Source organism: Callospermophilus lateralis, chromosome 15, assembly GCF_048772815.1.
Source record: "Callospermophilus lateralis isolate mCalLat2 chromosome 15, mCalLat2.hap1, whole genome shotgun sequence".
NCBI lineage: Eukaryota > Metazoa > Chordata > Mammalia > Rodentia > Sciuridae > Callospermophilus > Callospermophilus lateralis.
In genome coordinates, this window is record NC_135319.1 from 15,011,686 (window position 1) to 15,083,774 (window position 72,089).

Consider the following 72,089-nt stretch of genomic DNA (forward strand, 5'->3'; position numbering starts at 1 on the left):
AGAAGAGTTTGGGATTTGAAGAGAGAAGTGAAGACGTGAAATCATTTCTGAGGAAAGTGGATATGTGGATTGTTCAGCCACTGGCAACAACTTCGCCGAGCAGCTCCAGCGTGCACCTGCATTGGGGAGGTCATGAGTTCAGTGACGCCACCAGTGGAGCCACAGGTTCTCCAGCCTTTGCTGGTTTCACCACAGAAAGAAGAATTGGATTGTTAAAAGGAAACTAAGACAAAGGAAACGAGAGTCCAGTGAGTTGAAGGTATCTTCAAGAGACTGACTACAATAGTGGGGCATGGGCAAAAGCTGAATAAGGGGAAAAACAAGGAACAAGGTGGTGGGTCAGGAGCGATGGAAATTTAACACAATCAAAAATTATCAGGATGGAAACTTGGCACACCCAAAAGTTGGGTTCCAGAAGGAATGAACAAGGACAAAGGCTGAGAGAGGGTGAGATACCTAAAATTGACAATAGCAATGGCAAATAATGATAATGAGAGGGTCCAAGATATGATAGAGGGAATGAGTGGGTCAGACAAGGTGGAATTCAAAACCAATAATGAAGAGCAGGTGAAGAAAAGGAGGGATCAGATTTGGGGAAGAATCACTGATGTTTATATTGATTTCACCAGGAAGATAAGGATTTAGGGAAAGTGCCTAAGTGGGAAGGGGAAAAGATGAGGGGATGGTCAAGCATGGCTTCAAGAACATGTGGATGATGATCAGGCTGAAAACATGATATTCTGGAAGCCACAATTCTAGGGAGAATTTTTTTGAGGGGTGGTGGTGCGGCAGGTAAATTGATAGATCAAAATCTGTAAGCAGCAGAGAAGCAAAGACTGGTCCTGCCTCTTCTCTGGCCCCACAGGCTGAAGATCAAAGAAGCAAAAATAGCATAATTACAAGAAAATAGCCTCAAAATGAAAACCTTCTTCTCAGCAAAAGAAACAATCAACAAGGTGAAGAGGGAGCCTACCTTTTGGGAGCGAATTTTTGCCACATGCAAGTCTGATAGAGCATTAATCTCCAGGATCAGAACTCAAAAAAGCAAACAACCCAATCAATAAATGAACTAAAGAGCTGAACAGACACTTCTCAGAAGATGATAAATAACTGATCATAAATATATAAAAAAAGTTTAACATCTCTAGCAACTAGAGAAATGGAAATCAAAACTACTCTAAGATTTCATCTCGCGCCAGTCAGAATGGCAGTTATCAAGAATACAAACAACAGTGTTGGTGAGGATGTGGAGGAAAAGACACACTCATACATTGCTGGTGGGACTGCACATTGGTGCTACCAAACTGGAAAGCAGTTTGGAGATTCCTTAGAAAACTTGGAATGGAACCACCATTTCACCAGGTATCCCACTCTTGGTTTATACCCAAAGGACTTACAAATGGCATACTATGGTAATATGGCCACATTAATGTTTACAGCAGCTCAATTCACAATAGCTGAACTATGGAACTAACCTAGATGTCCTTCAATAGATGAATGGATAAAGTGTGGTATATACACACAACTGAATATTACTCAGCATTAAAAAATAAAATAATGGCATTTGCAGGTAAATGGATGAAGTTGGAGAATATCATGCTAAGCAAAATAAGCCAATCCCAAAAAACTAAAGGCCAAATGTTCTCTCTGATGAGTGGATGCTGATGCATAATGGAGGGGATAGCATGGGAAAAATGGAGAAACTTTGGGCACAGGGGAAGGTGGGGTAGGGTGGGGGTATGGGGGAAGGAAAGATGTTGGGATGAGATGGACATCACTACCCTAAGTGCATGTATGACTGCATATAAGGTGCAACGCTATATTGTGTACAACCAGAGAAATGAAAAGTTGTAATGCAATTATATACAATGAATCAAAATGTGTTCTGCTATCATATATACCTAATTAAGATTTAATTAAGTAATTAATGAGAGAGAGAGAGATAGAAAAAGAGAGAGCGAGCAAGCGCACAATGTTTTGGGCAGCCAGAATGCAGAGAGCAGTGTTGAGTGAAATAAAAGGAAGAGAGGACTGAGGTCTTTCGAAGAGCATCTAAGGGTTCTCAGAGCCTTCATCTGGCCCTCCCTTTTCCAGCTCTCAATCCTGGAACTCTTGTGCAGAGAGAGGCTGTAAATCATTTAAGGGCACAGAATTTGGACCAAGAGAGTCCGGTAACCAACCTTGGAACAGAGAAACAAACACTCTGGGACTTGGTTTCCTCATTGCTACAATAAGGATAATAATAATGCTTTCATAAAGATAAAGCGAATCTTAGATTTCATCTCACTCCAGTCAGAATGTCAGCTATTGTGAAGACAAAGAACAATAAGTGTTGGTGAGGATGTGGGAAAAAATGATACACTCATACACTGCTGGTGGGACTGCAAACTGGTGCAGCCAATATGGAAAGTAATATGGAGATTTCTTGGAAAATTGGGAATGGAACCACAATTTGACCCAGCTATCCCTCTCCTCAGTCTATTCCCAAAGGACTTAAAAACAGTATACTAAAGGGACACAGCCACATCAATGTTACAGCAGCACAATTCGCAATAGCTAAACTGTGGAACCAAATTAAATACCCTTCAGTAGATGAATGGATTAAAAAATGTGGCATACGTACACAACAGAATATTACTCAGCAATAAAAGAGAATAAAATCATTGCATTTTCAGGTAAATGGATGGAGTTAGAGAAGATTATGCTAAGTGAAGTTAGCCAATCCCAAGAAACCAAATGTTGAATGTTTTCTCTGATATAAGGAAGCTGATCATAGTGGGATAGGGAGAGGAAACATGGGAGGAATAGATGAATTCTAGATAGGGCAGAGGGGTGGGAGGGGAAAGGAGGCAATAGGAGGTTAGAAACAATGGTGAAATGTGATGGATGTTATTATGCAAAGTACATGTATGAAGACACGAATTGGTGTGAATATGCTTTGTATACAATCAGAGAAATGAAAAACTGTGCTATATATGTGTAATAAGAATTGTAATGCATTCCACTGTCATATATAAATTAAAAAGTTGATTATAAAAAAAGATAAATTGAATCAAGATAGAATGCACAGAGCAGTCTCTAAGTGGTAATTTAATAGATCATGTGTTCAAAGAACACCAGGTGGCATCCTGAAGATTTGCATGGCTTCCAACATAACAAGAAAGGTAACATTTTGGGAGACCTTATGAAAAAAAGCAGCAGTCAATATTTCCATTTGGTGTTAATATATTCAAAGAATCATTTTGCTTTGGTTTAGAAGGGTAACTTCTAAACTGGAGTTAAATGGAAACTTCAAAGTTTAAATTTAGTGGCCAATCTCCCCTACCTCAGCCCTCGTGGGCCTATCAGTCCTGGTGAAACCCCTTCCAGCCCCTCCACATATCCCACCTCCTGTCTCCAGTCTCTCCCATGTTTCCAACCTTGCTCCACTCTGCATCATGCTCTGTCCCTGAGCACAGATTGATAAAATTCATTTAATCTGGCCCAGTGTCTCTGTGTGGTAGAAATCTGGATGATGTCTCCCGAGAACTAAATCTTGAGCTTGTAGAGTGCACCTTCGTGGCATTTGAGAAAGAATCTATCTCTTTTCTTAACTACAATTAGAAATTAAGTGGCTGCCTTCATATTAAAGCCCAGGGAGTTGAAAAGATCATAAAGTTTCATGCTTAGCTGTTGTACTTAGGTTTTTATGTAGAAGAGCTTAAAAAAGCTAAATACTATGTTTTATAATCAATTTAGTGAATGTTCACTTATTAAATGCTTATTATGTGCCTAGCAGTGTGGGAGCTGAATTGCAGAAGTAAGACTCTTCTTTTTCTTTTCCTTTCTTTCTTTCTTTCCCTCTTTCTTTCTCATTTCCTGAATGTTAAAGAAGCAAATATTTTGAATACAGTATTTTTTTTCTTTCACATTACTCTTACCCAGTATCTAGCACATTATCTGCTATAAATGTTCAATAAATATTTAGCAAGTTGACTTTTTTCTTTTTGAACTACTTTTTTCCCTCTTACAAACACATTACATAAATTCAAAATTAAAGGGATCCATATGTCTTCAACATGAGAGATAAGAAAATCCAGGTAAATAGGAAGATTGATACTAAAAAGAAGAAAAAAAACACATAGATAGTAATGTTGAAGATGAAGAATAAAAGTTAGATTATAAATGCATAACTTCTATGCATCAACCTGCAATTATCAAGATGATTTCAGGAGGGTTGAAGCAAGTATTTTTTTAATCTCATGAAAACACATGGTGTTGACATTAATATAGCACAGCTCTGGAAGACCTAGATATGGAGTAAGCCTCAAATGTTGCTTAACACACATGAAGTCTATGGATAACTAGTACTGTGTTTTGCAAAATAATTATTAGAACTGAGACATGTTTTTCTACTCAAATAAATAAATGTATTTCTAAACACCTTAAAATAAATTTTAAGCTGTATGAAAATAAATTCATTGATATTCTGGAATAAGTGTGTGCTTTATATTTCTAGTTTTAAAACAAATTTATTAGTCATGAGGTACAAATTTGTATATTTTGGATATTAAGGCTTCTCTTTTGAATTTCTTTGACAGATTTACCACTATTAATCAATATTTTATACCCTTAAAATTTTCATGTTAGAGTATATCTAAATTACTTAAGTTTGACTTTTCTTTGTTGTTTTTTTACATTTTTTTTGTATGATGTCCACAATAATCAAAATATGACAGTAGTAGGGCAATTTCTTTGCTCTCGGTCTTTGCATGTAAAAGAGTACCCTCTCTTTGATCTGCTTTGTTCTTCTTATCCTGCTTCATTTCCCATCATATGACTTAATACCTCTTAAATTTATGTCACACATTTGTAAGTTGCCTGGTCTGTTTCTCTGGAAAGGGAGTATTTCCTAGCTTTATTCACTGGCATATCAGAAGTCATTTTGAACTTTAAAGAAAGGGAAACTTCTTAACAGGAAGAAAATTTAGTTTCTATAGGGAAATTTAACCTACATTTTTAAATAAAAAGATTTAGATTAATTATATGGCATGTTTAAAGTCAAATAGCAGTGCTAAGTTACAAAGCCATTTCACCGGATCTATAATATTTATGAATATTATTCTTGTTTTAGTAATGTGGTTCAGCTTCAAAGGAGCCTCATTAGGTTTTCAAGGCTTGATGAACCTATTTACAAATTAACATTAAGATTTAACAAGTTATTTTAGGAAATTCATTACACAGCTATTGCAATGTCTAATTAAGATGGTTTAAAATAAGATTATATAAGATTATGAAAATTTTTGTTTACATTTATTTTTGTTAACATGTGATTATTTTTTATAACTCTTCATGTGCAGTAGGTATATATGCTTTCCCACTAACTGTCCAGACAAGCTACAGCTTGTCTGTAATAGGTGGTATCTGACAAACACAGGAAGTCTTGAAGCATTCCCCCAACACATCCCCCTCACTTTAATAAACACCCTTTCTTCTCTTGTTTAGGGTTTTTTAAATTTCTTTTTTTAAAGCTCTCTCAACTATGAATTTGAAAGTCAAAGAAAGAATAGGTGGAAAAATGTCCATCAACACAAAATACAAAATTTTGCATGGAATTTAAGAGATTTACAGAGCTCTTAAGTCCCATCCAGAGACTGGCTAGGGGTCATGGATGTCACATTAGTGTCTCCTGTTCTTTTCTGTTAGTTTCTCCATAGTACCCTTGCAACTGCCTTCACTTTAATCAGCACTGAACCATTAGAGGTGTCAGTTACACATTCCAAAATTGTTGAACCTTTTTGTACAATGCCATACTTGGGGGAGGGGGGCTAAGGAATAAAGTTTAATTGACATACGTTATTTTAAAAAATTCTCTAGGAAAATATTTCAGGTAAATTTCTACCCATAAGACTCTCAAGGTTTAGTATGACATCTATTTAATTCTCCTAAAGAGTGACAATTCAGCCTGTCATGTTTCTATCATTCTGCATGAAAGGAAAAGTTGGCTACTTGCTAAATATGGAGTATTGTAATAACAACAATTCAGAAAAAATATGAACAATAGATGGTAGGAAAAAATGTGCAAGGGATATGGGCAACAACTAAAGATAGACAATAAGTTAATAAGCTGGTGAATAAGTTTTACCTTGCAGATGTCTAGTAACAGTCCTTACCTCCATCACTCCTTTAACAGAAGCCTATTGACAACAACCATATGCAAGCCCCAGTGGGAGAAAGAAAAATGGATGAAGTCAGGCTTGAAAATCAAATTTTCTTTGAGGAGTCTAGAATATCATTCAGCCTGCTAATGTTTAATAAGGCTAAATTATTGTACATGTTCATTACTATTTAAGGGGAAAGACTAATATTATAGGTACAGACTCTACAGCCATTAAAAATTTATCTACATCACTTTCTTATTCATCCAAATCAAGTTAAATTCTGTCTGAGCTAGTAGCAAAAACACAGGAATTCTGTCTTGAATTAGAAAAAAAAGGAGAAATGTAGTTTCTAACAGAATTTACCACTGTTCTCTACATGTATTTCAGATGTGCACATATTTTTTCTGCTCTAATGGAACATCAAGGTAGAACTTCACTACTTTCTTATATTCATAAGTATGTGTGAACCCATAACTTAAACACAAAGAAAAATAAAAGTGAAAGCTACTTTCCAAGACAAATATTTGAAAGCTCTTCATAGACTGCATGCCTGTAATCTCAATGACTCAGGAGGCTGAGACAGGAGGGTTGCAAGTTCAAAGCCAGCCTCAGTAACTTAATAAGGCCCTGAGCCACTTCAGGAGACCCTGTCTCAAAATTTTAAAAAAATAAATAAATAAAAGAAGAATGGGGATGAGCCTCAGTGGATAAGCACCCCTGGTTTCAATCCCTAATACTACTACTAATAATAATGAGTTTTCTGAGGAAGGTATTCAATTAGGATTGCAGAAAATGATTCAATTTGGATTCCCCTTTATTCAGCATTCCAAAGAGAATAAGAGCTTCCTCACTGAAGCAAGGAAGAACATAGAAGCAGTAAGATAGCCATGATTATTATTATGATTAAATAAAAATAAAATGAAAGCTGACATTTCTCTATTTTACATTTAAGAACTCAATATCTACCAATGAATAAAGATAAAGGTCTAGTGGGTGTTATAAGTCTTATATTAAAAATTAAATTACCCTCATTGATAGGTGAAATTGATCTGGCATTTCACAGAAGAAGATAAATGGATTTTTAAAAATGTTTTTCTCCTCCTTACATGAGACACGTCAACTATTTATATTATTTAAAAGTTATTTCTCATGGAAATAGAATCAATTTTCTATATGTCTGAAGCACATTAATAAGTATTTTGAACTTCTTTCCCTCCACCCAAGTTATAAGTCAAAGCAAAGAAACTCTGAAAGCTATTACAAGTAGAAAATGGTTTTCTCTTTGAGAAAAAAGTATTTATGGGCTGCTGCTAAATTTAACAGAGGCAATACAAATTTAGTGTGGCTGATTTATTCATAGGAGCAAGGTTTTTGTGGTGGTCAGCTAATGACATAGAAAGTTCCTATTACAAGTTTCTGGTACATTTTAATTATGAATATTTAAATCTGTTTTCTCAATTTGGTGTCAGCCACGCCTCCCATAATGCTTTCAACCTCAACTTCCTTGAAGTTTTCATTTTGCTTTGAGTTGCACTCTCAAAATGATATTACAAAAACAACAACAAAAACAAGATAATATTGAATATGCTCTACCTAATAAATATGATCTGGACATTTCAACATTACTTCACTTGTACCAGAATAAGGATGCTTAAGGCAAATTTGCCACCATTTGGGCATCAGGGCTCTGAGTAAGTGTTATAGGTACTTGCAAGTTTAGAATAGTTTTAAAAATTAAATATATTATGGATGATTATATTCAAACATAGTTTTCAACTATAAACCTAAATAGTTCTAAAGCAAGATTTCTATTTTCTTATATTTCACATTTACTCTACTTCTTACACTATATTATGCATTTAAGTTTTTTTTCTTCCTGATGATGAACTACATCATTCTAATACCTCAGGAATCCCCTCTCCAAGTCTTAACAGCCAGCCACTTGCTGCCCAGTGTTATAGTTGGTCTTGACTAACAGCTTATAACCTTGAAACTATTTTCCCTTTTGGTTTTAGTAGCAAAAAGATGGTAACCACCTAGATGTGAAGAAAAACACCCAAACCAAGAACAAGCCTAATGACACTCTAAGTTGACATGTAAAACTATGTACTTATTATGTGTGATGTGATGTTTTGAAGCATACACAAACACACACACACACACACACACACACACACACACACACACATCATGGTAAAATTAAATCTAGCTAAATGTTTTATCCCACACAAAGCTTACCAGTTTTTCTATATAAAATTACTATGAGGTATCTCATCAAAATCCTGCACTTGGGTTTATTTTCTATTCATCTTTTAGTGACCAGTCATAGAATCCTGGAAGGCATCTCTGCTTACCTTCCTGCAGGGCTAGAGCCACTGGCTTCACTTTCCCATTGGCCATTTTTACTTCTTGAAACTGGGGGCTGCAGAATTCCAACAGCTAGTGGATCAGCATCGTTTTCTTCTCTACCAATCCATTCTCCAATCACTCGGGGCCTCAGAAGAGAGGAATTGAATTCCACTGTTTCCTTAAGAGAAGAAAAGAATGTGCTGCTTTAGATGGCTTTTTCTTGTTCATGGACAACAGGAAAATAACCCTGTCTAGAGGGTTGGCTGCTCACTCAAACCAAAATGTTCTTTTCTTTCTCCTGAATTGACCTAAAACTTCAGTTCTCCTCATCTCTACTCAACTTCTTGTTCTGTGTGGTTTATGCTGATTCCTGAGGATCACTGTGATACAGGATTTAGTAATAAAATCTTGGATTTGGATTTGGAAGGCTACATATGTGTTCTAAGATGAGGAGTAGGACTAGCATTCCTGGTGGAAGGAGGAGGGTGCTTTAGGGACCAAAAATTGAGAGTGTGGAGTCACTCCTGGGAAATGGTACATAATTTCTCTGGAAGAAATTGGGTTGGGTTCAACAGACAAAGTGAAGAGGCAATAGGGCCAGATGGACACATCATCTCCAATTGTGAAGACTCCTGGACTTTTAAAGATCCAGTAGAGGTTTGAAGCAGGGCAATGTCAGGGAGAGGTATGTCATACTAATTCAAAAAATGTTAATCTCTTCTCATAGATTTAAAATGAGGTAACTCACTCAATTGAATGACTTGAACATGATTCAGCTATAAAAATTGTATTGCATGAAGATACTGAATATATGTAATTGCTAGGGATATTTTAAGTGAAAAAAGGACAAGTTAAAAAAATACATATACATTGATCTAATTTTCGTTTAGAATTCACATGGATTGACATCCATCATTCATTCATTTTCTAATGTCCATTGATTCTTAGTATGTGCAAAAAGCTGCTCTTTACTAGGCAAAACATTGAGTAAAACCAAAGTTTTATAAAGGTTTTATTTGAAGGGGAGAATTGAGGGTGATCTTAAACTTTTGATTTGCTATTTCCATGTCTTTTCAACATTTTATGATAAATATAATGTGGTGATTTTGAAAATATTTTGATCTCAGAAACACATGCTTTATTTAAATTATGTCTAATGATAAGTTTTAGTATTAGAAGTGTCTTGAACAATTTTGAAAATGTAGATCTAGTGTTCTGAGTCTTTACAATTCACAAATATATAAATCCAATACATGATACAACAAAAATAATAATATCATATATGTAATACAATGTGTAGATAAATATAATTTCAAAAGCAGCATATAAAGAATAATGTAGATAATATTTGATGAGAATTTATCAAATATAATTTCAAAAGAAGCATATAAAGAATGATGCAGATAATATTTGATAATAATTTCTCCAAGTGTGAATAAGTAATAAAAGGTAGTTGGATACCTAAATGCTGTTTTAGCCTATGAAACATAGTAGATGTACTTCAATAAGAGTGTGTAACTTTTTTTTTTTTTAAAGAGAGAGTGGGAGAGAGAGAGAGTGGGGGAGGGAGAAAGAGAATTTTTTAATATTTATTATTTAGTTCTCGGCGGACACAACATCTTTGTTTGTATGTGGTGCTGAGGATCAAACCCGGGCTGCACGCATGCCAGGCGAGCACGCTATCGCTTGAGCCACATCCCCAGCCCCAAGAGTGTGTAACTTAACAAGTAATTTGAACTCTCTCTGAACTTATGTTCCCTGGGTTAGAAAAACAAAGAACTCCAATAGATTTCAGCTGTGAAATCATGTAATTAAATTAATCTTTTGAAATAACTGGAAAGTCATATTTATCTGCCAAAATTGAATGTCATTTGAAGTAAAGGAATTAAAATTGAGTATATTGGTAAAAGTTAAATCTGCATTTGCTTTTCAAAGCAGACAAGGGAAAATACATGTTTCAGAACTTAAAAAATGAATGTATTTACAGAGGCAGAATCTAGTTTTGGCAATTTGAAATGTTATTCTCTGAATTTTATTTCATCCAAGCATAAAATGTTGGTAATGGGAATTATTAAATCTACTATAGCAAATTAATTCATAAGTAAGGGTGAAATCATAAAATTCTGTGTATATGCTAAATATAATTATTTATGGACATGAAATCTATTCAAACCATTTCTATGCATATATCTGGAAGAGCAGAATTGCTGCAAGGGTTGAGTTGGGTAAGAAGAGATGTTTGGTAATCAGTATGGGCAGGTTATCAGAACAGGAATTTGATGGTGTGGTTTAGCAACCTACAAAGTTTTATTTTATAGGTGATGTATCAAAAAGGTGAGATAATGAATTCAATGTTATTCATTTTATTTACATAATGGAGAAGGATTTGGTTTGAAGATTTGTCCTGATATTGGCTCATAGTAGCCTAAGGACTGGTACAAAGAAAGTAACAGCACAACAGAATGAATAAACTTAGGATCCATAAAACAAAAAAAAGAAGAAAGAAAGAAAGAGGATTTAAAGTTGGGTATGATCAAAAACTTGTGAACTGCAGAAAATCAGAAATAACTCTGCAGTTGCTTGCTGGGAAATTAAATAAAATTATAGACTCCAGGTATCCAGGATATTTAACTCCTCTGGCAACAGAAATATCCAGGATATTTAACTCCTCTGGCAACAGAAATTTAATGAGAAATAGCTGACAAGCAAGGCAATAAAAAGCCACAGAATCTTGGAGTGAATTTTTAGCTGGTAGTTAAGTGAGATATGGTGTTTTAAAATAAAAGACTAAATTAATGCCTTTGGCTTTGCAATATCGTGGTTGGCGAAAGCTGTGAAATGCTAAGGAAATTATCATGGGAGGCTTTTTTATTTTTTATTTTTTGTACTGTTATAGTTAAAGCTTTGTCCCAGGGTTTCATAAACGAACTTCCAGACCACTCATGTATAATCGAATCAAGCCTTTATTGAAGCACACCAGTGGCGGCTGATCAGAACATAAAGCTGTTCCCCTGATCAGCCCTGAACAATTGCAAGGGCACTCCTTATAAGCCTGAAAACCGCAAAAGGGATGTTCAGGGGGCCTAGCCAATGCAAGCAAGCCAGGTAACAGAAGCGGGACAGTGCAGTCAAGCGGAGGAAAGCCAAACCAATCACAGTTAGCCCAGTCACCCCAGTTACAGAAACAGAGCCCTGTTACCCTAGTTACAGAAACAAAATACCCCATTAGGTAGTTCCGTGTTCTTAAAGGTTTCTATAGCAAAAGGAAAAGAACATCTTGCTCCAATCATTACTCTTCTACTTGGCATGGTTGTTTTACAGGATGAAGTCATAAAACAAAATGGAGTCACATTTGCACCTACTATCACAGTACCAGGGATTGAACCCAGATGTAATTAACCACTGAACCACATCCCCATCCCCCTTAACTTTTTTTTTCTAACTTTGATACAGAGTCTCATTAAGTTGTTTAGGGCCTTGTAAAGTTGTTGAGGCTGGCCTTGCACTTGTGATCCTCTTGCCTTAGCCTCCCAAAATTCTGGGATTGCAGGTGTGCACCACAGCACCCAGCAAGTGGCTGCATTTTGATTCTGACAATTTTCACCAAAAATATAGGTGCAGAAACAGAACATTCAATGTAGAAATATAAAGGAAGAAGGAATTCAGGAGAACCTCTGGAATAGCCTGGCCCACACTCCCCAAAATAAACAAGAGGAAGCATCCCTGTTACAAACAATGGAGCCAGATCTGAAGTTTTCTCCACTCTGCTCTGAAGCATCTTATGGTAAAATTAAACCATGCCTAGTTCTGCTACAGCCAACATTTTTCAAATTATTCAAAAGGTCTTATGTAAAATAGTGTTCAGAAAGCATTTTAAATGAAGGGACCTGGGCTTTGGCATGCTAGAAACTAATGTCTCTTGAAAGCACAGTTCATGCCAGACCACCCTTGGGAAGGAATAAGGGAGACAAACAGACTGTTGTTCAAGTCATAGCTTTAGGCTGCTCCAGCTAAGTTCCATTAGAAGAATTCAGTCTCTTCTCTGAGACAGGTGGCTATTTGCTAACAACCGTGAGAAATAATAGTTCAATCCAAAGTGATTTCTACTAAGAAATCTTTATTTGGGCATTTCTTTGGTCTCATTTTTCCATTTGGCCAGGAAACAAAATATTCTACAGTTCAAAAAGTCAAATAAAGCTAGGCAGAATCAGGTGATGCCTTTTATGAATGGATGAATTTGTAAAGTGACCTCTTAGGAACCCTGTGGTTATACTTCCTAACAATGCAGATATAAAAGGCGCAAATCTCACTTTCCAATCAGTTTCAGAGGTCTGGCAGTATTGTTTCGAGAAACAGAAAATAATGTCTTGTCCATTCCAAAATAAATAGAACAAAAATGAAGCTCACTCATGGTTTAGTGCCCACGACATTTACAATAGCACAGTGCATACACAACCTTCAAGGCACCATCTATCAATGACATGGCCATCCAACAGAAGAGGCAAAACAACTGCAGGGAGCTATCTAAGGTCTTCTGCCATGATCCCAGTGCTGGGGGACAGCCAGCTCCTTAAATTACCTCCCCAAGTGACCTGGAATTTAAATTTCACTTCACTAGGAAACAGGAAATGTTTTTAATTGATTTAAATGAGCATTCCAAGTCCCAAACCAAATGATGTTTGGTAAATTTTTGTAGATAAGGGCAACATTGTCCTGTTTGAGTGTAGGACAAGAATATATACATGACGAAGAATTGGGAATGGAGGTGATGGGGCAGATAACTCTTTAGGATTTTAAATGGGAGCAAAGGTCTCAAAAATGGTAATGGTGGGCTGGGGATGTGACTCAAGTAGTAGTGTGCTCGCCTGGCATGTGTGCGGCCCGAGTTCGATCCTCAGCACCACATACAAACAAAGAGGCTGTGTCTTCTGAAAACTAAAAAATAAATATTAAAAAGAAAATCCTCTCTCTCTCTCTCTCTCTCTAAAAAAAATTAAATGGTAATGGAAGTGAGTCTATGCTTTAGAAAGTCATTAAGATCCATTTGCTCACATCAGAAATCAGCAAAGATGTGATGTGTTAAGTTTGATAACCTATTGCTGAGATTGGTGAGAAACTGCACAGCTCTGAAGACCAGAGCCTGTATACCACAGGCAGGTATCAAGAATGTTGGACAATCTGAAGGGAAAGCTGGGTCTTGTCTCCAGGCATTCCAATAGATGTCACAAAGAATCAGAAACCAAATATGTAGCGGCAGGGGAAAGAAGAAACAAAGGAAACACTATATACATACTTGGCTGAGCTAATAATGCACATTTTATTGCTTATTATTCTCTGAAAATCTCTACATTTTTATTATTTGATTGATGCTTGTGCATGAGGCATACTCACCTCCTGGCGAGTTTAATGTCATTAAACTGACTTTGGGCCCCAGGTAGAAAATTCAGCAGTTAGGTTAAAAAATGTTCTATAGTATATTTCATAATTATTGAATGTATTTCTAAGAATTACCAAAGAGTTAATTAACTAATCAGAAACCCCTTATTTCTAACAAGCTGCTAATTTATTCCAATTCTTCTTCAAAGATCAATTTATTTTTCCATGTATATACTAATTTATTCAATTTATTCAAGTCAGGCTTTCACTCCTTCTCTTTTGAATATTGCCTTTAACTGTTCAAAGTTGGCCTGAAGTTGAGCCTATACCTTATTGCCAGATAAAGAGTCCTGAAATTTTCATTTTATTTCTCCTGCTCAAACACTCTTTTCTGTGTGCACTCCAATTTTAACAGAATAATACTCAAATTCTTTGGTGTCTAATTTTTAAAATAGGTCAACATGCCAACATATCATGCAGTATATTAAGAGTCTACATTAAAGGAAAATGTAAAGCCAAGGTGCCTTCCACTCTGCTTGTAGCACATGAACTTGCTGAATTCAGATGGACTTTGCTCATTATCACATTCTGGGTGCTCAGTAGCTAATCCTTTCTAGACTTCACATCTCCTTTAGCTTATATCCCTCCCTTTAGGTTTCATTGCAGATTCTGCTTTTTTCAATTTGTCCTTAATATTCCCTAGTGGAATTCCACAAAGATTAATATGGGACTGTAGGAAAATTTTGTACGAGCCAGCAATGGTGTTCTTCCTTTACAACCTCTACAGTTTTCTCTTTCTTTATTTTTCTTTTTTTAATGGTGTTTAGATGTAGTTGGACACAATACCTTTATTTTATTTATTTATTTTATGTTGTGCTGAGGATCAAACCCAAGGCTTAATCATGCTAGATGAATGCTCTACCCTGAGCCACAACCCCAGCCCTCTACAATTTTCTTTTGATATCTTAAACCCACATGTTTGAATGAAGCCTCTATTAGGCTTCCTTTTATTTGCAATTTGTGTAGACTTGACTTGCTCATGTCCTGCGTGGGCGAGGAGGGTGGGTACCCCTAGGAGTGATGGGCTGGCTGTGCAATAAAAATTATAAAACTAATATATCAAGAAATTAAAGACAAACAGGCAAGAATATATGTAAAGCAGGGGCATGGCCAGTTGAGCCTACTAGAAGGGTCTAGCTTCTAACAAAGAAGAAGCCTGTGCCTGCTTTATTTATAGTGGTACAGATCAAAGGGTATCAGTATGTATAAGGTTTCCATGTGGGAGGAGTCTTTTCTTGGTGCTTGCTTCTTTAGGTGGCAGGGATGCCACAATAAACAGGTTATTTGGCTTTTGGCAGGTGACGCCCATCTCCAGGAGGCTCTTTGATCCTAAGGCTGTGAGTTAGGACAGCATGATCCAGGCATTCTTGTTGTGGAGGTGGGGGGGTATTCCACACAGGAGTTTCTGAAAGAGTGTCCTCTCTGCCTTAATAACTAGAATAAATATATATTTATATATAATTATATATTATATACATGGCCTCCAACAGACTTGGTCAAAGATGACTCTTTATCTCAATACTCTGAGTCTAGGAAATTTAGAATGTTACAATACTTGTGTTATGAGTTGGAATTTTTAAAGGAGTCATTTGACTGATGAGAAACCACTTGGAAATAAATTCAGTACTAATATATAGCTACTGTAAGTGAAGTGAAATCCACAATTATAAATATATAATAAAATACATACCTTCATTAATGCAATTAGGCATGTGCTGTTTAACAATGGAGATATGTTCTGAGATATAGAAGTATATCCCCAAATGGGAAAATATAACGAACTTGGAAGTGTACAGGTCATTTCACTTTCCTTTTGCTTAAAATATTAGTTGAAAAACACTGGTACCTGAATAGAGCATCAGGTTACATAACTAATTTGGGAGCAAAATCTACCATTGAGAATAAAAATTATGAGCTTACCTCATATCATTAAAAGCAAAGAGAAAAATCACTCCACACAAAGAAAAGCTGACCTATGTTCCCAGCCTGTTAGTATATTATAAATGTCATGATGCCATTGTCCTCTGGAACATTTGGTTGCTGTTTGCATTGTTATTATTGAGTCTTTATATAGCACATTCATCTTTTATTGGTTTTAAAAGGTCACTTGTGATCTAAGCATTTTCCAGGTTACCCTTCTTTTCTTTTCTTGAACTTGGTGATGGTGTTTGTTTGGTTTGTTGTACTCTGAAAGATTCCATGCTCTGAAAGATACTCTGGACACTGAGGATATATCCAGGATACCTGTCTTTAGAGCCTGCCTCTGTACCTGTGGGAAACATTAAAGATCCATGTGTCCTCATCTGGTTAGAACAAGGCTCCCATCCTCAGCATTCATCATCAGTCTCTGCAGATTTTTGTCCAAAGTAGATAGGTGAAAGAGGTAAATTGTGTCTGCCTCAAACTTCTCTCTCTATTGGAGAGAATAAACTTGCTCTTTTTCAGTAGGTAAAATAGACTGTCTCTAAAATTCATACACTCTTTTGCAATTATTTTTAAGGACTAGCACCTAAATGACTTAGATTGTCAATGTGTTCATAGCCACAATTATATTGATCTGTGCCACTCTTTGACCTGCTGCCTCAATTTTATCTGGTCATGCAGTTCAAGGGAGCTAGATTTTGAAAATTTTTGTAAATTCTTGCCAAAAGTGATAGGGATCTGATTTCAGTATTGTGGCTTCTCATGGTTATATAGAATTTGAGTTTCCTGTGTACAGGAAAAATTGCAAGACAACTTATCTTTTCTTTCTACATTCTTCCAACTCTCCATTTACCACTTCTGGTCAACTTTGAATTCACCTCAGATCCATGCTAAGAATGGGATTAACCCTGAATCCTAACACAAGTAAACCCATGGCTATCACTTGGATAAATGTTCACCAAAAGCCTATGTCTTAAAGAATTGTGGTTATCAGCCTTGAGTGTTTCAGGGAGATGGTGGACCCTTTAGGAGGTGGGGCCTATTGGAGGGAAATTAGGTCATTGGAGAAATGCCCTTGGAGGGTATATTGATATCCCAGACTTTTCTTGTCTCTCTTGGCTCTCTGGCAAACGTGCAGGAGTGCTTCATATTCCCACCATGATGGACTGCCTCACCTCAGGCCCAAAAGCCATGGGGCCATGCAACCATCTGAAACTGTGAGCCAAATAAAACTTTCCTTATTAATGAAGATTAATTCAGTTATTTGGTTACAGCATTGGAAAGCTGACAAACACCTATTAACATCAACTGATCCAGCTAATGCCAAAGATGATTCCACCTGGCAGTCCCTACATAAGATAGCACTCCTTTGTGTGCAAATCTGTTTGTATGAAAACAGAAGAACTCTAAATGTGTCACCATGACTCTTACCTGGCTATGCCTACTTCCCTCCTAAGAGGCCTCATATTTTAAGGCAGAAAGTAAGCCACTGGGCAGAGATTATTGTCTGGCTTATAGAGCTGAGTACTCCTGTCTGCATCAATAGGGAAACATTTTAACATTCAAGCTCTAGAAAGAGTTTGAAAATCAACTACCATCAAGACCTTTATCCCTGGCTTTAATCACCTTTTTCATTAGCCTGAGCCTGTGTAGTTCCTTTTCCATTTCTATTATTCTCAACCAAGGACTTGTGTTTCCAAATCTTTGTCCTTTTGAGCCCCTAGCTATTTCTTCCCATTTTATTCCACTGAACTCCACCTCATACTCAATCTGTCCACTCCAGGCTCACAAGTCCTTGCCTGAAGTATGGCCATCTCTTTTTGATTAAGCCAGAGCTGCATCCTGGCTGCATTCCATCACTTCTAAGCAATTCCTTGTTCCTCCTTCTATAGGGGATTGTAGGCTGATTATTAAGTCAGATTCTTGCATATACCCTGTTACTGAGATTTACTTCCCATTTGATCCCCAACTGGGGTAATTTTCAGATTTTTGAAAATATTCACACGACTTAAAGCTTTGACAGCACCACTAAACCTCACCATCTTCCACCCATGTCAAGATACAATCACAGTTACTTGCTTTTCTCCATTTCTTTCATCCATCTACTCCCATGGCCACACCCTAAAACCTGCCATCCCCCAAACTATCCCTTTTCTGATGCTTTATATTTCAGTACCTCATTCCTTACCCACTTTCTTTGGTGATGTTTGTCACTCATTGTCTTCTCTTCAGTTTTTGGGCATCTCCCTTTTTGCACACTCTATCAGCAATTCTCTGACCTTTCATCTTTTTTCTATTGAGCCTAGACCTCTTCATCAATTCTACTTTTCCTGTAAATCCATTAGGCTTATCTCATTATATATTTCATTATATACTCCAGTTGGCAAATCTTGCTACCGAAACCCACAACTTAAAATATTTGGCATCCTACCTCTGGACTCTTATCAGATACTGAACATATAATTGGATGCTATTTTACCATCCAAGTGACATATATTATGTTAAAAACTGAACTTACTCTATCAAAATTTGGTTAAGCTTGAGTGAAGAAACACATTGCTGTTTGTAAGATGTTTAAAATCATTATCTTTTTCGCATTTAAAAATGAAGAAATGTCATGCTATATTTGGCATGGTATCTTCTAGACCAGGAATGGAAAATATACTTCTTTTTCATGCCAATTTCAATTGCTTAGAGTACCAGTAACTCATTTGTATTGACTACTGAACACATAATGCACAATTTGGTTAACAGGATTTGGACATTAGAGGATTAGAGAAGGTAGACTGTTTTCCAAGCAGTGCTTAGCTGATATGTATTCAACCATCAGGTTTCAGCTTAAACAGTATTTCCTCAAAGACAATTTATCTTGAAACTTGTTCTAGATCTTACCATGTGGTCCTTATCATAGCTCTTAATTAATATCCCTGCCCTAATAGACTAACAGGTTCCCTAAGAGAACTTTTCTATCATGCTTACCATGGCATCCTATGCTTAAGTGTCTAGCAAATGCTTAATAAATATTTACTGAATAAGTTGCATGATTCTAACCTGCAAACCTGCTTTGCACATACATTTTCTAGCCCAAAGAAGCCATTTGTTGTCTCCCTAAGGACACCATATATCCCAATTTTCATTCCTGCCATTTGCTCAACACTTATAAATGAACCTTTATTAAAGACACTTCAGTGCCGTTTGTTAGACACTTCAATATTTTACATGTTTTCAATGTACATTGTACCAAAATTTCTATAAATAAATAAATTTGTACATAAAAGTAATACTTCCTCTTTCACATTGCCTCTCAGAAGCAGCAAATTCACATATTTTGTGGAAGTAACATTTATTAGTTAACTGTTGAGGACAAACCAATGGATCAATGATGACCTCTGGAACAATGATGCCCTCTGACAGGAACATCTGACATAGGTAGCCATTTGGCTAATATCTCCCTTCAGCTTTTTGGCTAAAGAAATGTACTTTGAGATTTTTTTAAGGACCTTATTTGTTTCAATGTAATTTTCAGTGAATTACACATTGGCACTCACAAGACAGTTAGCTACAGGTCTCAAAAGTGTAAACACACCCAGGTCTAGGGCTAAATCTTATGTAGTCCACACCCAGTCCCGTCTATGTGAAGGGAGGGCATGGATGGGCCTGCTCAGGCTCCTCAGTAGACATGAGCTAGCCCTGGAAGGTGAGAACTTGATCTTTTTTACCCCCAGTGTAATATTATATTGGCAGAATTAAAACGTCACTATTGAAAAATCCACAGGTACCAACACCAGCAGCCTTTGCCTTAATAAAAAGCCTCAGCTAACAATCCGGCGACATGGACAAGATGACATTTGCTTTTAAGAAAAAGTGAGCTTCAGAGAAGGAAGAAAGGCCTACCGTCCTAACTCATGGCTTGTGGTGGATTATCAACCTTCACTCCACCCCTCAAAGAAGCAAGCCTCCAGGGAAAAGCCCCTCACAGCAAAGACACATTGCAGGAGCCACCAACGCAGGCTAAACGTAACTTCGAAGAGCACACAACAACAAGGACTCCCCGTCCTTCCAAACCCACCAGGAACCCCAGGAAACAAATGTGGTTTTTGTCTCTAATTCCCACCATGCACTAAGGCACCAGAACTATTCCTAACCCCCCTCCAAGGAAACAGCAACCTGCAGGAAAGGCCAAGGAGGCCTCTGGGAGCTCCGTGCTGCCTGAAGGGAACACAGGGCAGGGCTGAAGGTCTGCGGGGTCCGCGTCGCACAGCCTCACTATAGAGTACAGGCAAAGACCCCTGGGGAAAGAGAAGGCCGTCAGAGCCAAGTTCCAGCATGACCAGCTGTGGCAGCTAGTGTAGCCGCCAGGGAGGCCAGAAGGACAGTAAGGGATCACCTTTTCCATCTAGGGACACCGCCGGCTTCCTCAAGGATGTCGGCATTCTATTGTTTGCTGGGGTAGAGGGACCTGTCCCCGGCCCCACTGCGAGGATGATGTGGAGAGTCTCCTTGGTTGCCCTGGCTGGGATCCTGCCCACACAGTGCACTTGGCTGTGTGCTGTCCCTTCATGTGGGCTGAGGGTGGGGGGCCTGCTCCTTGGAGTAACTGTCCGCATCAGCATTGCAGTCACTGCACACGAGAGGGCCACTGGGTTCTGAAGGAGAGATGGGCCAGGTCAGAGCCACCCCCACAGAACAGGCCACCCACCTGCACCCAAGTGGGGTCCTGCCACCGGCCTACAAACGCCCCCTCACCAAAGACCTTCACAGAAAAGGCTGGGCACATGCCACACTGTTAGTGGAGATGGGGTCCTTCTTGCTCACATGCCCCAGATTAAGCTAATCTTGTACTTAGAGAATGTAGTCACACTACTGTGATCAGAGGCAAAAAAAAAAAAAAAATAGAAAAAAGAAAAACCCCAACAATTTGATTAGGTACCAGGCAGGGTTAAGAGTTTTCTGAACAATTAGAAATTTAACCTCAAAACAGCCCTGGTGAACAGATACTAAAACCCCCTATGTTGCTTATTATTCTGGAAAATTATTGCTCAGGTTTACTGTACCATAAATAGTAACTAAGAGACACACTCATCTAGAATTAAAAGGGCACCAGGCCAGAGCTTCCTGTTTATATACTAAATACCCAATTTAGGGAGTGCTAGACGGAAATGTAGGCATCTCCCCTCTTCATTTAGTGAGTGGGTCAACCCAGATCTTGATTTCAAAAAGGCACTGCTTTTCCTGGTGGAAGCATCACCTACCCATCTTAGGTGGACCAGGTGTCCCAGTGGCTTTTTCTGACACTTTCCAGGGCTCTTTACTGTATCTAACACAGAGCTTGGGCTGCCTCTGCATGATGCTGTGGACGTAACCTCTGGGAAGAGGCCCGCATCTCTCAGACACACACCTGCAACAGACTCCCCAGGTTAGAAACTGCAGAGGAGGTCTCAGTGAGTTTGAGGAGCAGGACGGGTGGGGCTGCTGCTGCAGTCTCTCTATCAGTGTGAGTTACTACTGTGCCACCACGAAGCTGGCAATGGGCCTGTTTTCTAGTACCACTTTCCCAGCAAGCAGTCTTTGAGAATCTGCAACCATGTTAGAGGAGCAGCTCTCTCAGGCCCGGCCTTCAGCTCAGCAAGCGCTCACAATCTCCCACCAACTGAAACAGTGCCCCCTGCAGAGAGCTTTCCCTGTGAGTCTGGAATACAGAGCAGGTCTGGGCACTGCCGCTGCACTCGCATCCCTTGGTACCTTCATGGTGCCAGAGCCCCCACACAGATCCCAAAATCCAGGGATGCTCAAGTCCCTTGTATATAATAACACACCATTTGCACATAACCTGAATACACTGTCCCATGTAAGTCACCCTAGATTAAGCATTGTGACTAGTAAAATGTAACTTTGTGTGCACAGCTATTGGACTGTGTTTTGGGGGAATAATGACAAGGAAAAGAAGGCTGCATGTGCATGCACCTTCTCCACCCTGGATATTTCTAGTGTGTAGAAGATCGAACCCACAGATACCAAGGGCCAACTGTGGAAGCAGGGCTTGGTTTCAGGGCCTGGGGTTTCCCTTCAGCTGTTTCTGACAGTGGTCCTACCTTATCCCAACTGGGAGGCTTACTGCTAAGCCCAGATGGTGACCTTCTGGAGAGACAGGATGTTGAAACCTCTGCAAAGCTTGCACAGACCAGGACTGAGCTGAACAACAGAGGCCTGGGCCAGCAGCTGCCTCGTTCACCTGATGCTCCCACCCACCTAATGCCAGACACCTGAATAGGGAGCTAGAGGCCATCTCCACCTACGGAGGACAGTCACCTAGATAGAGCTCCATCTCACCGTGTCAGATGCCTTACTGTTGCTCTCGATGTGCTTGTTGGCCCAATGGCCACCCTCAGTCCTGATTGAGGTTTCTCACCAGTCAGAAAGGGTCTCCTGAGAAGAGAGGTAGCTTGGAACATCTTGTGGCACAATAGTTTCATCTGCAAGGAGATAAGACAATGAAATATTCAGGATTGCGGTGACAACAGATGCAGATGCACATTCACTGTCAGGCCCCAAACAGGATCCCCTGGCAACAGCCATCGAGGCTGCGCAGAGACCAGGAGTTGGTGCAGGTAGGAGGCCCTCCCAGACCCGAGCTGAACCTGAGCCCAGGTCAAAAGCATGTGAGACCACAAAAGACGGGGAAGAGTGACAGGAAGGGAGACAGAACTAATAAATCCACAGCACTGTGATGCTTCAGGGACAATCCACCTCCGTTTATGAGGAGGACATCAGCAGGAAGTTCTTTTTTTTTTTTTTTTTACTTGTCAATAGACCTTTAGTTTATCTATTTATATGCTGTGCTGAGGATCAAACCCAGTGCCTCACTCATGCCAGGCAAGTGCACTACCACTGAGCCCCAGCCCCAGCCCCAAGGCAGTTCCATTTCAGGCTCTGCCCTGAGTGTGAACCCAGTGTCTGCAGGACCAAGGCTTCAGTTCTCCAGAACCACATTCCCAGAGGTCCTGGAGTTCCCAGAGCATGAGAGCTCTTGAAGAGTGTGGACCTGGCTTCTCCTGCCCTGGAAATGAACGGCCACCATGCTCACCTGTGTTGGTGACACTGTACTCCTCGCTCTTCTTCCTGGTTTGGAAGATGATGCACACCCACACCAGAGACATAAGAACAATGCTGCACACCACGGTAATGGTGAAGATGCCATGGTGGTCCTTCCTGCAGCCAGGCATGGGCAAGATGCTCAGCTGGCTGTGAGCGCGCTCCGTGCCCAGCGTGTTGGAGATCTCGCAGGTGTACTGGCCCGCGTCCTCCACCACCACGTTCTAGACCACCAGCAGCTGGTTGCCAGAGGTAAAGTGGTGCCTGTCGGTGAGGCTCAGGAGGCAGTTCCCCTTGAGCCAGGTGATGGGGGGAGGGGCTGCCAGTCACTGCACTGGAGGGCCACCGTCTCCCCCACAGACACCACGAGGTCTTCCAAGGGTACCACCAAGGACGGGGTCTCTGCAAGAGATCAAGAGACAGCACACTCACTCTGGGGCCTCAGTGCTGTGGTCTGCTTGGTTCTCAAGACATGGCATAATCCTACCTGAGGGCTTCCACCAGCCTGGCAAGCTTTTCAGAAGATGGCTGATCTCTGGTCACAAAGGTTCCTGTTCCCAAACTGTGCTGTGTCCCTGTTCTTGACTAAGACCACACCCCTCCTGCATGCTCCTTGGTCACCAGTTGCTCAAGGTTCTGGCACTGCACTGGCCTTTAGTCTTTTTAAAGAGATAGGAGCCATGGTGGTGGGGCACGCCTGTAATCCCAGCAGCTCAGGAGGCTGAGGCAGGAGGATTGCAAGTTCAAAACCAGCCTCAGCAATTTAGCAAGGCCCTAAGCAACTCAGTGAGACCCTGTCTCTAAATACAAAATAGGGCTGGGGATGAGGCTCAGTGGTTGAGTGCCCTGGGTTCAATCCACAGGACCCCAAACAATTTTTTTAAAAAGAGGAAAAAAATCCTAAAAGCAGCCCCAAATTTCAAACAGTAGCAACACCTTCCCTTAACCCCAGGGTTCACAGAGCAACTCCGCAGGCCTTCCCCTCAGTGCCATTTCAGATTCCTACACATGCACGCACACACACACACCCCAGAGTATACCAAGGGTCTAACCTAAGACAGTCAGGGTGGCATTCGCTGACACAGAGCCTGCTGAGTTCTGGGCGGTGCAGCTGTAAATGCCCATGTTATCTATTTTCACATTAGTGATGAAAAACACGTCGTCGTCTGGCATGACATGCATGCGACACTCCCGAGCTGCAGGAAAATATGTGCCTCCGTCATTCTGCCAGGCAATCTGGGGGTTGGGGTGGCCGGTTGCCGCACACTCAAGGGGAGCCATGGTGCCAGTCTGGATGGCAATGTCTCAGGGCATTTTGGTAAATGATGGCAGCACTGGAAAACACACACAAAGGGGGAGGTCAGGGGACAGCTGGCTGCAAATGCAGGGAACACCTCTGGGGCAGAGACCCCCAGTGTGCGAGGGCCACTGCTCGATACCTCCCTGCCCTGTGCCACCGCCAGCCCAGGACTGCTACAGCCACCTCAATCAAGAGCAGTAAGCTTCCCAGGGAAAGTGCCAGCCTCTCCCCACCACGGCCTGACACTTCCTCCACCTGTCCACTCCATCTGGGGATGGAGTCCCAGGCTATGGCTGACATTCTGCCTACTGCACCTCATAGGAAATGGGTCACACAGGTGGGACACTGGGAGTCGGGGCCTGAGGCTTACCTGCCTTCACAAGCCACAAGGACAGAGCCTGGGAAACAGAAATACCTGCTCACTAAGCTGCAATCACAGAGGGAAGGTCCATGCATCCCCAGGGCAACCTGAGGGCCATGCTGCTGAGCACACATAGGCAGAAGCACTGGGCTCTCTGGCTCAGGTTCAGCAAGCAGTGGGACACCAGAGTCAGTGTCCAGCTGCATGGCAGGCATCATCATGCTTCCTGTCCAAGCTGCTCTGGTCAGCCAGGTACCATGGCCCTCCCCTGTCATCCCAGTGGCTCAGGAGCCTGAGTCAGGAGGATCATGTTCAAAGCCAGCCTCAGCAACTTAGTGAGGCCCTAAGCAACTTAGTGAGGCCCTAAGCAACTCAGTGAGACCCTGTCTCTAAATAAAATATAGGAAAGGGCTGGGATGTGGGTAAGCACCCCGGGACCTCATTTACCTGGTGTAAATAACAAATGCCCTGGCAGAGAGTCACTTAGTTGCCTGAGTCTTGAGGTGGCAGTGTGGCCTCTCTAAGAATACGCCAAGACAACCTGAGTATGGTCAAGTTTGTTCTGTGGTCTGCGGGGCTGACTGAGCGCAGCCTGCTGGCACTTCTGATGAACTTCGAGCCAACTCTGTCACTGGCACTTTAATGATGAGAAAAATCTCCCCGGGTTCTCAGGGAGATGCCCACTCACACTCCTCCCGTCCCCCTCCAAAAATAGCAGCCCTGAAGAGAGCAGCTCTGACAAGCTGCTTTCTGAGTACAGGACCTCATCCCACCCTCCCCCACACTTGTCTTGCTCTCTGCTGTCTTGAGAGGTGGGGACCTGCCCCTGCCCAAGCTGGCCTGTGCTTCCACAGCTGTGCCACCCACTCAAGGGCACAGCTTCCCCAGGGTCTGGGATACGGGACCTAGAAACTGAATTGCGTGGTTCCAGAGAAGTTTAAGGCTCAGCTCTGCCACTCACCCTGCCTCCCAACAGTCACCCAAAGTCCAGGGAGAGGGTGCTTTAACCTGCAGAACCTGCCCTGGGCAAACCCAGGGTACAGTGCGGTCTGATCCCAGGTCAGCCTTCATCCTCTCCTAGGTGGGCAGCTAGCAGGGCGGGGTGCCTGGGAGAGACCAACGGGGCCACCTACCATTCACCGTGAGCTGGGCCTTGTTAGAGTAGGTGGAGCCAAAGTGGTTGGTGATGACACACTGGTAGCAGCCCTCCTGGCCAAAGGTGACCCTGTGGAGGTGCAGGATGGTGGTGTACTCCATCACTTCCCCGTCCTGGGTGCGCACGTGCGGGAAGTTCTCCATGTTGGCATTGGCCAGAACCTCATTGTCCTTCTTCCAGGCAAAGGTCATGGGGGAGCTGCTGCTGCTGGCTGCTGAGCACGTGAACCAGATGTCCTTGCCTACCACAGCTGTTGTCGTCTCCGGCTGGGTGATGATCTGTGGCTTTGGGAAGTAGACTGGGGTAAGAAGGGCCACTATGAGGAGAGAGGGACCAGCTGCTGTCACGCTCGCACAAAACCAGGCCAGGGACACCAGGCCCCACCCAGGTGAGGCCATGAGCACGCCCCTGGACTAGAAATGGGCCACCAGCACTTGGTCACCCAGCCCTCCGGAAGCTTCCTAGAGGCCCACACCCACTGCACCTGTTGATACGGCTACACAAGAGGTGCCACTTGTTGTGGCTGCACAAAGGACTCTGGCACAATGGCTTACAGAACGTTGGGACCCCCAGAAATCTGAACTCCCTTAAAATGATGAAAGTACTGCAAAAAAATGGTCAAAATCAATGGTTCCAATTTCTGGAAAATCAAACACAATGATCCACAGGGTGTGGACTCAAGAAAATGGAGGCCTCTTGGAAAGAGATAGGAGCTCTCTGGTGTTATGAGTTACCCAAGTCCTACCTGCCTCCACCCCACTCTGTGACAGCCTTGAGACTCAGCAGCTAGCAACCATTGAGGGGACAGGTAGAGCTCCCCCAAAACCCCATCTGAGCAGTGGTACTGTGTGATCTGTCAGGCCAAGACCTAGAAAGCCCCACTCATGAAGAAGGCTCACCACAGGAAGCCCTGTCCCCAGGCATCTGATGAAAATAGTGGCCACTGTGTAACCATGCCACTGTCCAAGGTGACTGTGGCCGTCGGGGTGAACAGGACAGTTCACTGAAACTGAAGGAAAGTCAGGTGGAGGAGATAGCAGCAGCAGGCCCTGTGAGGTCCACCAGAGTCCTGGGAATCAGGAAGTGCACGCCCACGTGCAGGGTGGACACACACCCTGGAAAGACCTCGGGGGAGCCCTCATTTCTTGCCTGGGCTCAGATGGCAGACACACACAAGCAGGAAGTGAGAGCACACGCCAGCACATACATACCCGGCCTGGGTGAAGGACCCAGGATTTGCTGATGGGCGTGACTTAAGGACTTCTGTGTCCAACTATTGGCTACACACTAGCAAGCCAAGCAGGAACTCAAGGGGTTGTGCAGAGCAGGCTCCACAACACTCATCTAGGAGAGGCCCTAAAGGAACGGTGATGGGCTAGCAAGCCCTGGGGAAGAACGGGAAGATCTGACTCTGGACTTGCCATGTCATTTTACTTTTTTTTTTTTTTTTTTGGAACTGGGGATCAAACCCAGGGTCACTTGAACATGGAGCCCCATCCCCAGCCCTATTTTGTACTTTATTAAGAGACAAGGTCTCACTGAGTTGCTGAGGACCTCCGTTAAGTTGCTGAGGCTGACTCTGAACTCAAGATCCTACTGCATGGGCCTCCTGAGCAGCTGGGATGGGGCCTGTGTTACCGCACCCAGCATATTATTTTATCTTAAATGTCCAATTTTCAACAACAAATTATGAAACAGGCAAAAAAAAAAAAAGTCAATACAAACTGTCCCTGAGGAAATTGAGATCTTGGATTCATTAAACAACATCAGAGGGGCTAGGGATGTGGCTCAAGTGGTAGCACGCTCACCGGGCATGCGTGTGGCCTGGGTTCGATCCTCAGCACCACGTACAAAGATGTTGTGTCCGCCGAAAAGTAAAAAATAAATATTAAAAATTCTCTCTCTCTCTCTCTCTCTCTCTCTCTCTCTCTCTCTCTCTCAAAATGTTTTAAACAACATCAGCTATTATAAAACTTCTTGAAAAACTAAAACTAGTCTAAGAGAATTAAAGCATGAGAACAGAAACTATAAAAATGAACCACATACAAACCATGGCATTTACAAGTATAGTAACCGAAATTAAAAATCCACCCTAGGGTGGATATAGCTCATTGGTAGAGTGCTTGGCTTGCATGCACAAGGCCCTGGGTTCAATCCTCAGAACCAAATAAAAACAAAACAAAATCCACCTAGGACTAGGGCTGTAGCTCCCTAGTAAAGCCCTTGTCTAGGATGGGTGAGACCCTGGATTCAATCTCCAGGACTACATAAAAAAAAACCTAAGTAAAATAAAGGTATTGTGTCCATCTACAACTAAAAATATTTTTAAAAAATCCATCCTAGAGGGCTCAGTAGCAGAACTGAACTTGCAGATGAGTCAGTGAACTTGAGACAGGTCAGTGGAGATATCCAGTCTGAGAATCAAAGAGAATGAAGAAAATACACAGAACTTCAGAGATCTGTGCAAGAGCATCCAGCATCTCAACACACAGATCATGCAAGTCCAAGCACAGGACACAAGGAGCAGGGAGAGTATGTTTGAAGCCCTGATGCACCCAAACTTATAAATTGGATGAAAAACATGCACCCACATATCTGAAAAGTTTAATCAACTCTAAGCAAAATTCATTCAAAAGGCTAGGTTCATCATATTCAAGTGTTAAATGCCAAAGACAAAGCATTTTCAAAACAGCACAAGAAAAACAACTTATCAAATACAGGGGATCCTTGAAAATATTTGTAGCTGATTTCTTATCCAAAACCAGGAAGGTCAAGAGGGAGAAATATTCAAAGTATTTTAAAAGTCTGGAAATCTCAGGTGCAGCAAAATTATCTTTCAAAAATAAAGATGAAATTAAAACATTCCCAGATTTTAAAAAATATACAAACTGAGAGAATTTACTGCTACCAGACCCTACCTACAAGAATTAACTGTGGTGGTGCATGCCTGTAATCCCAGCAGCTCAGGAGGCTGAGGCAGGAGGATCATGACTTGAAAGCCAGCCTCAGCAAAAGTGAGGCCCTAAGCAACTCAGTAAGACCCTGTCTCTAAATAAAATACAAATTAGGGCTGGGGATGTGGCTCAGTGGTTGAGTTCCCCTGAGTTCAATCCCTGGTACCCCCTCCTACAACAAAACAAAACAGTAAATGAATTAAACACTCTGATCAAAAGGCAAGGAGAACCATAATGGATAAAAAAAACTATGACCCAGTATACACTACCTACAAGAGGCAGTTTAGATCTCAAGACAATTAAACAGTCACCCAATATGAGACAAAATATTTTATCATGCAAATGGGTCAATCCATCAGGAAGACATAAAAATTATAAATATGTGCACCTAACAGAGCTTTACAAAATGTAGAGCACCACCTGTCAGAACTGAAGAGAAGAACAGACAATGTAACAATAATACTCTTATTTCCAATGAAAAGCTAGACAGAAAAACTAGGCAGATGAACAAGGATAAAGAAGACTTGAACAACAGTATAAACCAACTAGTTCTAATATACACCCATGGAACTCTCCATCAAACAACAGCAGAATATTCTTTTGAAATGTACACGGAACAATCTCTAAGATAAGACTATATTTTAGGTCAAAACATAGGTCCAATAAGTTTAAAAAGATGGAAATCACACAAAGTATCTTTTTTGATGACAATGGAACAATGTTTAAATCCACAGTGAAGAGAGTATTTGGAAAGCAACTTGTGGAAATTAAGCAGTGCACTTCCGCATAGCAGAGAAGAAGTCACAGGGACACTGGAAGATGCTCTGAGTTGAATGAAAACGATGTGTTTAGTTTTCAAGTCTCGGAAGCTATGCCTAAAATGGTGCTCGTGGACTTATTGCTGGAAAAGCCTGTATTAAAGAAGTTTAGGACTAGTAATCCAGTTTTTTAACCCAGAAAAAGAAGAATAGACTACACCATCACAAGCAGGAAAAAGAAATTAATCATGATTTGAGCAGAAATGAAAGGAGGAGGACAGGAAAATGAGAAAATCACTGCAAAGCAAAAATTGGTTCTTTGAAAATATCAACAAAATTGAAAAACCTTTAGCTCAACTAGTAGGCAGGAAGGAAAAACAGAAGGCACAAAAAAGGGCACCCTACTACTGACCTTCTTCCAGCCAGGGGAAAATAGGGAACACTCTAACAACTCTATCCAGCTAACCAGACCACCTGGCTGAAATGACTAAATTCCTAAAACTGACTCAAGAAAAAACAAATTCTGGCTCAACACTAAGGAGACACTTTAGAATTTAAGAATTTTTAAATGTAGAATTAAGAAATTCCTATAAAGAAAAGCCCAGACTCAAGAGAATTCTACCAAATATTTAGAGAGAGAACCAATCTAAAACTTCCAAAGCATTTTTTTTCCTCTTTCTTTTTTTGGACAAGTAGATGTAAAGAGAATATCTTCCAACTAATTTTATACAACTATTATTCTAACAACAAACACCTAATAAAAACATCACACACACACACACACACACACACACACACACACACACACACACATATCAACTACAACAACAACTTAGAGAACAATGTCTTTTATAAGTATAGATGCAAAAACTTCAGCAAAAATCCCAGCAAACTGAATTGTACAGCACCTAAAAAGAATCACATACTATAATCAAGTTAGGTTGATCCCAGGAAAGCAAGGTTTACCATTCAAAAATCAATGTACTAGACCATTATCAATAAAACAAAGGGGGGGGGGACCCTATACAGTCATCTCAGAAACACACACAAATATATTACACACAAGACAGAATCCAATAGATTTTCATAATAAAAATATTCAAAAAATTAGGGTTAAGAAAGGAACTTATTTAACCTCATAAAGGTCATCTTTGAAAAATCCACAGTTAATATTACACTTAGCTGCGCTCAGTGGCATGCACCTGTAATCCCAGCAGCTTGGGAGGCTGAGGCAGGATTAAAGCCAGCCTCAGCAATGGTGAGGCACTAAGCAAGTCAATGAGACCCTGTCTCTAAATAAAATACAAAATAGGGCTGGGGATGTGGCTCAGTGGTTAAGCACCCCTGGGTTCAATCCCTGGTACCTGCCCCCCCAGAATAAAATTATTGTAAATGGAATTCTTTTCTTGTTTGTTTATTTAGTGCCTCGCAATTGCTGAGGGTGGCTTTGAACTTGCAATCCTCCTGACTAAGCCTCCCAAGCTGCTGGAATTATAGGCATGCACCACTGCAACTGGCTCTAAAAATATTTCTAAAAAAATTTTTGCACAACTGTCTAGAAACTGAAAAACCACCACCACAATTCACAGACTAGGAAATTGTATTTACAAATCATAGACCCGATGAGGTCTAATATTCTGAATATTCTAATATTCAGAACTGACAACTCATAACAAATATAGATCTGAATGTGCTAATATTCAGAATTGATAACTCATAACAAAATAGAGAAATGAATGACTTGAGTAGCTATTTTTCCAAAGAAGCTATGCACAATCCAATGAGAATCTAGAAAATTATTCAACATCATAAGTCATTGTGGAAATGTTAAGACTACCATGAAATTCTACTGTGTTCCCACTAGCAAAATCTGAAATAAAAAAGATAGCAAGTGTCCGCAAGCATGAGGAGAAACCAGAATCCTGTACATTGCCAGCAGGTGTGTAAAATCCTGAAGCCACTTTGAAAAAACAGTTTGACAGTTCTTCGGTCACACCTAGAGCTACCACAGGACCCAAAGATTCCATTCCCAGGTGTAATCCCAAGTGAATTCACATAACTAGTGCATGACTGTTCACATCAACATTAATCATAAAATCCCCAAAGCACCATTAAATATCCGCCATCTGATGCATGGATGAAACAAAACCTATATCCATACAGCAGGATGTCACTCAGTCACAGAAAAGGAACTGATGCTTTAAAACTATGCTCAGGGGTTGGGGCTGGGGCTGGGACTCAGTGGTAGAGCACTCACCTAGCATGTGTGAGGCGCTGGGTTTGATCCTCAGCACCACATTAAAAATAAACAAATAAAATAAAGGTGTTGTGCCCAATTATACCTAAAAAAATATTAAAAATATAAAACAAAACTGCTCAGGGGTGCGGGCAGCTCAGGCCCCAGATCCAATCCCCCACTGGGGGAGAAGACCCAGCAAAGTAAGAAAAGAAGAGTTCCTCAGGCCACTTGCCGTCCACCAGCACTCATATTAACTGTCCAGAGCAGGCAGGTCACACATACCCGTGGACTAGTGACCGCCACGGCTGGTGGCCAGGAGAAGAGGGAATGCCTGCTAAGGTGTGGGGTTGTGGTTTCTTTCAGAAGTGATGAAAATGTTATAAATCACTGAGGACACAAATTTTGAAGACTCTAAATCCAAAGTTCATGTTTTAAAGAGACACATTTTTATGACATGTAAAAATTATATTTATAACACACACACACACACACACACACACACACACACACACACACACACCGAGCTTTACTGAGCAACAATTCACCTATACTACAGCTCGCCCATTTCAAGTTCACAACTTAATGGTCTGTGGTGCATTCACGAATAGGTGTTGTCATGACCACAGTCAATTTTAAGATATCTTTGTCACCTCATGAAGAAGCACTTTGTAGCTACTCCCCTTCTCTCTCCATCTCTCCCCAGACTGGAGCACCTCCTAGGGCACATCTTACCTCTACAGATCTCCCTGTCCTGGGACTTCCCTGTGACTGGGTCATAGAATCTGCAGTCCTTTGTCACTGACCACTTTCCCTTAGCTTATCATTTTCAAAGTTAATCCAGGCTGTGGGAGGGATGGGACGGGTGGCATTTTATGGCCTGATAATCCTGCAATGTCTGAACCCAGAGCACTTAAGCACTGAGCCACATCCCCAGCCCTTTTATTTTTTTTTTTTTTATTTAGAGACAGGGTCTCACCGAGTTGCTTAGAGCCTCAATAAGTTGCTGAGGCTGGCTTTGAACTTGCAATCCTTCCGCCTAAGCCTCCTGAGCTGCTGGGATGATAGGCGTGCATCACCAAGCCAGCTTCCCCATAGTATTTTTTTTAAACAGTTTAACTTGCATCTACCTATAAACGATCATAGCTATTAAAAACGTGAGAATAAAGCAATTACAAGGGTTTGTAACTCTGGAAGTTCTTCCTCATATTCACAAGGGCCCCAGGAAGCCTCAGTACTTACAGTTTCTTAAGATTCCTCATTGTGATAAAGGTGTCCAGCTGCACAGACCTGATGGCATTCTCTCCCAGGTCCCTGAAACACAACACAAGGACTTGTGCCAAGAAACCCCAGGTGCCCTTCCAGCCAGCCCTGTGTCTGAGCCAGGAGACTCGGAGGTTTTCTGTGACAGCCTTGGTTTCATGTGACCCAGAGGTGATAACTCCACAGGAGGTGGCTCTCACACGTGTTGATACAGCACATGCGGTGACACGGGGACCCAACCTGTCTGAGGGGCAGCGCAGAGGCGGGTGCAGGCCTGCTCAGCAAGTCAACAGCCACAGGCTCTCCCAGAAGAACCGGGGTCGAACTTGGTGCAAAGAAAAAACAGACTCAAGCCCACCCACTTGAAGGAGCTACCCCAGAAGGATGTAAAGTTCTCAGGGCTGGCTGGTCCCCTTACTCCCAGGGCAGGGCAGAGAAGCTCCCAGTGGGGTGGGGTATGTGTCACTCTGATGGCTGGCCTTGTGGGGGTGACAAGGAGACCAGGGCCCAGGGAGGAGAGGGGGAAGCAGCGACACAGGGCACTGGAGGGAGGAAGGTATTGTCCACACACCAGCTGCATTCATGGGGATCACATCGACTGGCCATGTGTTTTGTGATTGCTCTGGCACAGGCAAGATAAGGGCCAGCATTGAAGCAGCTGCTGCTTCTAAACAGTCTGTTTCTCAGTTTACAAAGATGCCATTCAATCCTAGCTGACTTTGCCATGGCCACCCTTGGCAGGCCTGGGGGTCAGGCAAGGTCTGGCAAGATACTCACAGGTGCTCCAGTCCTTCCAGCCTCGAGAACTCTCTCTTAGCCACAGACTTGATCTTGTTCCCAAACAGAGTCCTGCAGATTCCAAACATCCAGGAAGAGACAGGGTGGGGGAAAAGGGGGGAGAAAGAACGCACAGTCAGCCTGTCTAGTGAGAGGCAGGGGAAGCTGACCTGCACTAAGATCCCAGGGTGGACACACACAGTCCTGCCCCTTCTGAGAGGAAACACTTTTCCCTCTATTAGAATTCAGGAGCAATGACAGGCTGAAGGTGCATGCACTTTAGGGCCTACAAAGGCCCCCTGCAGACTCCATCTCACTTCAGTCAGAATAGCGATCATTAAGAATACAACTAACAATAAGTGTTGGTGAGGATGTGGGAAAAATGCACACTCATACATTCCTGGTGGGACTGCAAATTGGTGCAACCACTCTGGAAAGCAGTCTGGAGATTCCTCAGAAAACTTGGAATGGAACCATCATTTGATCCAGGTATCCCACTCCTTAGTCTATATCCAAAGGACATAAAATCAGCATACTACAGTGACATGGTCACATTAATGTTTATAGCAGCCCCATTCACAATAGCTAAGCTATGGAACCAACCTAGGTGCCCTTCAACAGATGAATGGATAAAGAAAATACAGTGTACATACACAATGGGATATTACTCAGCCTTAAAGAATGAAATTATGGCATTTGCAGGTAAAAGGATAAAACCAGAGACTATTGTGTTAAGTGAAATGAGTTCATCCCAAAAAACAAAGGTCAAATATTCACTCTGATTTGTGAATGCTAGCCCACAACAAGGGCGGTTGGGGGAATAATAGAAATCCATTGCATTAGAAAAAGGGAAATGAGGGGAAGGGAGAGGATGGGAATGGGAAAGACAGTGGAATGAATGGGACAGAACTTTCCTGTGTTCATATATGAACACATGACCAGGGAAACTCCACATCATGTCCAACCACAAGAATGGGAAGTTAGACTCCATGATGATCTGACATACGTATGATACGTCAAAGTACACTCTACTGTCCTACATAACTAATACCCATTGGACACACACTTGTCCCACCTGGCCCTCTGTCTCCAAGGGCCCCTGAAGGGGGTTGGGGGTGAGGCAGGCAATAGCATCACAAGAGACAGGCTGGGTAGTCTCTCAGTGAGGAGAAACAGAGAAGGTAATGAAAACTATGGATCTGAAAGCTGCTGCCCACTTCTGAGAACTGTGTTCCAGGGATAATGGTTCCCAAAAGAGGCAAGAATGGGATAGGAAAATGGGTGGCTTGTCAGGGTGGCTCCACAGCTCTTTGCACCTGAGATGCATCCTGGCATCTCAGCCTGCAGAAGATGCCCTGTGCTGTGGTTTTTGAGCAAGACCCCAGATTTTATATGATGTCAACCCATCAGACATGGGTCCTACCAAGAACCAGGTAAGAAATGTGGAATACAAAGGCCAGTTCTACCTCCCCTGAGAGAAGCCAGTGAGCACCAAGTCCTCCTCAGGGATGCCAAGAAAGGGAAGGTGAGCTCCCCAAAATAAAAAAAAAATGGCAGGGTCAGGCCATTGCCAGCTGTCTGAGCTTCAACCTAACTGCAACAGGGCAGGAGCAGCAGGTGTCCTCGAGAGTACAGGCCAAGCCAGGACCCAGAGCTCGGACAGGGAAGGCTGCTCCACCTGCTCCCCAGACACCACCAGCCCACAGACCAATGTCTGGGGCAGCCATGCCACAGGGCTCCCTGTCCCCCATTTCATCAGAAACAGACTCCTCCCCTGGGGGCCTCCATGCCAAGGGCCCAGCAGTCACTCCACATTCAGCCTCAGACAAAGTCAGCTCTGTTTTCTGTGTCCTCCAGAGGACAGAGAGCAAACAGGCCACACACCCCTGTGAGTGTCCTCCTCTCTGAGGTAGTGTGTGCATGGACGTGCCAGCAATCTCACCCCAAAAAGCAGTTCTACAGCCTCACAATCAAAACTTCTGTTTTTAAACAAATAAACCAAACACAGAAAACCTGGTGGCTGGGCTTAGGCTCTGTAACCACAGAACTAGCAGCAAATAACGACTCAGGGGTGGCACCAAACTCCAAGCAAGGCTGAGGGCACTGCCAATCTCTCCACTTGCTCAGATCCCCCGCAGGCTGAGGAACGGTGCACCCCAGGTCCTAGTAAAAATGCATGGCGCTGATCATCTAGACCTGTAAACCAGATCCAGGGAAATGCCAGGCTTTATTTCATCCACTCCATATTAGTCACGTTGACCCCTTTTACAGTGAGGCCAGGCTGTTATTCCTAATGGTGACAATAACAATAAAATGAATTCTCAATTTCGCAGGGCACGTCGTGCTGTGTGTGGACTAAAACAGGCCTTCACCTTCTCCCTGCCGGCGTGTGGGGGCTGGGTGGCGCTCCAGCTAGACACTGCAGTGGTTCTAACAAACAGCCACTGGGTGGGCAAAGGGGAACTGGAGCTCTCTGCTGGAGGGATGTTCTTGTCCCACAGTCAGGGATCCCAGGGAAGGGATGGCTGGCCTCTCATGAGTCTCCTGGCCAGTCAGTCATAGGCTCCCAAAGGCTGGATCAGTGCTTGCCTAAGCCACGGTGGCAAGGCACTGGGGGACGGTGCAGTGGCACTCATGTCCCTGGGACTAGCAATGACATGCACAAACCCCTTTCCCCATGAATCCCACTATGAAGGCCCTGCCCACCAGCTACAGGGCCTCCTACCTCATGGGAACCCAGAGGCTCTGCATCTCCCCTGACACCCCCTTTACATGGACCTCTGCTCCCACCCAGCCTCCCAAAGAACACCCCAGGCACAGGGCAGACCCCTGCATCGCCTGTCCTCCCCATGTCACTAACATTGCCAATGAACTGCCTCTCCTGGGGTCCAGAAATTCTCCCTTCTCTCCTCATATACTACCTGTGCAGGTCCCCAGCAGGTGACACCAGAGCCATTTTGGAACAGGATCTCTGGAGTGGGAGAGTATGACAATCCCACAAACCTGGGGGAAAGGAACACTCCAGGAGCACCAGAAAGAGCCAGATTGAAGAACTATCAATGGCTGGGCTTGAGGGACTACCTGAGCTCAAAACCTGGAACAAGGAAGGGCAACATCCACCTGGTGGTCACAGAGGGCTCTGCTGCTCTTAGTGAGAAAATAACTTCATTTAGGCCTGGCCAGTGGTGAGCTAGGAAGGACCTCAGGAGTAGCTCACCTTCCCATTCAGAGGCAGATCCAGCAAGACCAGCCTCTCAAGCTCTCCAAAGGCAGGTCCAGGCCACCTCTCTGGGACTCCACATGGCTCCTCTGTGCTGGCATGCTCCACACTGACCAGGGGAGCCCCGCAGACTGGGGCCAGCCCATCCAGATGGGGCAACGCAGTGTGGTGGCCACATCTTCCAGCACAGCCATGCCACAGAGCTCCCAGTGACACTGGGAGGAAACCCAGCAGAGGAGGGAATCCAAGCAGCACGGTTCCCTCCTTAAGTGGTCACTCAACACCAAGCACAGTGGTCAACCTAGAGCTGCGCACCAAGATCCACTTTTCTCTTTCCCGTCTAATGCATAAACCTTCGCATACCATGACAGCAGACAAAAGAATATCGTGAACCCCAGGTGGCTGCCACACACCCACAGGTGTCATCAGATTGTGCCAATCTCATTATCTCCTCCACCTCTACTCTTTCACCATTTTCTAATCCAGCTGGATTATTTCAAATCCAAATCACAGGAATCAAATTATTTTCTTTTTTTTTTTTTTTTTTTTGGGATCAGGGGATTGAACCCAGGGGCACTTAACCACTCAGCCACATCCCCAGCCCTATTTAATACTTTATTTAGAGACAGGGTCTCAATGAGTTGCTTAGGGACTCGCTAAGTTGCTGAGGCTGGCTTTGAACTCGTGATCCTCCTGCCTCAGCCTCCTGAGCCACTGGGATTATAGGCATGCACCGGCATGCACCACCACACCAGGGTAGAGCCCACTTTCTGCTGCAGGACTCAGACACAGGACAAGGGATCTGTCCAAGGGGGTTCCAGTGCATGCCAGCGCTCAGAGAGTCAGGTACTCAGAAATACTCACAGCTTGATAAGGCTGTCGAGGCCTGTGAAGGCACCACTGGTGTCCTCTAATGTGCCTGAGATCTCATTATGGTCCAGGTCCCTGGGGAGAAGACAGAGCATGAACCTCTCAGTCACAACCCTCAACCTACTTTTTTTCATTAGTTCTACATGACAACAGAATATGGCATCATTTTTAAAGCATGGGATATAGTTTGTTCTAATTCAGTTCCCAGGATTTCCCCCTCCCACTCTCTTCGGGGACAGGAGAACTGCTTTACACTGGGTTTCTACTTCACAGCTCAAGGCACCCAGGTGCACTCTAGGGGGCCCAGTGTCCTGTACAGTCATGAGGAGTCTGGCTCTGTAAAGCAGGCCCCGCTCTGTACAGCCTGCAGCGTGGCTAGGCTCCCACGGCCTTCCAATGCAGATGATGCACACCCCAAACAAGCAGCTTTCCCTGGCTAGGCCTGGGGCTGGGAAACAGTACAGAGCACATTTAGGAAAGCCCAGTTTGAAATCTGCCTGCACAGAGTAGACACCTGGCTGTGGCATGGAGGATCAGGTGACAAGTTCCTTGAGGTTCCTATCTTCTCTAACTCAACCAGAGTCCCTTTTTTTGACCAACCAAGAATCTTGAACAAGGCACGTAGAATAAAAAAATTGAGCAGTAAAGAAAGGAACCCTGGTCTTGTGCCCTGCATGCTGGCCGGTGAGTCTGGGGCCCAGAGCCCATCTCCTTACATGGCCTGCAGAGAACTAGACATTGAGCCAGGGAGGACATCTGGGTGCTGAGTCAGACTTGTGACTCACTCGCCAGGGTGGGAGAGATGGGGCCAACTCTACAGGCCAGGTTCCTCCAGCAGAGCAAATCCCAAGGCCAGTGACTCAGCCTGCTTCCCAGAATCCAAGGGCAGGTCAAAGTGCCCAGGTGGGACATCGCACCTGGCAGCCAGGCCCTATTCTGCACACACTCTGCCATCTCCAACTTTCCACCAGGCCCTCATGCCTGCCCTTCCCTCTCCTGAGCCCTTGCACAAGGGCCAGGAACAGAAAGGGATGCTCTTGGCTCCCAGGAAGACCTGGAATGGATGGTGCTAGAGGGAAGGGAGCTCTGACTGAAGGTGAACCATTCACTGTGACCTTGCTTGAGCAAAGTCGGCTGCTGGAGGGGCTTCTCCTTCCCACAGTTCCTGCCTATTATCTTCAGACTGAATGAACCCAGGCCTGGGGCGGTGGCTCTGTGTGCCTGTGTGCCCACTCCTGCTGCCAACCTTTTCCTCTTCCTCTGGCCTGCTAAGTCTCAATGCCTGTTCTCCTTATCCTGGCCTTGTAGGACTTCAGCTTGAATAGCTTGGCCTGGGGTGCTTTGCTCCCCCAGGCAGTGACTCCACTGCCCCCACTTTAAAACCAGCTCCACCAGGTACAACTGCAGAGGAAATTCCTGTCCCAGTTGTCTGCAGCAAGCCCCTGTCCACCGGGAACTCATGCCTAGGACAGGGGCCTCAAGAGCCCACCATCACTGTCTGCTGAAAATCACACACCCCGCTCTGGGGGCTTTCTGCTGATGGTTTGGAAACTGTCTGAGGCCAACAATCCCAGAAAAGCATCTGCGGTGACTTCTGGTGACTTACCTAATGGGACACTTAGAGGGACATGGCATTGTCACCTCCACCTGGTTGAATGACTCCCTAATGAGGACAAGGAAAGATACAGAGTCCCCAACTCCACCTTTTTTGGAAATGAGGCACACTGGACACCAAGTGTAACAAAGGAGTTTTGAACTAGTTTTTGAACTAGTTTTCTGCGATGGCTTTGAGAAAAGACATAGAGGGTTTAAAAAAATGAAGCTGGGCCCAGTGTTGCATGCCTGTAATCCCCAGGGCTCAGGAGGCTGAGGCAGGAGGATCATGAGTTCAAATCCAGCCTCAGCAAAAAGCGAGGCACTAAGCAACTCTGTGAGACCCTGTCTCTAAATAAAAGAGAAAATAGGGCTGGGGACATGGCTCAGTGGTCGAGTGCCCCTGAGTTCCATCACTGGTACTGAAAGAAAGAAAAAAAAATGATTGCAGGGACAGTGTGGCAGTGGTTGCCGACCTGGGGACGCTCACTTCAACAGCAGGACCCAGCATCCTGACAGGCACAATGTGCAGCTTCTGCTTCGTGACACCACACTTTAAGGTTGTCATTCCCTCAGGCACCATTTCAGGGGAACAATATCAACTATGCACACATAACACATCAGCTTGGGGTCCAATTCCCACCCAAAGCCATTGGGAATAGAGTTCAGAGAACTCCCAGAGAGGCCTTCGGGGGCCGGGTCTGCCCTCTTCTGCTCTCCTGCCCAGGACCCCATCGCTTGGTCACCCCCACAGTGAATGCCATACAAGATGTGCAGGTTCTTGAGTTCCTTGAAGGCGCCTTCGGTGATGTGGCTGATGGAGTTGTGGCTGAGGCGCAGGATGCTCAAACTGCCCAGCTTGGCCAGGCTCTCCTTGTCCAGCCGCGTGAGGTTGTTGAAGTACAGAATCCTGGGGAGGTGGAGGGGCACAGGTCATTATCAGGCTTCACAGACTTGCTTACAACAACCCATGGGGTCTCCGTGGGCAGGCAGCATCTCACAGTGGACGTGCAGCTAGGTCATCCACCTGGCCGAACAACAGGGATGGCTGTGCAGGTCCCAGTGTGGTTAAACTGTGGGGATGGCACAAGGTCATGCAATACAAAACCTCCCTGCTGGTGTCCAGGCTGGTCCTGATTCAGACCTTTCTTGGCAGAGGCCCGACACCCTGGATAGGCCCCTTGTGGGTCAGATGCTGCCACTCCACGCACTGGACAGCAAAGGGCGCCATGCATCCCTGCCTGGCACAACCACTGCAGGGCCTCAGCCTCAGGCTGGAGGCTCTGGCCTGAGTGTCACCTACCCTCCCTGTGAGCAGGACAGGACACTCCCCAAATCATCCATTTAGCCTGCATGTGAGACTCCAACCTTCCTCCCAGACACCCTTGCATTTCTGACACAACCCTGGCGCTGGTCACTTGGCATACGGGTCACCTCTGGTTGAAAAATGGGAAGTTTGGGCTGGGTCAGGAAGAAGAAAAATAGTATCAGTGAAGATTAATGGGTTTTTAAAGGGGGCATCAGGCAGCCTTCTTTCCCTGCTGGAGAAATAAGTCATGGTGTCTGTCAGTCACAAGACCTGGCAGGAGACCAAAATTATATCCTCACCTGCAATTAAGGAATTTGGCTTAGGGGAGGGGTGGGAAAGCAACCCTCAGCCTGCCTCTGAGGTGACCTGAGAATGGGGCAAGCTTCTAGGACTGGTCAAGGCACGCTGCAGTGACCCCTGGTCCCTCTAAAGGGCACAGCAGACAGCGGTCCACAGCCAGAAAGGGGAGCAGGGAGCTCAAAGCCCCATCAAGGCTCTTGAGCACAGCTTCTCCCAGGAGGTCACACACCCTCTGCTGAGTCACAGGACGGTGGCTCCTCACCCTAGGAACTAGACAGGCTCAGGACTGTGGGACTCAACCTGCCCTGCTTCCCCAGGGCTCCCAGACTAGGACAACAGAGAACCACGTGTCCCTGGAGTTCCCTCATGCAGTCCTCACCTGAGCAAAGAGTGTGCCATCTGATACCACAAGAGGGAGGAAGCAGCACCCTAAAGCACCAGGAGGGCAAATCTAACACCCCAAGTCCAAGGGCAGTGAGCAGGAGGGAGAGGCAGGCTGTTGCATGGCACATGCTCTGACCACTGACCCACAGAGACTGAAACACCAGGTCAGCAGAGGGATGCTTGTGGGCCCGAGATGCAAGGGACACACAACGGGAGGGACTGGCTAAGGACTCGGGCTGCAAGCGCAGCATGAAGTTCCAGGTCCCTGAGAGTGTGCCTGGCACCCATAACGCTTGCTCACATTAAGTGACGATTTTTCTAGGCCAAGCCTATGAAAAGTGGGAAAGGAGAAAACCCTCCCAAACTCTCCTGAAAAATAAGGAAACCCAACCGGACTAAACTAGAGCATTATGAAACTGAAAATTTCCACCTAGTGAGGACCTGTTCCCCCAACACAAGCAGAGATCTAGAAACGGGTGCAGACACGGGAACATGGCCATGTTCTCCGACCTTTGGCTATGCAGCTCTGGCTGTGCATGCAGGTCAGAGAGGGGACCCAGGTTCCCTCTCCAGGGGTCACCACTGTGGCTCTCAGCTTGGGCAACAGTGAGCTCAGGTGCCCTCAGGCCCAGCCTGGGTGTCCTGCCTGGGGATCTTCCAAAGGAATGGAGGGTGGGGGGACACTGTGAGCCTCCATGCACATCCACCTTCTCCACCAGGCACGACAGGTAAAGGGAAGAGCCAGGTCCCTGGGGAAGCTGACTGAGGTGCAAGCGCTGAGGACACACAGATTCTTCCAGTCAGCGGGTCGCCATTGCTCTGTTCATGATCCCAGTGTGGTTCAAACACACCTGTTTCTCTCTCTCTCTCTCTCTCTCTCTCTCTCTCTCTCTCTCTCTCTCTCTCTCTCGTACTGGGGCTCCTACCACTGAGCAACATTGCCAGCTTCTTTTTTTTTTTAAATAGGTCCCACTAATTTGCTGAGGCTGGCCTCAAACTTGTGATACTCCTGCCTTGGCCTCCCAGGTCACTGGCATTACACGTGTGCCACACCATGGCCCAGAGGCCTAAGGTACCATCACTCTGCAAGAAGCTACAGTGAGAAGGGTTCTTTAGGTTGCCCTTCCCAGACAGAGCCCTTGACTTCAGGAGCTTTTTCCACACCCAAGAAATCCCTGGGGACAGAGGATCTTCATGGGGACCGACAGGCTACACCTCTGTTATTTCAAAAATAGGAGGTAGGAAGGGCCTGGAGCTCAAAGACCTGACATTCCTGTTTTGGGCCTGGCTGGCCTGGACATCTATCCTTCTTTCTGCCAGAACAGGGCCACCGGCCTGCCTGCCTCTAAGCTGCCTTTGCCCCTGAGGCCTACACCCCTTCTTAGTCCACTGCTCTCTGGGCTCTGGAGGATCTGCCTCCACAGACCAAAGCCGAGGGCACTTACAAGTCACGCAGCTTCTGACAGAAGTTCCAGCCATCGCGGTGGATGCGTGAGATGGAGTTATGGCCAAGGTGCAGCTGGTGCAGGGCCGTGAGGCGAAAGAGGGAGCCGCTGTTCACTTCCACCAGGCTGTTGTGCTCGAGGTATCTGCAATGACAGTGCCTGGGGTCAAAGGGGTCCAACCTTTACCCAATACCCGGAGTGTGCCTGGTCAGCGCTCCGATCAGACACGGCGGTCACAATAAGGGTGTAAGAGCACAAGGGAAGCATGGAGACCCCCTGGTGTGCATACACATGGCGGAGAGAAGACAGGCAGACCCCAGTGGAGGGTCTGCAGGCCAAGACATACTCAGAAAGTTCGGAAGGGCAGGGGATGTTAGCCATAAGTCACTTTCAGCTAAGTCAAAGTGAACCAGGCAGATGAGTGGGCAGAGGAGCTCTCAGCAAGGGCAAAGCCAGGAGAGGAACAGAGAGAGAAGGGGAAAAGGGAGACAGCCCTTATCCTCATCCAACTGAAAAAATCCACTGTGCCAGGAGACATGGCATTAGCTCTGGGGTCCAATGACTGTATGATTTTTGTTTTTCTGGTACCCAGTATTGAACCCAGGAGTGCTTAACCACTGAGCCCCAGCCCCAGCCCTACTTATATTTTTTATTTAGAGACAGGGTCTCACTGAGTTGCTTAGGGCTTTGCTAAGTTGCTAAGGCTGGCTTTGAACTCACGATCCTCCTGCCTCAGCCTCCTGAGACGCTGGAATTACAGGTGTGTGCCACTACTCCCAGCTCCATGACTACAAGATTTAAATATTGATTTTGCTATTTTGATGGCTTAATGAGTCTGAAAACCTGCGAAATGGAAATATCCAGAAGAATCCACCTCATGGTGCTGTATGGAGAGGGAATAGAGAATGTACCTTGGGGTTGTGGGCAGTGTGAGGATCTGGCTCCCAACAAGCTCATTAAGTATGCACAGTAGGTCCCTGACTTACAGTATTCCAACTTGTGATGTCCACACTCTATGAAGGTGTGAGACTAACACACATTCTGCAGAAACTCCGCTTTGAATTCCGAATCTAGATCTTTCCTAACTGGTACAATCCTTTTTCAATGCTGGGAGTGGCAGAGAGATGGCTCCCCCTCAGCCCTGTGGTACCCAGAGGAAACAACTGACACTCTACCATGTGTTGTGCTGCAAGCTAGGATGCCCTGGGGACTAGGAATTAAGTGTATTTTCAACTTATGACATCCTCAGCTCACAGTGGGCATCTCAGGATATGACCCCACTGAATGAAGAGCATTCATGTGCCATTCCCTCACTTCTCAGAATCCTCACCAATGACAGCTCTGCCTAGACACCTGGTTTCTCTCATGGAAGTTACCGATGCACATTTTGCTCTTTTTTTGGTACCAGGGATTGAACTCAGTGGTGCTTAACCACTGAGCCATACCCCCACCCTTTTTTATATTTGATTTAGAGACAGGGTCTCGCTGAGTTGCTTAGGATCTTGATAAGTTGCTGAGGCTGGCCTCAAACTTGCAATCCTCCTGCCTCAGCCTCCTGAGCCACTGGGATTACAGGCACACACCACCATGACCAGCCCTAATTTGTATAAATTCGTTCCACATAAAAATGAAATGGTAGAGCCTCACACTGTTTTCTTCTGAAAATTCTCTTAATCCTCAGACCATCATCAACTTAGAACTTCAGATTCTAAATGACAAACTTGAGGAAGGAAGAGTGTTCTGGAATATGCACCACAGAGCTCCAGCCCAGCTGAAGTGGCAAAGGAGGAGAAGCCACTAGCATCCTGGTCATGCAAAGCAGAGATGCTTCTGCACAGTACACTGTGGGGCCTGGACCTAAGCTTCTGGGCTTGGTTTCAGTTATAAAGACAAGTAGTAAAGGAAAGAAGTGGGTAAAGATACTGGTGAAGATGTGCCAACTTGGAAGTAACCACCTGCAAAACCTGAAAACAGGAAAACCAAGAGGAAATGCTGAGACCCAACTGTCTTCTGGGAGAAGAAAAGGGATGGGGAGGGAGGGGGAGAGAGGGGACGGATGATGGGTGGGCAGCAGCTGCTTTCCTTTACTATCTGATTCATTCACGCAGAGGCATGACCTCTAATGAAAAATAAACAAATTAAATGTTGAAGGACAGCAGATTACATTCCTCTGCTTTTTTTTTTTTTTTTGATGTTGCCTTTGTTTCTGGCAGCCCTCAGCTCCGCTATTGGACACATCTGGCCGAAGAGAATGTTCCTTTGATAAAAGCTGCACATCTGCACCAAGTGCCTTGATGAGCTCACAAGACATAAATAAATCTCCTGTGATGAACTATATTTTGGGTCCACCTACACATCAAGGAAGACTGTCAATCCCAAAATGGGGAGAGAAGGAGCTTCCTGTGGAGTGTGGGAGTGGAGAGGATGTGGGGAAGGATCTGTTCTGCAGCAAGGAAGTGGGGGTGGGAGGAAGCCCAGGAATGGGGCTCCTTCCTGCAACACCTGACCTGATTCAAAAACCTCCTCCAAGAGATGTTCCTACTCTGCTATGGAAACACAAACAGATATGGTTGAGTCTGCAGAGACACTGAGTTGGGACCACAGGAAGACTCAAAGGACAGGTGGCCTTCTGGGTGCGATGGCACAGGACTGTCATCAAGGCAGCTCAGGAGGCTGAGACAGGAGGATCTCAAGTTCAAAGCCAGCCTCAGCAAAAGTGAGGTGCTGAGCAACTCAGTGAGACCCTGTCTCTAAATAAAATACAAAATAGGGCTGGGGATGGGCCCAGGGGTCGAGTGCCTCCCCAAGTTCAATCCTGGTACCAAAACAAAAAAACAGAAAGAAAAAGGAAAGGTGGCCTGCTCTCCACCAAGTGCTCAGCTGAATGGACACACACAGGCTGCCCCACTCCCCACAGAGGCAAGGTGCAGAGGCCACGGCCTCACCCTTGGGCTGGAGCCCTGCCAGGGCCCGCCCACATTTACAGCACATGCATATTGGACAGCCCCCAGAAAGCGCCATCCATCAGCCTGCTGATGTTGTTTTTCTGAAGCTTCAGCACCTCCAAGCTGTCCAGGCCCTGGAACGTGAGGCCCTGGATCAACAGAATCTGATTCCGATTGAGGTCCCTGAAGAGAAGAAGCCCACAGAGTCAGAGCCTCCCTGTGCACATTCCACACACACACACCCACCCACACACACACACACACCCCTGCCGATTTTCCCAGCCAGCGAGCCAGCGGGTATCTAATGCAAGAACATTTGCAGTCAGGGCATCTGACGGGATCTCCATGTATGGGGCAAGAGCAGCGGGGGACCCCCCATGAAGCACACACATTCAGCTGCTAGCTCTAGTACTAGAGAGCCTCGGGGGACTGAAAGGACTCTGGGAGGCCTGGAGGGGCAGGGAAAGACACATGGAGCTAATGGGAAAGCCCTGGTTTCCCCCAACTATTTCTGGAGCATCTCGTGACCCAACCTCCTCAGCATCATGGAGACCTTCTCCGCAGACAGCCCAGGATCCACACCCCACTGAGCCTCAACAACTGTTCTCGTCAATTTAAACCAAATGTCCACTACTGGCTTGTTTTCCTGACATTTATTCTTCCAATAATAAAAAGAAGTCAAAAATCAATCAATCAATCAATCAATCAAGAGCCAAGCATGGTAGCACAGGGTTATCATCCCAGTGGCGTGGGAGGATTGTGAGTTCAGAGCCAGCCTCAGCAACTCAGCAAGGCCCTAAGCAACTCAATGAGACTCTGTCTCTAAATAAAATGCAAAATATGGCTGGGGAGGTAGCCCAGTGGTTGAGTGCCCCTGAGTTCAATCCCCGGTACCAAAAAAAAAAAAAAAAAAAGCAAGAGACAATCATAAATCAACCACCTTGTAAGATTTAGGAGATAAAAATTGCCATCTCCTGCTTACCGCCTTTAGCCATGCTAACTTCCTGCCAAATTCAAGAAATGTTGAGGATGCCATCAAGCCTGAGGTACTTATTTTACGGGTACCTTTAAAATCAACACTAAAACCTCTGAGACAAATAAACAGAATGCATGCAGCCTAAGCACTAGCCACGCCAGCTAACCAGCAGGATTCCTCATGTCATCGAGGAGGACACTAGCATGAACCTGCACGTCCATACTCAGTGGACCTCATCCCTGCAAGATGAGGTGGCCCACCGGCCCCAGACCCAGCTCCAATCTGCTTTTACTAGGTGTTGTCATAGGGGTATTAATTACAGTTCATGCAGAACTTTACTGGGGGCAAGGTGGGGGGGGGAAGTAGGGGTTGCATTTGGTGCTAGGTCCTTGGGGAAGTTTGGCCCCCATAAAATTGGGCTATAACCTTAATTAAAGTGCTGGTTTCTGTACTCACAGTTGTGTCAGCCTGGGTAACTTGAATGCTTTTATAGGAAGCTGGGTGATCCTGTTTTTGCTCAGGCAAAGAGTTAGCAGTGACCGTGATAGGCCATCAAATGCTCCTGACTCCAGGGTGCCAATGCGATTGCTGGCCAGGTTGCTGGAACGAGTCAGGAGAGAAAATGTCACAGCTGTAGGAGGCCTTCCTCGTTCTGTTACAGACACCAGACCCAGCTGGATCGGAGCTGGGAAAACACACTAAGACACACCCAGAGGGACAGGTTTCCTGAGGAGATGTCTGTTATCAGGAGGCTTCAGAGCCTGCCCTGACTCCCAGATGGGGAAGCACTGCAGGTGGCAAGACTGTCCAAGGTCAACCTCCACTCAGCCCAGAGCACACAGCACCTGTGGCTAGTGGGCCCAAGAGGGCGGGAGTGACCGTCAGACACCTCCACCCCCAGCCCTCCTGCGAACCTGCCAACCTTGGGCCACACCTGGCCCACCACCCTAGGCCGACAAGAAAAGCCCTACACAAAGCACAAAGTCAGCTCAGAGGCCAGGTCAGATTCCATTCCACGATTTGGGGAAACAGTCTTTAATCCTGAAGTGGGTCTCATTTTTGGACTTACATAATAAGCAGGTATAAGCCAATTCCTTTAAATGATTTTAAATACCTGAAAGAAACCCTCTAGTTAAAGAGACTTGAGCCAAGTTCTTTAGAGAGCAAGCCATACCACGCCTGTAATCCCAGTAGCTTGGGAGGCTGAGGCAGGAGGATTGAGAGTTCAAAGCCAGCCTCAGCAAAAGTGAGGCCCTAAGCAACTCAGTGAGACCCTATCTCTAAATAAAATACAAAATAGGGCTGGGGATGGGGCTCAGTGGTTAAGCGTCCCTGGTTCAATCCCTGGTACCCCCGCCCCCGCCAAAAAAAGACAAGCAATACTTTTTCAGGGCCATCTCCTTTGACCGTGCTGAGCAGACAGACTGCAGTGTATAACACAGACAGGTGTGTCACACTGTGTGAAAGCATAGCAAGCAGTGGAATAGAAAAGGGAAAAAAATAAAGGGAATAAAATAAATCAGTATTCCTATGAGAAGTTACCCCTCAACACCCTTCTTACTGCTTTTCCTAGACAAAATTTTGGTGTTTTTTTTTTTTAAACAAAACAACAACAACAAAAAACAAAAACAACAACAATAACAACAACAACAAAAACCAGCGCCTAAGTGAAAAGGAGAAAGCCCAGAGAATCTTCTACACTGGGGGGAAGGAACAAGGCTCCTCTGGATTCTTTACCAGGCAGAGCCCCAGCACAGGGCACATGAGGATTCTCTACAAACTGTTTGTTCTTGACATTCCAGATTAGAGAATAACAGCCTCTTGGAAGAAGATAGAGCAGCCACAAGCTGCCAAAAGAGAAAGTCCCTCCTGCTTTCTTGCAGGGACAGAAGGTCAGTGCAATTCCATTTCGTGGTTGGTGGTTTCTTGGTTCTGAGCAAGGGAGTGTTGGGCGGCAGCTGGACACCTCAGGACAGGCTCCACTTGAGGTTAACAAAGGCCAAGGCCTCCTGTTCCTGATTTCGGCACCTTGATGCAGCCTGAGAATAACTTGGAAAATCTAGGGGCCAAGGTTCATCTTCCCTGAAGAGATGGGTCATGACCACCTCTAAACAGGACTCGCAAATGAGCTCCAAAATGACTCTGAAACAGTGATGACAAAGTGAATGTAAACTCACTCAGATTTGGAAATGTCTCTTCAGATTTTTCCCCAGAGCAACACTTTCTTACCCACAGGCCGCGGGTGCTGCAGGTTTTATCATTTTTACTCCTGTCTACCATCCACATCGCAGGTAAGATGGGGCCCGAACACAGGTAAGAGACACATCAGCACAGTCCTGAGAACCCACAGAACCAGGAGCCGCCTTCCCAGACAGATCCCATGAGCTGTGTGATCACTGCGGGACGCTAGGAAGAAACAGCCTGGAGAGTATGCAAAGCGCTCTCCCTGCAGACTGGGCCTCTAAGCTCCCCTGAGCCTTCTCTCCAAGCTCTGCTGGGAAGCAGCCCAGTAAATGGGAGTAAAAGCAGGCTTTGTTGTCAGGGCAGAACTCAGAGTCTTGAACTCTTTTGTCTGAGGGGGTGAGCTCCCTGGACAGGCAAGTCCACCTCTCCCTGCCAAAGGTGTCCACCTTGGGTGTAACACAGACGAATACTATGGGACTGGAAATGTTCCATCAGTGGGCATCAGAGGCCAATCCCTCCTGTCTTGTACCATCCCCAGAGCTGAAAAATTGTTATGGTTTGGATGTGAGGTATCCCCCAAAAGCTCACGTGTGAGATAGTGCAAGAAGGTCCAGAGGAGAAATGACTGGGTTGTGAGAGCCTTAACCCAACCAGTGAATGAACCCCCTGATGGGATTAACTGGGTGGTCCTGGAGGCAGGTGGGTGTGGCTGGAGGAGGGGGCATGGGGGCATGGCTTTGGGTCTCTATTTGTCTCTGGAGAGTGGAGTCTCTCTCTGCTTCCTGATCACCATGTGAGCTGCTTCCCTCCACCACACTCTTCCTCCATGACCTCCTGCCTCCCCTTGAGCCCTGAGGAATGGAGCCTGCTGTGTATGAATGGAGACCTCTGAAACTGTCAGCCCCCAAATAAACTTTTCCTCCTCTACAATTTTCTGGTCGGGTTTTTTTAGTCACACAGTAGTGAAAAAGCTGACCAAAGCAGAAGTGAAATATGCAGACTGTGTACAGACCTGGGCAATGGAGAGGCCTCCAGCTGACCTAGAAGCAGAGGGACAGCCCCAGCCACAGAAGCACTTACAGCTCTCTTATGTACAGTCCAAGGGGAAAGCAGGCGCTCCAAATTTCCATGATATTATTCAAACTCAGATCCAACACTTCTAAGGAAAGGTAGGCCTTCAGCTGGCTCCCGTTCACACTGCGGATCCTGTTGTGCTGCCTGAAACACACAAGTGGAGGTTACTCGGGCATTTCTTTTTGCAGAGTAACTACAAGAGCCAGGCATAGTGGTGGACGCCTGTAATCCCAGTGGCTCAGGAGGCTGAGGCAGGAGGAACTTGAGTTCAAGGCCAGCCTCAGCTTATTGAGGCCCTAAACAACTCAGTGAGACCCTGTGTCTAAATCAAATATAAAAAAAGTATAAGAATTCTCTTTCCTATTTTACTAGTAGTTTCACTCTTTCATAACATGACCCTCTAGTGACATTCAAAATGAGCTTTCCTGTTGTTCTTCCCATCCATGATCAGCTGCTGGCTTCAGAGAGTATGCTGGATTTTCTCATATGGGACAAGCTGTTTAAAAAAGTATGGGAAAGAACAGAAGGGTGATCTCTAAGTACACAATCATGGCGTTACCTGCATCTACCTATATACCCACCATAAAGGATGTACCAGTGCAATTGGGCAGCTCCAAACCAATAACCTTCTGCAATCTTCAGGACCCAGTCCACTGCCATGATTTAAAAGGCTTGTAGGCACCAGCCTAGGTTTAGTCATATGGCTGTGTGCACTATTGGGGATTAAACCCAGGGCCTCATGCATGCTAGGAAAGTGCTACACCACTGAGCCACATCCTCAGACCTCTCTGGGTCAGTTTAATCCAACTTCACAAATCACTACGTACTTTCACAAATCACTACTGACACCTCCCATGTGCCAGGCCTGGAGACATACAGGAAATTAAACACACACACACAACACACACAACACACACACACACACACACACACACACACACACACACACAGATAAAATCATGGTAATCTGCCGCAGTCTGGCTGCAGCAAAATAACTGGGGGGGGGGGGGCTGGGGATGTGGCTCAATGGGTAGCGTGCTCACCTGGCATGCGTGCGGCCCGGGTTCCATCCTCAGCACCACATACAAACAAAGATGTTGTATCCACCGATAACTAAAAAATAAATATTAAAATTCTCTCTCTCTCTCTCTCTTTAAAAAAAAATAACTGGGGGGTGACGAAAAACTTGTGTACATTGATACAGCAGGAGTGGGAACCCTTTATTGTAGGACAGGAGCGATATTTCTACATTCCACACAGCTTATCTTAATTAGCATAAAATAGATACAGCAGTCAACCAATAAGGAATCTCCACACGTAATGGCTCCCTGGCATTACTTCACAAACCACTCCCTCTGGCAAAATGCCAGGCACCATCTTGACTTGTTTACAGACCCTAACAGTAATCTTCATACATTGCTGGTGGGACTGCAAATTGGTGCAACCACTCTGGAAAGCAGTATGGGGATTCCTCAGAAAACATGGAATGAAACCACCATTTGACCTAGTTACCCCACTCCTCAGCATAATACCCAAAGGACCTAAAATCAGCATACTACAATGACACAGTCACATCAATGTTTATAGCAGCTCAATTCACAAAAGCCCAGCTATAGAACCAACCTATAGGCCCTTCAACAGATGAATGGATAAAGATAATGTGTTATATATACACAATGGAATATTACTCAGCCTTAAAGAAGAATGAAATGATGGTATTTGCTGGTAAATGGGGGGGAATGGAGATTATCATCCTAAGTGAATGAAACATGCCAATTCCAAAAAAAACAAAGGCTGAATGTTCTTTCTGATATGCAGGTGCTAATTCAAAATGGCGGGTGAGTAGGGAAGAATAGAGGTATATAATAGAGGAAGAATAGAGGCAGAGGGGAGCAAAGGGAAGGGAGGGTGTTTTGGGGGTAGGAAGGATAGTATAAGGAATGGGACATTATTACCCTGTGTGCATATATAATTATATGACTGGTATGATTCCACATCATGTACAACCAGAAGAAGTTATATTCCATTTATGTTGGATGTTTCAAAATGCATTCTACTGTCATGTATAACTAATTAGAACGAATTTTAAAAAATAAAATCCTGGCACTCTGCAAAGGGAGAGAGGAGCTCACTGCAGGGTCTCACTGGAATCAAATCCCCTGCAGCTCTAATGGCGTTGTTCGTCAGTTTTCTCATCTAAATGATGGAGCCGAAACCTGTCATTTCTGGAATACGGGCAACCCAACTTAAAACCATGCTAAAGGGGTAGCAGACATTAAAGAAAGTGCTCCGAGGATGTCCTGCCCACCTAGGAAGGCACTGTCCACTATGACTTATTTGCATCTTTAACCCTCGAGGCCTCTGGCGAACCCCAAATCTAACCAAGGGACCAGCAGTCATTAATCAGGACAAAAGTAACTAATGCTGAGTGAGGTGGGGCCATGGGCCTGTTGTGAACATGGATGTGCCTCACAGATTCAAACTGGGACAGGAGATGCATGAGAATCTGCTTGGTTTCCAGGTGCAGTGTGCCTGTCATCCCAGTGGCTCTGAAGGCTGAGGCAGGAGGATCACAGGGTCAAAGCCAGCCTCAGCAACTTAGTGAGGCCCTGAGCAACTCAGTGAGACTCTGTCTCTAAATAAAATACGACATAGGGCTTGGGATGGGGCTCAGTGTTGAGTGGCCCTGAGTTCAATCTCTGGTACCCACCCTCCTCTCCCCACCTTAAAAAAGAATCTGCAGGGTGGCAGTGCTGTCCTCAGGGTTCCAGGCTCACACTTCTGCCAGGTTGAGAAAAGAGGGGCAGCTGTCCAGCCGATCGGAGTCAGGAAGCCAGCTGTCCCTTACCAAGTGGCATCTCCTTTATACCAACCCTTGAACATTGGTTCCAACAAGGCAGGAATGAGGACCTCTCTCCCAGAAGTTTGGGGGCCTCCCTTGGCTCATTTTGTTGTTGGTGGTGTTGGTTTTTCTTTTCACAAGTCTCCCAGGCCCTAAATTCAAAACTAGATTTACAAGGGCCCAACTCTGCTGACAGGGGGAGCCTCCTTCCAATGAAAGGACCCTTCCCCCCACCTCCTCCTCACCCTCCCTCAACAAGCTACTTCCTTTGAGGTCTGTATTCAGTTCTTTAATAAACATAGCCTCTTACAGTTTTCAGACTCCCAAAGCAAAAGAACAGAAAACCTTTTAGATAGAAACAAAAGTCAGTTTGACTTGCTTCATCTTAAACACTTAGCAAAGACAGTCAAAGCCAAAACACAGCTATTCCTGGGCATTTTAAATAAAATATTAGTTAAATGTAACTTCCATAAATAAGTAAACTGGAGGCTTCAAAAGAGATTCTCAGACAGGAATGCCTGATAACTATCAAAAGGAACTGCCAGAGTAGTTTTTAGTTCAAGGCCTTTATTTCTAACCTATGCAGGTAGGCTTAATGTTTGCTAGTATGGTTATCCAGCCCTAAGTAACAGAATTAAATATTTCTCTATTAGACACATAGGTCATAATAGTAAATGGATTTTTGCAAGCTCAGATGACATTAAGTTATTAAATTGTATCTTAAGGAAAAGGACATCTGTAACCCTAAAAGTTAAATGTTGTGTTTACATCCCTGACAATTCTGGCAATGTGACAAATACCCTTAAAGATTTACATGCTCAGACAGAAGCCATGTCCTCAGCAAATTTGTCATGAAAACAATATCTTAGCTCCTGGTTCTTGGTACTTCCTGGTGGAAAACATTGTTAGTCTTTGTCTTTGCCATCATACTCATTGGCATATTCCTGTGCTATGGGATTTATTGCTGCATCAATCTGGTTCCAGTACTAATTAATTCTTGTTTCCTCTTATAGACCACCCATCACTCAAATGGCCTTCCAGTCTATTACTTCTCAATCAAACTTCTATCATGGACCACTCGATAGACCCGATTTTTAAAGGGGGACTCCAAACTGCTTGCCCCACACCATCCCTTTTCAGCCTGAAGAAGCCAGAAAGATCGTCTTCCCCCCCCTTTCTTACAGCAGTAAGGAGTTCCCAAATTAGAGGGGGGAATGAAGCCAGATTTAAAATTAGGTAGTCAGTGTAGTTAGGTAAATCGGGTCTAATATCGAGTGAAATCTAAAATGGAGGCCATGCTGGGAATGACTCAGGGAAAACACAGGACAACTCATGGAATGTTAATGAAGTCCCAAAAAGGCCCTAGGCCAAAGTCCACCTCAAAGAAATGTTAATGGAGCTCAGGAAACAGCCCCCAACAGATTTGGAGATAGCCCATCCTAAAAGGGGAAACAACCACACTTCCACGGATTCCACCTCTTGGGTCCCCTTCTTCCTCTGGGAGAAGTCTTTTCTGCTGTCCTTTAATAAACTTTTAATTTCTATTCTGAAAAAAAAAAAGACTGCAGGCCAAACCCCCAGTGAAAGACTCTGATGGTCATTAGGATTCACAATTATAGGGACTTGTGTCACTGTTACTTTTAATATCTGCTCAATTTCCCACAAAAGATGTTTTACTCCTCAGATCAACTAAAACTCATTCATCTCAGAAGCTGGGCAAAGATAGATTTTTATCTTATCCTTTAAATTTTTTTTTAAACACTCCCTTAGCCAGCAAGAGTGAGGGCATGCTGCTAAATGGTCTCACCTACTATTATCATACTGTATCCACTTTAGGGATCCAATTTATGTGGTTAACAAAACTTTCAACAAATTCATTTCATCCTCACAACAATTATACAATGGGGAGATCAACTTAATCTTCATTTTACAACTTGGGAAACTGAAGAACAAAAATATCCCATAACTTATATAAAGTGGCATGCCAATAGTGGCACAGAATGGATCTGAACAGTCTTGCTTCAGTAGCAGGATTTTTCCAACCTCAATAGACACACAATTCAGTTAGCAATTTTATTAAATTCAGATACAGACTCAGTACTTCTGCTTAGGGGAAAACAACATTCTGAGTTTTTACAATCACACCTGTGATACAGATGTTGCTAGTCTGAAGATCACCCTTTAATTAGCAAAGTTCTAATCTACACTGGACAATAGTGAGAGATATGGCAACCATCAGAAACACAGTTTATCCTCAGAAAATTACTCTTATGTGCAAATTGCAAACTTCTGATTTAGAACTTAGGCTACTTCTTTTTCTTTCTTTTAAAAAGGGAAGTTAACAAAATTTGCAAGTATTATAGTATTTACAAGTATTATAGTAGCTGATTTCAGGTTTTGATAGTCAACATATGATTAACATAAACTTGAAACTGTAATATCTACCCCCCATAAGGCCTTCCCCTCATCCAAAAACGATTTACAGATTTACAATTACTCTTGAATATAATCTTTAACATAGATTCAGTCCAAACCCATTAATATTTATGAGTACATGTTTGTACCCTCTATACAGGAAAAGAAATTCAAGATTAACTTAGAAATCCAGCACCTTTCTAAACTTTTGCTGTTTACACAAGTGCTGACCGTAAGTGAAGGAAGCACATCCTTTGATAAATAGAACGTAAATGTCAACACATTACTAAACAACTCTCGTCCATAACTTTCTGTAAAACAAAGGGATGTTCATAATAATTTCCCTTCATGCTTACTGGTGAATTGATTTTTATACCCTAATCTAAAATATAGAATGTAAAAAGTATAAACATAAATCAAAAAACATATATTATTTCCCTGTGTTTAAAATGCATTGGCCCACAGGTCTTCAATATTTAAAACCTAAAATACCATCAAATCATTAGAAATTAATTGTTTATCAACCTTTTTTACTAAAAGAAAAAGAAGTATTCCTATTGACATATAATCAAACACTTTTAAAGTCATGAATTTAATTTGACAATGATATCTACCCAAAGGCCATCCTGGATGTATGTATTAGACCTAATTATGTAACTATAGAATAACTTATTAATTAAAACAAAAGATAGGATTTAAGACAAATCTCCCTAGTACAAGTAATTCTGGTTTTCCTATATCTCATTCAACATTTTCCTGAATGTACCCAGATACACTTAACATTTCTTCCCTGAGGGATAATTAACACTGTCACATACTTTGACAAGTTTATACACACACACACACACACACACACACCTTACCAAAAGCCATAATTAAATAATCACACCTGGAAGTAACAAGCATAAGGTTTCAAAGGTCTCATGCAATATTAACCCACAAATTCTAAGTGTACTTATGATTGTGGAATCCCATTTTTAATTACAACATAAATTAACAAATCTAAATAATACAACTACCATAAAGCTAAAATTCTCATTTATGCAGCTATGAGTTAAAAGAATTATAATACCAAAATCTATTGCATTTTCTGGCATGAAAGCAAAAACACAATACAAATTTAGGCTTTTCTATCAAAATTACAAGAACTAACCTTCTACCCAGAAGAATCCAAAGACACACAAAAGCATCTGCATTATTTTACAAATGAGGTATATGGAAAAAAGTCTCTCCTCAAAGTAGTAAGAAACAACTTCTAATTTCCTAAGAAACTTGTATTTTACATTTTTTTCCTGAATCACTTACACAGCCACAAAGAAACTCAGATATTAAAGAACTAGAGAAGTTAAAAGATGTCCTTTTCAATAGCCAACAGTGACCAAAGACTGTGACAAAAGAAAATAGATATAAGTATTCCATGTTACTGTGCACAAGCAATCCCAAAGTTTTACTGCTTCACTAGTTAAATCACTAAATGTTAAGCATTATTTCATGAACTTAAATGAAATCTGGTATATAAAGAGAAAAAATATGCAATAAGTGAAACTTACTATTTCACAGAAAGATTTTACTCCATCTAAAATAATCCTGTGACCTTGTGGAAACAGTCCTGGGTTAAACACTTAATGTACATTCCTTTACCAAATGTGCCAGTAAATTACTGCTCTGAAAGCATTCAATATGTCTACTATGTTCTTTAGATGTATATTCATACACTGGTTTAAGCCATTTGCAGAAAATCAACAGAAACCCTTAAAAACGTTTGACCTGACATGCAACTTTAAGACATGTGAGTTTTAAATTGACAGATCTTTACATCTTTCGTAATGGAAATTATCAGAATATACTCTGAAAGTTAAGTGATTCTTCCACAGAGCAAATTTAACTTGACCTCCTAAATGGTACAGATTTGACACACCATTTAGAAGGCTAAAAGAAATACTGATTTACTTCTTCTCTAAAGCAATACTGTTCGACAAAATTATAATGCAAGTTACAAATGTAATTTTGAATTTTCTAATAACTATACTAAAATGATAAAAATACAATTTTTAAAACATTTACTAAACATGCCAAATATTATTTCAACATGTAATAAAGATCTTTAAAATATTTATTCTTTTACAAATTGTACTAAGTTTTCAAAATCCAGTATGCATTTTACACTTACAGCATATCACATTTTCAACTAACCACAACATCCTGGTCCATAGTCAGAATGTGGCTAGTGGCTACACTATTGAGCAGTATACTTTTTAAGTAATATTTTGAGATCTGACATACCACTCTGTTTATAATTAGTTCACATTCATGTCTCCTTTTTAAACTGAAATGGCTGGGACTACAAATATAAGCAAAACTGTTAATTCACTAGATAAAACAGGATCAGATACCCCTTATCTGGGGATCTGGTTAACACACACAAAGTAGTAAATGGATTATTCCTTATTATGTCTCAGGTAGACTTCAGAGATGGTGCTGATCAACAAGAGCAAACACAATTTGCAGCCAAAACACAGGTTAAACACCAAAACATTTTTATATCAAATCATAACACTGCCTTAATTATAGCATCCCTTCCCCCCTCATTCTTGAGCACATACTTCTATGCAATTTATTTATAATATTGCTCTCTAAATTTGATAAATTTTGTCAACCATAGTCACCATTCAAAAAAAAAAAAAAACAGAACACTATATAAGACACAAATGAAAAAAAATCAACCAGCTACTTTTAATACAATTTGTCAACCAATCTTAAATTCTGAGTTTCACTGAATTTGATTCTTCTCACAATTCCAATTAATTTACTGCTAAGAAATTTCCCAAGTCATTAGGATATTTGCTTAAAATGTAAACAATTCCAACAATGTGCTTTCTAGAAAATAACAACTACAACCATAGCTTAGCACATAAAATTTGTCCTTTAGGCAAGTTATTGAATAAATCCAACAGATACAACTATATTCTTGTTTAATGATTTTACATTTTGTAACACCATATTCAACAATTTCTAAATTTGGAAAATCAATTCAGATTGCACACAAGCACTAACTTTAAAACTTAAAACCTTACAGGTTTCTACAAAATACTTGTGAATAAATATATTCCACAGAAAAACAACAGAAAAATCAACACCACTCAAACAAATCTCAGCAAGAAGCACAAGATCACTATATTCATAAGTACAGAATATATGATACATGCTAAGCGTATTTTTCTCCTAATTTAATTCACCTAGGCAATTTTTGTTTAAAGCACTTGCAAAGCTTTAAGGAAGCAAACATAGCTAGCTAGCCTCTTCTGCTGCACATACATACAAGGATAATACATTCATCTCTTGATATCATTCCACAATTTAGAAATCAAAACAACAAAATTTGTTTCTTACCTGCAGTTAGGAGACGATTAAGGGTTATTTCAGCTAGATCCTTCAGAATTCTGTTAGTGAAATGGGAACAGACAAAAAGGATTTGAGACAGTCTACAGAATAACCAGAAAATCAGAATGCCCTCTACCATCATGCAGGTAAATGCAAGGCTGGTTTTGCCTTCAGTAATGCTAACATGGCTGCTTCCTCTTTGTTCTCAGAGGCATAACCCAAACTCCTTAACAGAAAATTGCAGCTTTTTTCTCACTTGCTAATGTAAATAGGTAAGTCATTTACACCTGATTTAAGAAAGTCCTCCACTACTACTAAACAAAAGGATATAAAATCTATTTTAAAACTCTTTTTACCAAAGAAATTCTCTTTTCAAGCTTATATGCAAATGAGACAAAACGGAAGGAGGAAAAGCACTAGAATATTTTTGACAATGACTTCAATCCACTTTTATTGTGGTAAAAATTAGAAAGCTATTGCAAAAGCACATTAATAGTTTTATCAATATTTATCTGTTTAAAAAAAAGTTTAAAATTTACAAATACCTTTACCATTGAAAAACTTCCAAGGACTATTTTAGCAATCTTACTTAACCATTTCTTTTCTCTGATATTAGGTTCAGCATGTAAATTTAAATTTCATACTCTTGGAGGAAAAAGGGCCTTGAGGTAAGGGGAAAAAGAGCATTTCTCTGATTTTCTTGAAATTTACAATGTTTTCAAAAGTTGTTTAATGTTCTCTCCACAAGATTACAACACACTGAGAAGAATTTTAAATTATTTCAAAGACTGCTGCTACTCAATATAATATTCTCAAGTTCATTAGTGTTTGATTAATGGTGCAATGAAGGTGAAAATATATAGAAAAATAAGAACATGAATCACTATAAAATGCAATAATTGATCAGTTTTTATATTCTCTTTTTCTTTTAGTTGTGATCAATGAAAAACAACAAAACATCAACATTAAGTAATGCTATAGGTACATTTTATGTTTGATACAAGAGTTCTACTCAATACAACCACTATCACTGATGGAGTCCCATTGATGGATTTTTTTGCCATCATAGAAAATAAAAGTCAGCAGGAAACAAATAATCTTTCACTTACAACCAACAAAATGTTTTTTCCTGCTGTTGATTTCCACTACTATGTCAAGAACATCCACGAGTTTTAAAGATGTGCAAAGTTTTAACAGCAAAGTGACACCTGAGATTGTTAATGGCTACTTTTCAGTTTTACTTGTTCTCACAAGAACAAGGAGGGATAACTATAACTACAAAAAAAATATACTTATTATGCAGGATTTAAAGACTTGTTTGTAAAACTAAGCAAATTTAAAATCTGCTTTCAAAAAAGGCCAAGGCCTGACATTCAACATTTTTTAGCAAATATAAACTTTTTTGATCATTTCCTTTCATGAAAAGTGACACATTTCCTTTTATGAACCTGCCACCACAGATGCCTGGACTGACACCCAGGTGGACACGTGCTAATTTCACTCAAGAGTATAACTCACAAAAGGAAACATCCCCAATGTACCATCTAATTCAGTTTCACACATTTTCCTTGCCAACTCCTTAAACTGTCAGGATGAGAATTCAGTCTCTAGGACTCTTGCTGAAATTACCAAAGTACAGAATAAGTTTGCTTAGAAGCATAGTTTTAGTGAGGATGTTTTCATGCTCCCTAAAGGATGACAATTCATTCAAGTACAAATAAAATTGGTCATGAAGTATTTCTAGAGTATTGTTCTTGATGTAAAAATAAAAGCATCCAATTGCTTGGAAGACAACCAGACAATGTTACCTTTCAGCACTAGAGGATAACTTAGCAGTGGTTTTGCTAGAGAGTTGGTGCTCTTCTTCTGCTGGGTGGCAGAAGGTTCTTTCTTCATGATCTTCAGGCTCTGGAGCAGCAGGGTCTTGCTGGTCCACATCTGAAATGCCACTGCTGGTGCTGGGGCTGTCATCATCATCGGACATTTGCTTATCACTGGCCATCTTGATGAAGTTATCACTTGGAAAACTTTTTTAAAGAGAAAAGGGAAGAAATGTTAATCTAAGAAATCAATCAACAGCTTTTCCTTATCTTAATATCATTCCCAAATTGTATCTTTATAAAAAGGCTTCAAAAGTGTTCACATTCATTGTATGAAGATGTTACTGGGGATAGGATGAGTCTTACAATGCCAGCTCTCAGGGATTGTCCGAAATCACCCACTCACATTTTTTTTTCTTCCATTCCTTGGATAATCTATCAATTGTCTACTTTCTCAGAAGGCATGAAAAAGATTTGCCAGGGAACTTAAGGCAAGGAGTTTTAACAACATGACACACTGTAAATAACAGATTTTTATGAAAAATGTTAAAAAGTCACTACAGGTCTAAATATTCACAGACTGACATGGGTCAGAGCTACCAAATTCCCTTTCCCAGAGGAAAACATTCCCTGTTAACAGCTCATATGTTTATTTAAGGTGAACATTCCTCTTCTATGCACGTAAAACCTTTAAACACAACACTGGGAAATTTAAAACTCAACTAACAAGCTGCCCTAGCCTTTTCCAGGGCCAGCAGTGAAGTTTCATCCAGCCGCCACCATGGGAAAAACAGAATCCAAACTGCACTTTCGGCAAAACTCCCCATGTCACCAAGGTTCCTTGCTCAATCTTTATATCACGGGGGACATTTTACCCAAAATTAACGAAAAGAAGGGTAAAAGCCCAAGGAAAAACAACAAAGCCCCAAGAACTGCAACAATTGTCTGCGCCCTCATAGGCGAGCTGCTGCTGCTGTCACTGCTGCTGCCAGTGTCCACGCAGCTCCGCTGCCCATTGTGGGGAAGGCCACCCACAGACAGCTCGCTGCCCAAGCCGCCAAATAATAGGAGCAGCCAAAAGGCCCCGCACCTCGCGGACACCGGTGGATACCTGGCGTGAATGTAGCTGCCGCTGCGGCTGCCCTAACTGCCCACCCCCCAGGACCCCAGCCCTGCCGCCCTACCTTGCCGCTCCTACTGCCCCCCACGCGGACCCCAGCCCCGGCGCCTTACCTCGCGGTGGGAATGAAGCTGCCGCCTCCACCGCCCTACCTTGGCGCCCCTACTGCCCCCCACGCGCACCCCAGCCCCAGCGCCTTACCTCGAGGTGGGAATGAAGCTGCCGCCTCCACCGCCCTGGCTGAAGCCCACGTGGACACCATCCCCGCTGCCCTACTTCCTGGCAGGAACAAAGCTGCCGCCACTGCTACCACAGCCCTAGCTGCCCCCAAAGCTGACCTCAGTCCCGCCACCTGAGGAGGAGATGCGGCAGCGGGAACGAGGCGGCGGCGGCCGCGGCAAGAACGAGGTGGCGGCGGCCGCGGCAGGAACGAGGCGGCGGCAGGAACGAGGCAGCGGTGGCGGCAGGAACGAGGCGGCGGCGGCGGCAGGAACGAGGCGGCGGCAGCGGCGGCGGCGGCAGGAACCAGGCTGCGGCAGGAATGAGGCGGAGTCGTCGGCAGGAACAAGGCGGCGGGGCGGCGGCAGGAACCAGGCGGCCGGCGCCAGGAACCAGGCGGTGGCCACGGCAGGAACCAGGCGGCGGCAGGAACCAGTCGGCGGTGGCGGCAGGAACCAGGTGGCGGAGGTGTCAGGAACGAGGCGGCGGCAGGAAGCAGGCGGCGGCAGGAACGAGGCGGCCGTGGCGACAGGAAGCAGGCGGCGTCAGGAACGAGGTGGCGGCAGGAACCAGGCGGCGGCGGCAGGAACCAGGAGAAGGCGGCGGCAGGAACGAGGCGGCGGCGGCGGCAACAGGAACCAGGCGGCGGCAGGAACCAGGCAGCGGCAGGAACCAGGCGGAAGTTGCGTACGCCGACCCCCACGCCGACCCCCACGCCGACCCCCACGCCGACCCCCACGCCCCCGTTGCCTTACCTCCCGCCAAGAAGGAAGCAGCCGCTGCCACCGCCCACAGGAGCCCAGACCCGCTGCCTTACCTCGAGGTGGAAGGAAGCTGCTGCTGCCGCTGCGGACCTTGCAAACCCCAGCCTCCTGCCTGACGCCGCCGCCCCCCTCCACTGCCCCCACGCGGACTCCAGCCCTCTTAACATTGCCGTGGCAAGGAAGCTGCCGCTGCCATGCCCAGGCTGCCCCCGACGCGGACCCCAGCCCCAATGCCTTACCTCGCGGCCAGAATGAAGCTGCAGCCGCCGCCCTGGCTGGTGCCCACTGGACCCAAGCCCCACAAACTTACCTCCCTGTAAAATTCTCCCATAGGAGAATCAGTTTTTTATATGTTGCTGTTGAATGAATTCTTTTACTTCAGCAGAATAACTATTTCAGAAACTACCCAAAATGATTTATATCTGCTTAAATTTTCCATGCCTGGCTTATTTTACGATAGGAAGGAAACAATGTTCTGGGCTTTCAAAAATAGAAGAATATACCAGTCTCTGAAAAGATTTCTGGTATCAGATCTAGTCTTTATTTTCAGAATGTATTAGACAGCACTGTGCATGGTCAGTATTATTCCAAACAGTGTTTGAGGATTATATACATGGATTTTCTACCCAGACACCAATTCTAGGATTACCAAATTTTCAGCTATAGCACTCAGAAAATTGATGGTCTCTGTGTCTGTCTCTGTTTCTCTCCATCTCACTCTCACTCTTTTTTATGAACATTAATCTACTTTCAAGATTACATCAGTATCTCAATAAATGTCAAGTTCTTTACTTTTATAGTTTGAATAAATCCAAATGTTATTTCTGTCCACCCCAAATTTCGTTTGAAATATTGTTGGTCATATAATGAATAAAAACATTGCTAATGCTTTTAGAGACTACATGTATTGTCAACTGGAGTGATGTTTATGATGCCTTAGGGGCCAAAAGCTAAGTACAGCTAAAGTGAGTTTGTCAGCCACAGGAGAATTCAGATTTTTCACATGTACAGAGTTTTTATAAGGACTGAAGAGGGAAAATAAAATAGCAAGGTAGTTTAGGTCCAACATCCTGGGAAGTATATAAAATGTGCCATTCCAGACCTACACTCCCTTCTGATTGGTAGCTAGGTCACAGTTTTTAAGATTATGATGTCATACCTTCTGTGGTGCCTAAACTCTATTTAAATGCTGAAGTTGTTTTTTCTAGTCATATGGTATATAAAACCATTGCATGATATTCTTAGAATTGGCTACCATTTCACATTCTGGGCATATATATAAAAAAAGCTTTAAGTGATATATTTGTATATTCATGAAATGCAACTTAATAATTATAGCACAAATGGCAATTTATAGCTCATACTTGAGTCCTTATAATTAAAATGCACAAATATATTTATGTATTAATCCAAAAATTTTAATTTTAAATGAGATAATATATATAAAGCACTTACAACAGATCATAGCACATGTTAAGAGTTATAAAGGTGTAAGCTGTTATTTTTGTTCACTTAGCAGATACTTATTGAGTCTAATTTAATGCCAGGTATTTTGGAAAACATCAGGAACTTATTACAAAACAAAGGAGATAAAATCTTTGTCCTATATAACTGTGTGTGAACAATGTTTTGAACAATGTTTTGATCAGGATTTACAAAGAGAAAAGAAAGCTGATTTGTAAAGGAAAACATCAAAGCTTCTTTTCACTAAATGAAAACAGTAAAGATCAGAACAGATTGCAACACCAACCTGAGCCTTTGTAGAAGTCCATGTTAGCAGTGAAGGATAAGCAAAAGGGAAAGAAAATTATATAGGCATTAGTAGAGCTGCTATTATAACAAAAATTTTTAAAAAGTAAAAAAAAAAATCCTTTTCCCTGATTATTCAAAATTGATGCCTACATTTCAGCTAGAATTTGAATGTTTCCTCTCAGTTCAAAAGTAAAATACCCTTCTAAGTGGATATCAAACTTAGGATTATGTAGCAACAAGAACATTTGGATCTGAAAAGGCTGAGTAGATTTTCACTAGTTGTCCTGTTGTTATGAGAGTTGATTCCTAAGATCAAGGGTCTTAGTGGGAATGACATAAATATCTGAGGCCTAACTCAAATGCCCTAAGAGTATAACAGTCACAGTTGATTACTCATGGCAAAAGATACAAGAATTGTTATTTTTGCAGTTATAGCACTTATAGACCAGACTTTTACAACGTAGATTCCATGATACTCAAACTGGTCCTTCCTCTCTATCATGGATCTTTCTTTCTTCCTTAACTTTACCGCAATTTTAATTTTGAACTTGAGTGATATGTTAACTACTATCATCTCTAACATTAGACTGTATGTTCCCAGAGGGCAGATCTGGAACCATTTTTATGTCTAGCATTTTATTCTGAATATACAGTACCTGGTATACAGTAAATTAAAAACTTTTTTTTTGAAAGATGAATGAATGAGTAAATGAGTATAGTTCTGAGGTCACATAAATTATACTTGGACATATCTGAAAAATTATAACCCGAAACCACAATCCATTTTCAGTTTGCATTGCAATAGATCAAAATCTTAATAAACAGAATAATAATTCCAAATAAGTTGGGTTGGTCAATTACACATCCTTCTATCTGGCATTTTAATTGCCTTTGAATCAAATCATCATCATCATCATCATCAATCTATAAAGAAGAAGTTGTCAAATAAATCATTGAGACAACAGCTCTTCACAAACTCAGAAGGTGACCACATTATCACTATTTCAAAAATAGTATTAAAATAGATCATTTAATAGTTATAATTATTTAGGCTAATCAAAATAAGAATATTGTTGGCTTTAGATATGTCCTTAGATAGAAATATAAACCATTAAAAAATACTTAATGATAAGAAGCTGAAGAAAATTCCTAACATTAGTGAAATGTCTGCTTCATGATAAATGGTGGACATAATTAACTCAGAGTTAAGTGATCAATGAACAATGAACCATGCTCACAGGATTATTTTATTGCACATTAGTATCACATCTATGGAGATGAGTTATGTGCTGTCTTAATATTACTACCAAATCTTGGTGACAGCTGCCCAAAGATTAAAATTCAGATCACTGACCATGGAAACTTGAGTATATTATCTGACTCACTCTCCTTCTCTCTCTCTCTCTTTCTCTCTCTTAGTAAGTGGATTGAACTCATGTCTTCAAGTGTGCTAGGCAAGCCTACTATCACAGAACTACATCCCCAGTTTGTATACTCCTGATTTTGTATAGATCACCCAGGAATTTTGGTCTGTCCAGAACTTAGGAATCCAGCTCCATAGTTCAAGGGTTGCTAGAATTATTGGATTTCAGTTCACTGCATCACTACATGAAATATGTGTTGGGCAAATAATGAATGCATTATTAATACCAAAGGGGAAAATATTCTTGATGAATAATAATGGGTAATTTCTTTGATATGGATAGTTAAATTTCCACAGGGCAATAAATAAAAGCAATCAAAAGTACCTCTTTGTCATTCCTCTGGATACATACTGAAGAAGTGTTCAAAAGCATGAATAATTATATTAGACATAAGAATTTGAATGTACTATGACAAACTAAGTTGTTTTCCTGAAATAATGTGTATTATTTTCCCTTTCTGTCTTTAAAAATATTCTTTGCATCATAATTACCTAATCTCTTGTTAAAATATGTAATTTCTATAAAAGATTAAATCTGTATTGTTCTTGCTCAAAAATCTTTCAGATATTTCAACTGTTTTTACCTTTCTATATAGTCTTAATCTATGTCCTTGGCCTTGTTCAAGGTGTGTTTGGCTATTTCTAATATAAAATATGGTTACTGTGTTAACATCAATGTGTCAAAATGGAAATGGTTTAATTTCCCCACAGGGCCAACTACATCTCCACATATCAAAATATTACTCTTTCTTGGGGCTGGGGTTGTGGCTCAGCAGTAGAGCGCTCACCTATCACGTGTGAGGCCCTGGGTTCACAATAAATAGATAAATAAATAAATAAATAAATAAATAAATAAATATATTTAAAAAATATTACTCTTTCTTTAAAAATCATTTTAGACCTTACTTTCTCACCCTGCATTTCCTCACTTTTGTGCTTTTATTGTCCCCTGAATTCCTGAGATGCAACACACAGTACCAGAGATTTGGCTTTCTATACACACATTCTGTCTCTCTAGATGGAACCCGAGTTGTGTTTTGAGAGTAGGATCAGTAGTACATACTTCATCAGACAAGATTAAACCAGTTCTCTCTCCTACTCAAAACACTGCAGGGGCCCCATCACACATAGAATCATACCCAAAACACTCTTATGAATGGCCTACTGAGCCCTAAATGACCCAACCCTGGTGTATTTCTTTAAAAATCTCCAATACTCACCGTGTAGCTTGTGCATTCCAGCCACACCACCCTTTACATTGCTCCTCAGCCAGAACAAGTGAGTGTCTGTCTGAGTCTCACCCCTTTGTCTAAGGAATAGTTTATTCCTTCACTATAAGCTTCGTTAGAATTTTGACTGCCTTATTCTTAAATGTATCTGAGCAAATGGCACCTGGGATGCACTTAATAATTGTTTGTCCCTCAAATAATTATCTCTTCATATGTTAGGCAACTGGTATAACATCTTAAGCAAGGACTGTGAGAATTGGTAATTAAAGAATATTTGGTAAAATGATACTATAAAACTATACATACATGATTATACTTAAAGAAATAGGGATATGTGTTTGTATCCATTTTCATAATATCTGATTTACTCATTGCATAAGATTCAATATCAGTGACAGTTAACCCAAACGGTAATTAAGGAAGTTCACTAGGAGACATTCCTTCTTTGTTTCATGCATTCCAGCACATACCTTGTCCACATTTCCACAAATTATGAATTTTCCTTGAAGTGTGTTACCATGAATAAATAGAAGTGGTATATACCCACATAAATAATGAATGCTTATCTAGGTGAATATGAACCTAAAATATTGAACATAAGAAAAAAATGAACAAATTTGTTATCAAATTACAGATTAGAAAACTTTCATAATATTGTCTTTTTCAAAAATTTTAAAGCACTAAAAACCATAATGTTGAATCAAAGGCTAAAGGATATTTGAAATATTCCTTCCAAAAATGATGGAGGAAACAAGATTTTTTTTTCAGTAGTAGGGATTGAACCCAGAGCCTCTGCACATTATAGACAAGGATTCTATCACTAAGCTATATCCCCAGACTGAAAAATAAGAATTTTGATAAATATATAATTAAGAAGGATATCAATAGACAAAACAGATTTCAATTCTATACAAAGTAAATATGTGTTTTTCTTCTTGTGAAATTTTATAATTAAATTAAGGCATACCATATATAGCCCTTCTAAGTATTATAATGTGGAATCAATTGAAAGGATATGATTTTCTATGTGATATGTTCTTAAGAAATATGGTTTTCATTTTCTTATTTTAGAAACTCACATAGAGATGCTAATGATATATTTATGACTCATAGGCCTGTGTATTTATTTCTACATGTGTTAGAATTTGGGGGAAGATTAAAAACTATATTTGTAGCATGTATTTTAAATATGGTACAGAAACTTTCCCATAATTTAAGTATTTATTTTGTGTAAGAATAAATTAGGTAATATTTACATTTTACAATTAAAGAAGAGTTAAACAAAGATAACTCAAAACTCACTTCTTCTTTCTTTAGAGCACTATATTTTGCTCTCTCCTCAGGCTCCAAATGAGAAAAAAGAAATGCATTGCACAGATATCTCATTGATGATATTTTTGTGAATGCAACTTCTAGTTGGCCATAAAATTCTATCCTATGCTCACATAAAAGGGATTGCTATACATGACTTAATAAGCACCAAGAAGTCTAAAAATAGACATACTGCTGTTAGAACCCTGGTTCTCATTAATCCTCTAAACTCTCCATAAATACATAAGAAGACAGAAAAAGAGACAACTAGTTTTCTTTCATGATACAAAAACCAAAAAATCAAGGAAGACAACCGGATCAGAACAAAAGGGGAAACAGAAGGGTTAAGGAAATAATCAGTGCTTCAAACACTGCAGAAGAACAAAGTTGGAATAAAACCAGTTTTCTTCCCAATACAATTGTGTGTGTGTGTGTGTGTGTGTGTGTGTTTATGTGTGTGTGTTTTCACATGTGCGTATGGGCAGAGTTACTGTATTTACTTTTATATATTAGAATAAACAAGAGTGATATTGGAGAGAATAAACTTTTAAGAGTGTAGTTTCCAAATTAAAGGTTTAGTCAAAGTTTTCATTGTGCATCCATGTAATAAGGAATGCCAAAAAGACTGTCAGAGACAAAGGCCTGGTTCCAAGAGTGTATTTTTTTAATTTTAAAATTTTATTTATTCTAATTAGTTATACATGACTGCAGAATTCAATTCAATAAATATTACACAAACAGAACACAATTTTTCAGTTCTCTGGTTCAACACAAAGTAGAGTCACACCATTTGTGTTTTCATATATGTACTAAGGGTAATGATGTCCATCTCATTTGACCATCTTTCCTACCCTCATGCTCCCTCTCTTCTCCTCCATCCCCTTTACCCTGTCTATGGTTTGTCTATTCCTCCCATGCTCCCCCATCCCCATTATGAATCAGCATCCTTATATCAGAGATGAGATTTGGCATTTGTTTTTTTCAGATTTGTTTAATTCACTTAGCATTATATTCTCCCACTCTATCCATTTACTTGCAAATGCCATGATTTTATTCTCTTTTATTGCTGAGTAATATGTATATATATGTGTGTGTATGTATGTATGTATGTGTGTGTGTGTGTATATATATATATATATATATATATATACACATATATGTGTGTGTGTGTGTGTGTATATATATATATATACACATATGTGTGTGTGTGTGTGTGTGTGTGTATATATATATATATATATATATATATATATATATATATATATATATATAAAATATACCACATTTTCTTTATCCATTCATCTACTGAAAGTTATCTAGGTTGGATCCACAATTTAGCTATTGTGAATTGTGCTATTATAAACATTGATGTGGCTGTGTCACTATAATATGCTGTCTTTAAGTCATTTGGGTATAAACTGAGTGGGATAGGTGGGTCAAATGATGGTTCCATTCAAATTTTCCAAGGAATCTCCATACTGCTTTCCAGATTGGTTGCACCAATTTGCAGTCCCACCAGCCATGTGAGAGTGTGATCTTTTCCCCACATCCTCACAAACACTTATTATTGTTTGTATTCTTAATTGTTGCCATTCTGACTGGTGGGAGGTGGAATCTTAAAGTAGTTTTGATTTGCATTTCTCTATTTGCTAGAGATATCAAACATTTTTTCATATGTCTATTGATTGATTGTACATCATTTTCTGAGAATTGTCTGTTCAGTTCCTTGGCCCATTTACTTATTGGATTATTTGGGGGGGGGGGTTGGTGTTAAGATTTTTGAGTTTTTTATATATCCTAGAGATTACTGCTGTATCTGATGTGCATTTATTTATTTTGAGGCTATTGTAAATGGGTTAGTTTTGTTCATTTCCCTTTCAGGGGACTTGTCACTGATATACAGAAATGCCTTTGATTTATGGGTGTTGAGTTTCCAAATACATTCACTAGTTCTAGAAGATTCCTGGTGGAATTTTTGTGGTCTTCTATCTATAGAATCATATTGTCAGCAAATAGTGCTAATTTGAGTTCTTCTTTTCCTATCTGTATCCCTTTAATTTTCTTCATCTGTCTAATTGCTCTGGCTAGCATTTCAAAAACTATGTTAAAATAGAAGTAGTGAAAGATGACATCCCTGGCATGTTCCAGTTTTTAGATGAAATGCTTTCAATTTTTCTCCAATTAGAATGATGTTGGCCTGAAACTTATCATTGATAGCTTTTACAATGTTGAGATAAGTACCTGTTATCCCTAGTTTTTCTACTGTTTTAAACCTTAAGGGGTGCTGTATTTTGTCAAATGCTTTTTCTGCATCTATTGAGATGATCATATGATTCCTATCTTTAAGCCTATTGATGTGATGAATTACATTTATTGATTTCCGTATGTTGAAACAACCTTGCATCCCTGCGATGAACTCCACTTGATCATGGTGCACTATCTTTTTATATGTTTCCGTACTCGATTTGGCAGAATTTTATTGAGAATTTTTGTATCTATGTTAATTAGAGTTATTATTCTTAAGTTTTCTTTGTTTGATGTGTCTTTGCTTGGTTTTAAAATCAGGGTAATATTGCCCTCATAGGAAAAGTTTGGAAGTGTTCCCCTCCCCTTTTTTCCCTATTTCATGACATAATTTGAGGAGTAAGTGGTAGTAGTTCTTCTTTAAAGGTCTTGTAGAACTCAGCTGTGTATCCATCCAGTCCTGGGCTTTTCTTGGTTCATAGGCTTCTGATGGCATCTTCTTTCATTGCTTGAAACTCATCTGTGAAGATCGTTCTGGTTCAGTTTGGGTGAATCATGTGGCTCTAGAAATTTGTTGATACATCTGGGATTTTCTACAAATTTTCAAAATAGTTTCTAATTGTCTTCTGTATTTTTGTAGTGTATGTCATGATATTTCCTTTTTCATCACGGATGTTAGGAATTTGACTTTTCTTTCTCCTTCTCTTCATTAGCATGTCTCAATGGTTATCTATTTTGTTTATTTTTTCAAAGAACCAACTTTTTGTTCTGTCAATTTTTTCAATTGTTTCAGTTTCATTGCTTTAGCTCTAATTTTAACTATTTCCTGTCTTCTATTTCTTTTGGTATTGATTTGTTCTTGTTTTTCTAGGGCTTTCAGATATAATGTTAGGTAATTTATTTGTTGATTTTTTCTTCTTTTAAGGAATGAACTCCATGCAATGAACTTTCCTCTCTGTACTGTCTTCATAGTGTCCCAGAGATATTGATATATTGTATCAGTGTTCTCATTCACCTCTAAGAATTTTTTAGTCTCTTCTTCAATGTCTTTTGTAAGCCACTGTTCATTCAATAGCATATTACTTAGTCTCCAGGTGTTGGAGTAACTTTTATTTTTTATTTTATCATTGATTCCTAATTTCATTCCATTATGATCTTACAGAATGTATCTGTAGTTCTTTGTATTTGCTAAGAGTTACTTTAGCAAATATAAAAAAATATAAAATATATTTTATAAATATAAATATATTTTATAAATATATATATATTTATATATAAATATATTTTATAAAGATAAAATATGGTTTATTTTAGAGAAAGATCCATGTGCTGTTGAGCAGAAAGTGTATTCACTTGGTGATGGATGAAATATTCCATATATGTCGGTTAAGTTTAAATTATTGATTGTTTTGAGTTCTATAGTTTCTTTGTTCAGTTTTTGTTTGGAAGATCTATCCAGTGGTGAAAGAAGTGTGTTACAGTCACCCAGAATTATTGTGTTGTGGTCTATTTGGCTCTTGAACT

General features: G+C 42.3%; 1 pseudogene; it reads right to left on the reverse strand.

Annotated features, from left to right (window-relative positions):
• Positions 1-20,191: 20,191 nt before the first annotated feature.
• LOC143381504 (leucine-rich repeats and immunoglobulin-like domains protein 1) lies at positions 20,192-50,116 on the reverse strand (annotated as a pseudogene).
• Positions 50,117-72,089: the final 21,973 nt, after the last annotated feature.